General features: G+C 42.0%; 4 protein-coding genes and 1 long non-coding RNA gene across 6 annotated transcripts; 2 read left to right on the top strand and 3 right to left on the bottom strand.

The window, feature by feature from the left end:
- The first annotated feature begins 929 nt into the window (after nt 1-929).
- ECHDC2 (enoyl-CoA hydratase domain containing 2) lies at nt 930-9639 on the top strand. Its single transcript, XM_028733459.2, has 10 exons — nt 930-1210; nt 2849-2916; nt 3718-3805; nt 5387-5473; nt 6399-6491; nt 6665-6721; nt 7617-7804; nt 8280-8330; nt 8951-8998; nt 9460-9639. Exons 1-10 carry the CDS (start codon nt 1066-1068, stop codon nt 9535-9537), a joined length of 903 nt encoding a protein of 300 aa, XP_028589292.2. The 5' UTR covers nt 930-1065; the 3' UTR covers nt 9538-9639.
- LOC114598990 (uncharacterized) lies at nt 2810-7276 on the bottom strand. The gene is made up of 2 exons (XR_003707215.2): nt 6954-7276; nt 2810-3002 (listed from the first exon to the last, which is right to left on the bottom strand). It is a non-coding gene; the product is annotated as an uncharacterized LOC114598990 (long non-coding RNA).
- A 1475-nt stretch (nt 9640-11114) lies between the features above and the next one.
- Nucleotides 11115-22383, bottom strand: LOC114598988 (protein zyg-11 homolog B-like). 2 transcript variants are annotated; one of them, XM_028733458.2, is made up of 14 exons: nt 22197-22383; nt 20699-20864; nt 18891-19645; nt 18093-18233; nt 17704-17880; nt 16617-16681; nt 15226-15325; nt 15084-15137; nt 14785-14946; nt 14322-14369; nt 13748-13945; nt 13604-13665; nt 13121-13218; nt 11115-12107 (listed from the first exon to the last, which is right to left on the bottom strand). In XM_028733458.2, exons 1-14 carry the CDS (start codon nt 22269-22271, stop codon nt 11917-11919), a joined length of 2292 nt encoding a protein of 763 aa, XP_028589291.2. In that variant the 5' UTR covers nt 22272-22383; the 3' UTR covers nt 11115-11916. The 2 variants fall into 2 exon arrangements, with proteins under 2 accessions (XP_028589291.2, XP_077784854.1); XM_077928728.1 differs by lacking the exon at nt 22197-22383 and adding an exon at nt 21898-22134.
- Nucleotides 22384-25061: 2678 nt separating this feature from the next.
- Nucleotides 25062-50988, bottom strand: LOC114598991 (protein zyg-11 homolog B). Its single transcript, XM_028733461.2, has 15 exons — nt 50706-50988; nt 49535-49892; nt 43514-43679; nt 42042-42796; nt 39425-39565; nt 38298-38474; nt 37305-37369; nt 35326-35425; nt 34176-34226; nt 31608-31769; nt 30706-30753; nt 29625-29822; nt 29480-29532; nt 27866-27963; nt 25062-26334 (listed from the first exon to the last, which is right to left on the bottom strand). Exons 2-15 carry the CDS (start codon nt 49589-49591, stop codon nt 26171-26173), a joined length of 2235 nt encoding a protein of 744 aa, XP_028589294.1. The 5' UTR covers nt 49592-49892; nt 50706-50988; the 3' UTR covers nt 25062-26170.
- A 1420-nt stretch (nt 50989-52408) lies between these two features.
- Nucleotides 52409-55039, top strand: COA7 (cytochrome c oxidase assembly factor 7). Its single transcript, XM_028733462.2, has 3 exons — nt 52409-52655; nt 53854-53994; nt 54281-55039. Exons 1-3 carry the CDS (start codon nt 52550-52552, stop codon nt 54730-54732), a joined length of 699 nt encoding a protein of 232 aa, XP_028589295.2. The 5' UTR covers nt 52409-52549; the 3' UTR covers nt 54733-55039.
- Nucleotides 55040-70875: the final 15836 nt, after the last annotated feature.

The raw sequence follows: 70875 nt of genomic DNA on the forward strand, positions 1-70875 counted from the left end.
GCTAATGGGGCCCCTGCTGCCGCTGCGTGATTTCTGTTCTCATCCTGAAGCAAAGTTCTTAACCTGAAGCACTATTTCTGGGTTAGCGGAGTCTGCAACCTGAAGCGTATGTAACCCGAGGTACCACTGTACACCTAGAAGAACCAGTGCCGGATTTACATAAGCTAAACAAGCTATACCTTAGGGCCCCTCTCTACTGGGGGCCCTCTAAAAATTTAAAGGGGAAAAAACCTGGATGTACATTTCCAAAATATAAGATAAAAAAGAAATAAAATAAAACCTACATACAGCAACAGTGTTTTGTGTTGTGTTTCCTATGATGTAAGTAATGGGCCCCGCCTGCTAGCCTGTTCCCTAAAATATCACTGGTTTGCTCATTTCTATATATAGGGTGCCTACATTCTGCATGGACTGGTTGCATGGCTTTCGATACCTGTTAGGTCCATAAATTCCCATATAGCATATAGTAAACACAAAAAACAGTGACAATTTGTTGTTGACAGCTGAACATATAAAGGGCCCCATTACCTTCAGTAGCTTAGAGCCTCATCAAACCTAATCCGGCCCTGAGAAGAACCATAGACTGTAGAGCTGGAAGGGGTCCGAGGGTCATTTAGTCCAACCCCCCTGCAAACTCAGGAATCCTGCCCTCCAAACTTCTGGTTAAGCTTCTGTGAAGGTTGTTTTTGCAAAGGTGATGTTTTGAAAATCCTAAGCCAAAAACTTTGGAAAGAAAAGTTGGTTCTTGAAGGTTCAATTCCATAGCTTTCCCCACTTGCCTGGGAGTAAGCCCCACTGAATTCAGTAGGGTTTGCTTCTGAGGAGCCGTAGTTAGCATTGCCCTGTCAACTTGCACCCGTTTAAGCCACGACATAGCAGAGAGAGACGCTGTTTCCTTGGTTCGCCCCCCAAACTTAACAGTTAGCAGGCAAGGAGGCGGCGCCTTTCCACTCGTCCTCAGCTCCAGCTGCAAGGAAGTGAGCGAGCGCTGCCTGCTATCGATCCGCCGCCGCCGCCGCTGCTCCTTTCAGACTTCCAAGAACGAATAAAAAACATAGAATCGCGATGCTCCGCTTGGGCAGAGGAGCCGCCTTGCTGCGGACGCTTCCCGCCCAGCCCCCGGGGGAAAGGGGCAAGATCCCCAGGAGAGCCGCGGCTGCCGGGAGGAAAAAGGAGATCCTGCTCGAAGTGCACGGAGAGGCTGGAGAGGGTGAGTGGAGCCCAACAGCCTCCTGAGGGTGTCCGGGCCCAGTTGGGGAGGCCCAGGGCGGCTCTGCAATAAACGGGAGCTTCGCAGACGGCGTGGCGGGGGGAGGGGGGATCGTAGCTACTCCTGCAAGTTGTTGCAAGGGACGAGGTAACCTCCCGTCCCGTCCAGCCCTTTGCATGTTTGCTTGTTAACTCGGAAGTAAGTCCCGCTGAGTTCCACGGGGCTTATACTCCGAGGTAAGTAGGCACAGGATTGCAGCGAGGCTATGGAAAGTGGATGGATGGATTTCATAAAATTTATATGCCGCTTGAACCTCAGAGAGAGCGTTACCAAAAAAAAAAAAAAAAAGGCAAGAAAATCATCACTAAAAAGTTTGCAACTGTAATTATAAAAGACAGAGGTTAAATCCGCAGTAAAATAGGCTGGAACAAATTAAAACTCCTGCAAAGTTTCCTCAAACATCTCTGAAGAGAGAGCAAGTGTAGTCTTCTATCAAAACCTGGGAAGCCCCGTCAATTATGCTGCCCTCCTCCAATCACAAGCGTTGTTCGTGGGCAACACCCTCCCAGTAAACAAAGATTAGCCGGGCATGAAAGGCACCATTGGGCGCGCCACAGCTTGAAGGAGCTGCCTAGCCCATTTCAGGAATAGATGAGAGATCCATTTGGGAAGGCTGCACCTGTTGACCTCCAGTTGTTTTGGACTACAACTCCCTGGCACCTGGCTGGCAAAAGCTGCACTAAACACAGCAGGGATGGGGAACCTGAGGCCTTTTCGGATGTAGTTCAGTGGCAAAGCATCTGTCTTGCGTGCAGAAAGGGCTGGGCTCAGTCCCCCAGCATCTCCAGAAAGGGCTGGGAGAGACTCCTGCCTAAAACACTGAGAGCTGCAGGCAGCCAGAGTAGACAGTACTGAGTTAAAGGTAAGGTAAAGGTACCCCTGCCCGTACAGGCCAGTCTTGACAGACTCTAGGGTTGTGCGCTCATCTCACTCTATAGGCCGGGAGCCAGCGCTGTCCGGAGACACTTCCGGGTCACGTGGCCAGCGTGACAAGCTGCATCTGGCGAGCCAGCGCAGCACACGGAACGCCGTTTACCTTCCCGCTGGTAAGCGGTCCCTATTTATCTACTTGCACCCGAGGGTGCTTTCGAACTGCTAGGTTGGCAGGCGCTGGGACCGAGCGACGGGAGCGCACCCCGCCGCGGGGATTTGAACCGCCGACCTTTCGATCGGCAAGTCCTAGTCACTGAGGCTTTAACCCACAGCGCCACCCACGTCCCTTGTACTGAGTTAGATAGGCCTAATGGTCTATTTCAGCATACGCAGCTTGCTGTGCTCCTATGCTATGCTCTAACTCCCATTAGCCCTAGCCAGAGCTGCCCAAGGTCAAGGATGGTGAAAGTTGTGGTTCCGAGAACATCTGCAAGGCCACTGGGTCTGTCTCTGGGCTAAGCCTAGCCTTGGTCACTGGGTTTGTGTCCATCTCCCTCTCATTTGCATTCCATACACCCTGGAGTATTATAAGCTGCCTTGAAAGCTCTGGCTGAAAAGTGGCTTAAACGTTTAAAACCAACAATAAGAAATGGAACTACCTCTAAATAAATGAAAAAGAGTTCTTTATTTTATTTTGGAGTACAGGTATTGCAGAAATTCTGATGAACAGACCACATGCCAGAAATTCACTGGGGAAAGTGTTCGTGGATGAGGTGAGTGAAGATTGTCTTCCATCGTACAGATGATATTTGTATTGGGATCCCAGGTAACTTCGTAGCTTCTTAGACCTTAGTAGAACCTAGAGTTTTTGAAGTGGAGACAAACAGCACAGTCTTATACATATCTAATAAGAAGTCCCATTGAATTAAAAAGGGATTACTCCCAGATAGGTGTGAGTAACAGCGATAGCATGCACAATAATTGGGTATGGGAGCTGTAGTCCAGTGATCGCTGCAGGGGTGCTAACTTGCATAAAATATTGGGTAAGCCCTGCCCCACATAATCACAAGATGCAGTGCACGCACACCATTTGAATGGCAATGCCCATCAACGGGGGGGGGGGGGCAAGGAACCTTGGCCCCTAGGAGTTGGCTCCTGTGCCTGGAGGACCAGCTTTTCCATCCTCGATATAGATAGGTTTGCAACCTGCATGTGCAGGATAGTCTAATATTTACATACTTTGCGTGGAAATGCTTATAAGTACAATAGCAAAACGATGGTTTGTATCCAATGCTAGTCCTACTCAGAATAGGCACACAGACATTATTAAATATGACTAACTTAGGTCCATTCATGTTAGTGAGTCTCTAGTCTGAGTAAAACTTATTTGGATACAAGCCAATCTATCAGCATGCTGTATATTTGATCCGCTTAACATGCTTGTGTGTACTTTCGATTTCATTTTTTCAGTTCAGTACTCAGCAATGGTCACATAATAAATCAAATGAACTGGTAGAATTTTCTATTAATTGAAATCTGATGTTGCACCCACTCTCTCCCGCTCTCCCCCTCAGCTGTTTGAAACCCTCGAAGTTCTCCATTTTGATGAGAGTATTCGCGTGGTGATAATTAAGAGCAAAGTGAAAGGCGTTTTTTGTGCAGGTGGGTAGAGGCATTCTCTGATTTAAGAAAATCAGAGGCATATATATATATATATATATATATATATATATATATATTTGCTTTCGTAGATTTTCACGGGTACAGGAATGCAGGTTTTGGTGTCCTCGGGTATCTTCCCGTGTAAAAGTTGGGGTGTCTAGGCGACGTTTCGACGAGGTCTCACTCGTCATCTTCAGGCTGGTGCTTTCGGCTTCTTGTTACTGGAACAGAGCAGGATCTCAGTGTTTGAGTTCCTATAAATACTGTTGAGGAGGTGTGGCCTCCTATGTTCTGGGCAGAGAGGAAGTTCCCAGGCTAGTGTGCCTTTTCTTCTTTTGTTCCTTAATTGCTTGAGGGATATCTTGAGTGATTTCTTGAGTGATATCCTGAGTACCACTTAGGTGGGTCATTAGGTGTGGATTAGTTGCTAAAGCCTTTGTGTCTTGACCTCTTGAACTTTGTGAAGAGTTTTTCTGAGAAGATGGGTGTAGCCAAGCCAGAGCACAACTAAATGTAGTACACCCATCTTCTCAGAAAAACTCTTCACAAAGTTCAAGAGGTCAAGACACAAAGGCTTTAGCAACTAATCCACACCTAATGACCCACCTAAGTGGTACTCAGGATATCACTCAAGAAATCACTCAAGATATCCCTCAAGCAATTAAGGAACAAAAGAAGAAAAGGCACACTAGCCTGGGAACTTCCTCTCTGCCCAGAACATAGGAGGCCACACCTCCTCAACAGTATTTATAGGAACTCAAACACTGAGATCCTGCTCTGTTCCAGTAACAAGAAGCCGAAAGCACCAGCCTGAAGATGACGAGTGAGACCTCGTCGAAACGTCGCCTAGACACCCCAACTTTTACACGGGAAGATACCCGAGGACACCAAAACCTGCATATATATATATATATATATATATATATGAATAAGCACAATAAATAGATTTTAAGCAATTACATGTTTCCCCTCACTGGATTTAATATGTATTTGTTGTGTCTTGTGTATCCTTGTGATTACAGAAATTGCTGCCTCCAAATCTAAAAGCTGAATTATTCTTAATACTAGGTATAAATATAGGGTTTTTTTGGGGGGGGTGTAGTTTTACTGCTTTTCTCATCGTATCTCATCCTGATTCATATTCCTGCCATTCTATTACCAGCAGCGGTGCAAACTTTAAATTCCAGAACATCTTGATTTCTACACTGTGCTGAGATCATTTGAACCTTGTGAAATATAGGATAAACATGATAGCAATTAATATGTGTAATTGACAGTGGGCATTTTTCTGTTAGGGTATATTAATTATGTAGGAGGAGAATGGAACATGTATGCATTATTCTGTCAAAATTGATTAATAATCTGCCAAAGCTAACAAGGCTTCCTGAAACCAAATTGCAAGTTGTCACTATCACAACCTAATCCTACACAGAATTAGGTATGTTTGCCTCTACAAGGGACTAAGCCGTATAATTATTTGTAGTTTACAGAGCAGTTCCTAGTTCATTGAAGCACTGCTGTTGAACCCATTATGTTTCCTTTCTCTATCTCCCCAACTGCCTTCTGCTGTTGTAAATTCAGGTGCCGACTTAAAAGAGCGTGCTAAGATGAGCAATACTGAAACTGACCATTTTGTTCAGAGGCTCAGAAGTTTAATGAATGGCATTGGTAAGTACCTCATCTTGAACTCCTTTGCATGTGATTGTCTTTTTAACAGGGATGGGTAACCTTTTGGACTCAGTAGGCCAGATCAAAGGGACGCAGATCGTGCTGTGGTCTAAACCACAGATCCTAGGGCTTGCCGAACAGAGGTGACGGGGTGAGCTCCCGTTGCTCGGCCCCAGCTCCTGCCCACCTAGCAGTTCGAAAGCATGTCAAAGTGCAAGTAGATAAATAGGTACCGCTCCGGAGGGAAGGTAAACTGTGTTTCTGTGCGCTGCTCTGGTTCTCCAGAAGCGGCTTAGTCATGCTGGCCACATGACCCGGAAGCTGTATGCCGGCTCCCTCGGCCAGTAAAGTGAGATGAGTGCCACAACCCCAGAGTCATTCACGACTGGACCTAACGATCAAGGGTACCTTTGCCTTTACCTTTACCTTCAGGGCCTGACTTTGACAGGCAGGAGGGACCACTCACTTGTCAGTCATTTGCCATCATGTCAGGTGACTGATAGGTAAGTGGTCCCGCCTACCCGCCAACAGTTTACGCATGGGGCTTGCTTACACAGCATGTCCCCTATGCTGGTGAAGCAGCATGCTGCAGGACTGAACTCTCTTCAAGCCTAAACACATCTAGAACAATGTTGCATTCATTTAAATGAAGCATTGCTTCCAAGTATTTGAGATCAGGGTGTTAGATTTGAATTCATATGGAGTCACTTCTTTCTTCTGTCTGAAATTCCTAAATGTTGCCTAGAACTGCTTCAAAGAAAACATTTAATGAAACAACCCTGTTTGTGTAGGCTAAACTAACTTTTAAAAAATAAAGGCCTAATTCATATTAAGTCTCCCCATTCATCACTATGCTATTTTGGATAGATTTACCAACTACTGTAAATGGTGCTGCACTGAATGTCTTGCTATTTAATTTTTACAGCTGCTCTGCCAATGCCCACCATTGCTGCCATAGAAGGCCATGCGTTGGGCGGGGGCTTGGAACTGGCACTAGCTTGTGATCTCCGCGTGGCAGGTGAGTCCACCAGCACAACCGAGGTCTTCTACTCTCACTGCAATGACACTTAAAGTTGGTAATTGGTGTGCTAAAATTCCAAGTGCTAACATTTAGTGCTTTAAACAGCACGTTGACACTGTACTATGTGCTAATGTAGCTTCTCCCCTTGTTGTGTTCTTGTTATAAATCAGCATCGTCGGCTAAGATGGGCTTGATTGAAACAACAAGAGGACTCTTTCCTGGTGCAGGTAGTGTAGCTTCATCCACTTTTTTTGCTGCTTTTACATTAATTATGTGTCCTATTGTGAGGTAATAATGCTATAATTAAGCTAAAACATCCCAGCAGTCCCAAAACCCCTCCCTAGTTCTGCCAGTTATTTAAGCAAGATTTCATCTTTGTTTTTCCTTTTTTTAAAAAAGAAATTGGATATGTGAATACTCCCTTCTCCAGTTTTAAAACAGAAATGCTTCTATACTTACCATTTTGATCATAGGTGTGAGAGAGATATAATTTTAAAGACTGGCAGCCTGACATCTCAGTCACTTCGCCGGTTAAGTGTTCATCCCAGCAAAGAAATGCCGCATCTCCTCCTAGTAATTTTTCATCTGTAGCTACAAGTATTTCCTGAAATGTAAACTAAATCCCAGCTATTTTGGAATACTACAACATTTAGACACTATATAGAGAGGAAATTCGAAGATCTTATGATATTACCGTACATTGTGGAAATTCTGTCTCTGAGGCAGAACTTAATAGCTTTTCCACAATCTCATTTTTCACTTACTTAAAACAAACAAGCAAACAAACAAGCTGTGGTTGGATTCCCAACTCCCACCAGTCCCAGGACAGGGATAATGGGAGTCCAACTACATCTAGAGAGCCACAGGTTCCCCATCTCTGAACTATAGCATACAGTCATACCTTGGTTCTCGAACAGAATCCATTCCAGAAGTCCGTTCGACTTCCAAAAATGTTCGAAAATTGGAACACTGATTTCCGGGTTTGTGGCATTCGGGAGCCAAAACGTTCAAGAACTAAGCTGTTTGAAAACCAAGGTACGACTGTATAGTTTAAGCATGGAAACCATAAAGATGTGCATCCTCTTAAAAATATGTTATGGATTTGGTTTTTTTCCTGTCTAGGTGGAACCCAGCGCCTACCACGCTGTATTGGACTAAGCCGTGCTAAAGAACTAATTTTTACTGGCAGACAGATTGATGGACAAGAGGCGTTCTCAATAGGTTTAGTTAATCATGTAGTGCCACAGAATGAGGAAGGGGATGCAGCTTACCAAAGAGCGCTGGCTTTGGCTGAAGAGATTGTTCCTCGGGTCAGTATATCTTTGCATTTGCCAAGTAATGTCAAGGTTGCTTTATGTAATACATTGAATCTGTTGCAAAGTAAACCAGGTTAGAATTCTTTAGTTTCTGCCTTTCTGAATAATTTGATGTCCTCTGTAAAATTAAGCTAGTTTGCTGTTTGTTTAAAAACTGGTACAAACAGATATTTGGAGAACATTGTGCATACTTTCTGTATAGAGATAACTATCCCCATCTTTAATGATACCGTTTTGGATCTACAAGAGACACATTGTATGCTGGTATACTTTGGAGCTCTTAGTCCTCAACAAGGCACTCAGTCAGGAACTAGACTGGGGGATGGAGCATGACTGTGCGTTTCCAATTACTCACAGAAGTTTGTATCTGCACTGGAATGTAGGTGAAATGATTTGTTTTTCTTGATCAATTTGAGATGTTTCATTGGAAGCAATTCATAAATGGAAATTATATATATTCTCTTTAAAGGCTCCCATAGCTGTGAAAATGGGGAAAGTGGCTATAAACAAAGGGAGTGAGGTAAAGTATGCTTTTTATAACCGTCTTGGTTAGTTTATTATTAAACCAGCAGAACCCCACCAAAACAGTTGCTTCTAGAGTGGCATAACTCATTTGTATCATAACTCATAAGAAGCTGTTTGCCCTTGGCTCCTTCCTTCTCCCTCCTATGCCTTTCCTCAGGGCTGTCATTTCTTCACTTCCACCCAATTAAATATTGCCTGTAAAAACAGGTAGACAGGAATAAAAGCAACAGTGAGGCAGAGATTTATTTTGTTTAAGCAAAGACTGGATTATATTGGGCACATATAAAGTAGGGTCCAGGGAGGTAACCTTATTAGTCTGTATTTTAGTACCTTAAAAACTAAAGGACCTGTTGTGACAGCAGCTTCAACAAATGCTTCTGATGAAGGAGTTCCTAGTCCACAAAAAGCTTTTACTACGTTAGTCTTTAAGGCCCACGACCCTTGCTGTTTAAAGTGCAGTTACTCAGTTTAACGTAATGGTGAAGACTGATACCTTTCAGTCACTTCATCAAGTCTGTCATGATAGTGCTCTATTGTTAAATTTGCAGCTTGCAATATTGCTATTATTTTAAGTGCGCACTTTCTCACATGCAATTAAGATTTCTCTCTTTCCAGGTGGATATTGCCTCTGGTATGGCTATTGAAAGAATGTGTTATGCCCAGGTAAGCTAGCCTTTAATTAAACCCTGCTTTCCCCCACTTAAGTGTTCACTTTATGCATATTGAAGTGCTCAGCTGTGAAACACTTCTACCTATGATTTGGCTCCAAAAGGTGTAATTGCACTCAGAAACTTACTTGGAATGTTTGACTTTCCTCAGTTCTTACCTGAGAACATTGTTTCTAGCATCCCTCTACAAACAGCTGTACACTCAGAGCATCTAATAAGGCTGCTCAGAATTCATCAGTTGAGAGCTGTAATGTGTAATACATGTGCACACCACTATGATATTGATTGGAAAAATAGATGTGATGGGATCAGCAGACTGCGCACTCTACATCTGTTACTCACTCACTTCATAAAGGAAAGAGTGAAGGGATATGTTTGTATACTCCCCCCCTCCCCCAAGGATGGTGGCAATTAGGAAATATAGTATTAATTGGTGTTTCTGTCTTTTAAATACAGAATATCCCTACGAGAGACCGGGAGGAAGGGATGGCAGCTTTCATAGAGAAACGGCCACCTAAGTTCATTGGGAAGTGACTTTTGTCAAACATTGTTCAGGTGACTGAAGACAATTGCAAGAAGCTACGAGAAGGCTGTGTCTTATTACAATTTTTCTACATAAATTTTATATTCAGACAACATACTGTTTCACTTGTTTACTCCTTTTCAGTCAGAAGTGCAATTAATGCTTGTAGTAGGAATGTAGATACATGCTGGGGATTGAGTATAGTACCAATAGCAGAAAGGCAAAGTCATGCTGATAATTTAAGAGGATGTTAAGAGAAGACCTGTCGTCTTAGGATGTTCATCCTCATTCTAGGTTTCAACACCACTGCTAGAATGCCTTTATAGTCATACAGAATATTCTTTCAGTGTCCATCCAGGACAAAAGGGAGGTGCCAAGTTCTTAGAAAGGTAAAAATGCTCCTTTTTAGAAGACCTCTAAACTCATATGCAGCTTATCGTATGTGAGAACAGTTGGCATCACCTTCAGCGTACCAAAAATATTTGAGAACTTGGCTTTCAGCACTTTCAAGACAGCAGCACCCTAATGCGCAGTCCATGAAATGGTTACGGATAAGGCTTTTCTTGTAAAATAGGAAAGCTACTCCTGCCTTTCGAATCTGCAAAATGGGATGAACAGTTAAGCATCAGGAGTTTTAACTCAGAAAAAAGAATGCAAGTAGCATTGCCCAACATGATAGTTTGCTTTTAGTAAAAGAGAAATAGTATTCTTGTGACATTCAGAAATATCATTAAAGGCCGAACATTAAATGAACAGGTACACACCTATTTAAACAAACACCAGAAGAAATACTGCCAGAAAATAAGGCACATGTGCTCTTTGTTTTCAAAGGAATGTACAATCAGGATTTATTCACAGCAAGTTGCTCATAATTGGGCTATAAAATCATGACTGCTTACTGATCCACAAGATAAATCTTTGAATAATTGTGATTCATATGGGTGTGGAATATAACTTTGGCCCAGAATGGCCTCCAACATGAGTTGTGCAATGGGGCCATTTGGGACATCTTTGTCATATGAGTATCTGCATCACCAACTACAGCTATTACACATTACGCCAATTGCACAATAAGAAAGATAGCTTGTGCTTAATTTATAAGAGGGGAGATGAGCAGGATTATCAAGAGCCTACAGTACATAAATGGATGAAAAACTTGCCTGAGCTAGTTTTCCCTCTTTATCAGTGAGCAAAGGCCTAACTAGATGTTATGGCTGCAGAAGCCGGCTGTTCTGTGCAAGCTCTTCTATGAAGTGGAGGGGGCACAATTTAAAAGCACATTGCAGGAATGTGGCGCCCTTTGACTGCCTGCACCAGGCATAGGCAAACTTGGCCCTCCAGATGTTTGGGGACTACAACTCCCATCATCCCTAGCTAATGGGACGAGTGGTCAGGGATGATGGGAGTTGTAGTCCCAAAACAGCTGGAGGGCCAAGTTTGGGGATGCCTGCTCAACACCATGGATGAAAATTTTCAGCTAAGCCTATAAAGTTGCTGATTTCCATAATAGTATGATAATCCTTGTGAAGCCTCCATTTCGCCCTTCATGCCAACCAGTTTGATTAAAGAAAAAACTTGCAGTCACATCTCTGTACCATCATTGGACATTCCTTTTATTTTAAGTATTAAAACCTAGAAAGTATCTTGAAAGATTTCCCCCCTCCAAGTACAAAAATAGTTTGCGTACACTCGTAAACAATGTGGATGCACAGGGTTTTTAAGTCGGGTTGTGGCAATATACAACTGACAAAGCCAGAATCTCCCCTGTACAACATGCACATAGAATGTGTGTAAGCCCCTCACGAACGCTTTGGACTGGCTTAACAGCCTGTTGAAGACTAATTCAACATTTTAGTTGGAGCAGCCTACCTCTCCCTTGCCCAGGATTTTCAAAACCCCTCTGCCCTCACCGCATGGGATTTTTAAAGTGTTTCTCCAAGGCTAAGCCAATCCTATTTTCTCTCGGCTACCACAAGCAATACAGAGTTTACTGGTGGTAAGGTATGGACAAAAAAAATGGAACAGTTCCTGGACTGACAAGAAGAAAGATTACTGGCACGAGAACAAGTAGCTTTTAAAGCCTCCATTTGCAGTGTCCTTAACCACCACCATATGAAATTGGTGGCTTACAAAGCCAACAGACTCTTTTCAAGACCTGTACAGTCAGCTACTAAGCAGTTTTCTCTAGGCACGGTGCCCCATTTCCCTTTTCAGAAGGCAAGTTACAAATTAAAGCTACTTGTCGGAGACTTCCAGATGTGCATGCCATACAAGTGTCCTCAGATCTTACAAGGACAACCATCTTGATCAGAAATGCCCAAGAAAGCATTAAGAAATCACCATCGCAGCTTCTGCACATGACAAAATGAAAGAAACAGCCGTGCCCTCGGTTATCCATTTGACTTGGCTTGTATCTCCTTTCGCTGTTTAGGCTTCCCATAATATTTCATGTGAGTGTCCACGTAAGATAGTATCTCGTTTGTTAGATACTGGACATCTGGATCGCTCTGGTCATTTTCTTTAATATTATATAAATGCTGTAGCCCATTCTCTTCTATTAACATGGAACAGTACCTGGCAGCTGAAGAGAAACAAAAATCTGTTTATTAGATGATCCAACATGAATGGAACATAACCACTCTAGCTTCATATCTTCACTTCGCTCCCGACTTCAGGACATTGAGATTCCTCATTTAACAAAGAAGTTTTAAGCACAGACACAGCAGAGTCGTACCTTGGTTTTTAAACAGCTTAGTTCTCAAATGTTTTGGCTCCCTAACGCTGCAAACCCAGAAGTGACCGTTCTGCTTTGTGAACTATTTTTGGAAGCCAAACACCCGAAGAGGCTTCTGCAGCTTCCGATTGGCTGTAGGAGCTTCCTGCAGCCAATCAGAAGCTGTGCTTTGGTTTCCGAACATTTTGGAAGTCGAACGGACTTCCAGAACGGATTCTGTTCAACTTCCAAGGTACAACTGTACTCAGTTTGTATTTCTGCAGAGAAGTACGGAGTTTAAAAGGTGTTCATTGCTGCAGTTTGTGTGACATAACTGAAGGTAAGAATGCCCCCTGAGGGAATTTTAAAGTTTATTTCCCTACACCAAGACACAACCGTCCTAACAGAATAGTTATTATAGTGTCACACAAACAAAAGCATGTTGTATGCTGCAATTACCTGGTAAGAGAGAACTCAAGTCCATGTGTGTAAAAAGGCACCAGCAAACCCAGTTACCTGTTCTACACATTTGGGGCCTAGCAGACCTCACATACTTGCCAGGAAAATTCTAAAGATGCATTTGCTGTTAGAGGCAGCAGGAACTTACTCCCACCAGAGTTCCACAGTATTAATACCTTATTGCAATAAAGGGAGGAGGAAGAGAGAGAAGGGGAGCAGCATAAATCACCCTCTGAGCTTACAACAAATGCAGGGACAGAGCTGATCACCAAAGCATTTGGTCTGAATTGCCAGAACATACATTGCATCTTCTGCCAAGTTTTTTTGGGGGGGTGGGGGGAGCTACATGGACATTCCCAACAGGCTTTACAGGTTGAACTTGAAAGTCATAGGCTTATTAAAAGAAAACCATCCATACGTACGGGTTTTGCAACAGATGTGCAGAATGGCCCACGCTGCCCAAATCTGCACTCCAGGTAATGCAAAGCAGTCAAGTAATGGGTAGAAAGGCTTGAGGGACCTATGGATTGAAGAAGTTACCTAAGAATCATGATTAGCATTAAGGCTGGCAGAGAAAGGTGGGAGGAACTGGTGTTTGAGGCAAGGGAATGAAGATGGATTGCAGAACTACTTATGTACATAGCAATGATCTAGTAAAAATAATTACAATTGTCCAATAAATATATTGTGATCTGTTTAATAACCTCTAACAAGTCATAAGTGTTGGTTTGTTGTTCGCTTGGCAGATACATATCAGCAACAGGGTTCAATGTTGAGCAAGTTATTTAGAACATTTGAGGCTATTCCCTTCTGATACGTTCCAGAGGGTCCCTGCTTGCCAGGTAACCATATACAGTATAGTATACAGAATTACTGGCCAAGGCATATTTTGACTAGAGGTATACCTATAAGCTGGCAGTGCTACCATCTTGCATTCTGGTGTTGGCCACTTCAACAGAGCTGCATGCTGTAACAGAGAGAACCAAGTGTCAACTTTTCAATAAACACTGAAAATATTCGAAATAACTATGGAATCTAAGTCACCATACCAGTTTTTCAATGAGGGATCTTCTCAGTGTTTGACTCAGCGCCCAGGATTGTTCGCCTCTAGATAGCAAGTTTGAAATAATCCCGGCTGAGAAGTAGTTCACTTCCATTTCGGCACTGCTTAGCAGTTCACTCACACGATCTATGAAGTCCTTCTGCATTAACTTGGACTGCAGCTCTCTCACTTCTGCTACATTGTTCTGATGAAGATAGAAAAAATACAACCGTGAAGATCACGAGTTGGCAAATGCTGTGCTAACTCGTTGTCACTTTATTATTGAAAGTGAATAAATTTTCCCTGAAAGGAGGATGGGCCAGCATCTCTTTATATGTTGAGAAGTGTCATGCACCTCAAGCCAATAAAAAAATCAGATGTATTTCATTGCTATATCAACTCTTAAGGAAATTTTTCTACTGAAGAAAAATCAACTTCCTTTCCCCACCTTTTCATGAAGGCCAGAAAAGAGAACAGCACGGAGGATTACTCTACTCATAAATGACAGATTTAATACCTTTAAAATTCACACATTAACTTTTAAAACAATTCTAGTACATTGCACTTTATTCTGCTCTTACCAGAAGGCCAAGAACTTTATGCTGTATTGAAGAGTCAGATGAAAAAGTCTGCAAAGAGAAATAGGTTTAATTAATAAGCTTATGTAGCTGGAGGAGACTCTTGAGAGTCCCATGGACTGCAAGAAGATCAAACCTATCCATTCTGAAGGAAATCAACCCTGAGTGCTCACTGGAAGGACAGATTCTGAAGCTGAGGCTCAAATACTTTGGCCACCTCAAGACTATCTGGAAAAAACTCTGTTGGGTAAGATTGAGGGCACAAGGAGAAGGGGACAACAGAGGACGAGATGGTTGGACAGTGTTACAGAAGCGACCAACATGAATTTGACAAAACTCCGGGAAGCAGTGGAAGAAAGGAGTGCCTGGTGTGCTCTGGTCCATGGGGTCATGAAGAGTTGGACATGACTAAACAACAAAAGTGTTGTATTTGTGAACTGGCTAGAAAGGTAGCTACCATGTTTACCTCTAAAACTCTCATAAAAAGCTCCAACCCTTTGTTATCAATGAAGTGCCCACACGTAGTTGGCGCTTCATCTGTGAGATTCCAAAGTGCGCTCAATGTAAAATGGAAAGTTGTATCTAATTCATTCTGATTTATTTTCTGTTCAACGATTTCAAGTAGTTTCTGCAAAGGAAGAAAACGACACCATTAACTACATAGAATAATTATACATGAAGTGCAAATTTCAACATTGCCCTCTCCTCCCCAAACCCTCTTAAACATTGCTCACTGTTATGGGGAAAGGAGATGCAGCAACTCACCCCAACAACAATGTAGAACTCGGCAGCAAGTTGTGCTGCTTGGTCGTCTGAAAGCTAAAAAACAAACCACATTTTTGAAATCCGTATGTGGAAGAGCTTCTGATAATAAAGATGCACTAGATGAAAATGTAAAATCACATACCTTAAGTGCTAGGATAGATATTATATTAACAGCAATTCTTTGTATATGTTGGTTTTCTTGGTTACAAAGCCACTGGACAACAAATTTCGCAGCTGCAAACCTAAAATTTAAAAGCATTGTCAGAGTATACCTTTTGCAACTCTAAACCGGGTCATAGTGAAAGAACAAGATTAATAAAGCAGTTTCCCCCTTTCATTTTCACCAATTTTTAAGCAGATATTAATCCTGTCCTGGGGCAAAGTGCAGATGAGAGAGGCCTGCTGACAACCCAAACCTAGCCTTCTCGTATGCAGAAATGAAAGGAGAACCAAACTGACCATTCCTAAGAAGTGTTTTACTGGTCAAGGCACTGAGATCAGAGCTATACAGCACCCTTCAATAAGACATTGCTGTCTATTTGCTGTATAAAGATGATAAGTACCTAGGGTTTCTTGACATTCCCCACCCCACCTTATCAGCACAAACAGCATCAGAAGTTTTTGCAGTGGTCTCTCCTTACTAAGCAACTGAGCCATTAAACCCAAGGCATAGGAAAAAGGAACAAGTCAGATCCCCTGCTCATCTGGTGCAGTTCTGTCTACTCAACTCGCAAGAGCACTCCAAGGTCTCGGATTTTCTAGTCCTGCTACATGAGGTGTGCTTAACTAGAGATGCCTGTGATAGAAATTGGTACATTCTGTATACAAAAACCTTACCACTAATCTATGGCCTCTTCTCTCCCCCCCCCCCCCCACTCTCACACACAGAGAATGAATAGCAACAGAAGTTATGTCACAGTTAAAACACCTTGGCCGCTTACTCCCATTTGTCTGGGTCCTGGCTAATGTCCTTCATCCATCAATACTGCATGCTCCAGTGAAGCAACCCAGTCACATGGACTGCCATTTGGGTAAGCAACTTCAGTTTATCTGGCATCATATTTGCACTGGCCTTCAAGGCAGCATGAGGGAACACTCTACCAAAGCCTCTGGAACTCCTCCTACTGGGCAGGCAGGGAAATTAAAAAGTTCTTTTTGCCCATGTCTCAAAGTGAATGTGTGTCTTCATCAGAAAGGAGAAATCCTAGAGCAGAGGTCAGCAACATTTTTCAGCCATGGGCCGGTCCACCGTCCCTCAGACCATGTGGTGGGCTGGACTATATTTGGGGGGGGGGGGGATATGAACGAATTCCTATGCCCCACAAATAACCCAGAGATGCATTTTAAATAATAGGACACATTCTACTCATGTAAAAACACGCTGATTCCCGGACCGTCCACAGGCCGGATTGAGAAGGCAATTGGGCCTTAGGCTGCCTACCCCTGTCCTAGAGATTGAGCGAGGGGGCAGACAGACTATACTGGGAAGAGCTCTCTATCCCTACTGTACATTAACTGATTGGAGTCACTTGCCTGTTAAATGGAACGTCTTGCAGGATCCTGACACTGGATAGTGAAAGAAGACAGTTCTTCTGAAGCTATATGGAAAGAGAGAACTCAGCACCATAGGGTTCTGTATTTGTTATTCTTATTCAAGTTATATACCACCCTTCGTCAAAGGCAGTTTACAGTATTTGAAGCTAATTATCCATTTTTACAGGATAGATGGTTCAAGAATGCAGGTTTTCAATGCTTTGCAGCTTAAGAGCATGAGTTTAGGTATCTGAACTCCATTGAAATTCATGAGTATGACTAATTTAGGTTCTTTGGTTTCCATAGGTCTACTAGGAACATAACTTAGCTGAGTACTACCCTACAGCTCAAACCCTCCAAATGAAACAAAATTCTAAAGTCATCAAAATATGGAACAACAAATTAAAACAGATAGTTATCTAGGACAGGATCAGATTATTCAGCAATATGGAAGCAGAGGTAAGACAATTTCTGAGCTACACTTCTGATAGAACCTTGACTTTCCCAAAGTCAAAGACTGGGCACTAAATGGAAGAAGAGGTATATATTGGAAGAGTTAACAGCTGCATGGAGGACAGGCATTCTCTAGTTTCTAACATTAAACCCACACTGGGCCACTTCACAGTCACACCAATCAGAACCCTGTGTATGTGTTGAGGCAGTGAGTGTGTCACCCCACTCATGTGAGAGGGCAACAGTTGTGTGAACTGAGCCAGTGTGTTCTACCATGTGTGGTGCATCACACATGCTACATCTGCTGCCCTCCCCAGCCCCCAAATACAGTTCTACATATTTAAAAAACATAAAACAACGTCATAAGCCAAGGATCTAAAAGAGCCAACATTTCACACCTCACACTCCAAACTGTGGCTACAGGTGGCATTTTAAAAGCTGACAAAAAGTTAGGGAGAATAGAAAAGAAATCCATATAATTTTTGTGTGTGCACCATTTGTTCTATCATTCATGTGCCCCGATTTGAGCAGCAAATCTCCTACTGTGCTTTAGTACTGGTATAACAGATGTTGTGAGATCTGCTCTCTTATTAGGGCTGTTGAATTGTAACTGTATCCTACCCAAAACCCTTACCTGCTGCTGTTCAGGAAAGGTTTCCATGGCTTTGAGGAGCAGCTGGATTACGCTGGAAAGCAGGCGAACAGGCATGCCTGCTGCTAAGCCTTGTCTTGTTAAGTTAAGGGCACAGGCACTAGCAGTTAACTGTACTGCCAAGTCCAAAGGATGATTCCTCATTCCAATGATCACAAGCTGCAGCAAGAAATATGCAAAGAACCAATTCAGCACAACACATAATGGAATTAAAAATTCAATAAAATTAAGGATGGATGAATGAGAATAAACAGAGGTCTACATCTTTGGGGAATGCAGATAGGAGCTAATGGACTAAGTAATATTTATAAAATTTGGCCACAGTGGAATAGTTTGCAAGAAGTTATTGCATTCAAACTAATCTGGCTTACCTTTAGGATTTCAGGCTTTGTAATTCTCATAAAACATGTTTGCGTAAAAAGGTGAAAAAAGGCTTCTTTCACAAAGCATGCCCTTTCACTGTAGCGTTTCAAAGCTTCCGAAATCTGCATTTCATTTTCTCCTCCCGATACCTTTGAACATAAAAATAATTCATTATTTTCACTAACTAGGCTCAGAATGGTCATTTCAGTTCTAATAAATTCAGTAGCTAACAAAGCCCTGGCAGTAACATGGTGATCCACTAAGCATGAAGATCCAAACCTAATCAGAATGTGTTTTACAAAAACAAACTCTGGAATGAGGTGGGGTTGCAGTTCTGGAATAGATTCATCCCTTGTGATGCACAAGCATGACCCAAAATAACTACTATAGTGTGGATAAGCCAAAGTGTTGTCATGCCAACACCCCTCTCACTTCCGAGGGTCCAGAAAAGTGGTAAGTGAATATGCCTGAAGACTAGCCTCAGCTTAGCCAGAGGGCTTAGGCAAAAATGGAGCTGAACAGTTTTAATGTGTGCTATTTCTTTCCAGAGCTACTCCACTCTATGCGCTGCACAACTTGCTGTGCACACAGACAGGAACCTCCATTTTCCTTTTAAAATTTATTATTTCATTTAAACTCATTCTTTAATATCACACCTATTTTTCCAAATAAAATAAAAAATAACTCATGATGTAAACATTGTTGGGTCAAGGCTACAAGCAAATTGGAATAAGAACTGCCCTTCCAAACCATTTGTTAGATTTTCAAGTATCATTTTAGTTATAGAACATTTAAAACCTTCAAACCTTCAAGGTTCCTTCTCCTGAAAGGAACTCTGTGTACCCAGCTTCAGTCCCGAGCAATCCCACAAACTGCATCGTTGCCCGTTGTCTGACAAAAGCTTCAACAGCCTCATCGTTAATGTATTTGCTTCCAGAAATGTCCAGAGACACAAGATTGGGCAGAATATCTTTTTGGCCTAGCAAACGAAAGGCAATGTCTGACGTGGAATGCTGCTCGTCTGAGATGTCAAGATGAATCAGATGCTTTAGTTCTCTTATTACGTCTAAGAACTTTGGTGTAGGCATTTTCAAGCATTTCAAGCTATGCATAGTTAGAGACTTAAGTCGATGTTTGCAGGCCAGGAGTGCAGTTATTTTTGTGACTGAAGTATTGGAGATATCCAAGCTTTCTAACCTTGGCAGGGTAGCAACCTCTGCTAAATCTTCATCACGGAAGAGCACATTGGTAATGCTCAAAGAACGAAGACCAGACAACTGACTAAAGCACCGTTCATAAGGATTTGTAGGGGAAAGAGTTAATGAGTCCAAGACAAGGCACTGAAGGTTGTTCTGGATCCATGCACTGCTGCCAAGCCCACTCACAACATCTGCAACAGTAACAGTGTCATTCATCCCTGCAGCATCCAGTTCTACTAGTTTGTGGTGGCAGAAGGCTTTTCGGAAAGACTGGGCTGAAATCTTTGCTTTGCGGATACAAGCTTGCTTCAAACGCATCTGGTTGCCTCGGAAAATGCCCACAGTGCCATCATTCAACAGTTCTATTAGGAAAGGAAAACAAGCCTATGTTAGAGCAAGTAAACTACTGAAATCTGGTCATTTGTAAAGTAGACTGTATTACTACATGGTAGGCAATAGTCCAAAAAGTGAGGCGAGAAACTGGTGAGTAGAAACAGAACCACCTGGGCAGGAAGCAGAAAATGGATTGGCGACTATTCAGTGTGATGGCGACTATTTCCTCAACTCTGTATTTTCTGCCTGTGAACACTAGATGGCAGTATAACCCAGATGGACTCTCTTCCAAGGTGAACAGACTATTCCTGACAGAAGTACAGTGGTACCTCGGGTTAAGTACTTAATTTGTTCCGGAGGTCCGTTCTTAACCTGAAGCACCACTTTAGCTAATGGGGCCTCCACCTGCCACCGCACAATTTCTGTTCTCATCCTGAAGCAAAGTTCTTAACCCAAGGTACTATTTCTGGTTTAGCGGAGTCTGTAACCTGAAGCATCTGTAACCTGAGGTACCACTGTATAACACAGAATCATAGAGTTGGAAGGGACCACAAAAGTCACCTAGTTCATCCCCTTGCAATGCAGGAATATTTTGCCTAACGTGCGGCTGGAATCCATGACCCTGAGATTAAGAGTCTCATGCTATACCAACTGAGCTATATGCAAATATGCTTAACATGCACAGTTTATTCTACTGCTGTTTGTCCTAGCATGAGGGATATTGCTAAGCAGCATGATTCATACCACTACTTGACCACTGGAAAAAAGCACATTTTAATCTAAACATGGTGGTGAAGCTAATGTGACAGCTAAGTTACAGACTGGGGCTCCTTTGGGAGGAAGGGCAAGATGTAAATCAAATAAATATTAATATCTAGGGCATAATTTTTAATGTTATCCTTATCCAATTTTTTGCTCCTTTGAGGATTTCATAAGATTTCTAGCCCAATATGGTCTAGATATGCATACTTTACATAGGAAGGGGAACAGCACAGAAGAATGAGCTAGCTAGAACAAGCTGTTCTTGTCTGTGAATGACCTCATGTTCAGATCACTTGTGCTAGCACAAAAAGAACTGTTACCTCGATATGCCATTGTCTGCAGCAAGCGATCAGCCACTTCTTGAGGAAGCCTTTCAGATTCTTTCAAGCACAGTGACCCATCAGGCCGTTCTATACAGAATTTTTCTAAATCGGCAACCAAGGCATTCAAGCAGATGTCAACTAAGGAATATGGAGATGCTTCTGCCTATCACCCATGAAAAAACAACAGCACATCAGTAAGAAACTCCTTAGGATCACAAAGTGGCTTAATACATGGCTTCACTTAGTACACATAATAAACTTACATATCTACATTTAATATCCATCACTAAGTGAAACACACAATACTTAAAAAAAAGCAAGTACAAATTATTATTATGGCTGTTCCTAACAGGTCACTACTCAGGATTATAGAATGTTTATCATTGGATTGTTAACACTCCTATAGCAAGTTCCCATACAACTAATGCTCCCCAAATGGGTATAGTAAATACACTGTGTGTCTCCAGCCACACTGCAGCAGGAAGACTACCCCTATTACTTACATGGGATACACTGGGGGCAAGATCTGGTTTTTAAGACCAGGTATCTTCTCCACTTCCACTTAATCTTCATCATCATTAACTTTGAGGAGGAAAGTTCTTGGCAACCCCCAGATCACCGGAAGGAAGAGTGTTTTTAACTGTTACAGAGTTTTGAGAATGCTTTAATTATTTTAAGAGTGTTTTACTTTTTGTTTTTAAATTGTGGGTCTATCCACCACTCTGGGCAGCTCCAAGAGGAAGGACGAGATGTGAACAAATTTAAAAACAAATTAATTCAATAAATAAACCAACAGCTGTCGCAATCAGATGGCTAAGGCTACAGCCATATGTGGGTAAGCCCCACACTGAATTTCTTAGGGTTTACTTCTGCGTAGCCATGTTAGGAGGATTGCTCTTGAGCAGCGCCTGGCAGCCCACAGCAGAACAACCCGGATAGATGAGTGTGGTATTATCATGATGGCAAGCGGACCTATGAAAGAAACCCCCGCTTTTTCCTCCTCCCCTACGAAGAGGAACCCTTTCCCCAAGCCAGCCAGCCTCGTGGGTGGGACCCTAAAGTTTTAACCCAAGTTTAGTAGGCTGTGTGCGCAACCTCTCGGACCCACCAGATGGCCCGCAGCCCCCCAAGAACTCCAGCCCTGACAAAACGCGCGAGGGTCTTTCAGGGACCCCAAGTCTCGGGGGTCTTTTTACCACAACCAGCCAACGCAGCCACTTTTCTGGAAACCCGAAAAACTCGGGGGTGCGAGTCGGTGGTGCTTTGGGCTCAGTCACTACTGGAACTACTCCGGGGCAACTTCCTCCTCCTCCTCCGGGCAGAGTCTTCTCCCCAAAGGCTCCGGCCCCTCGCCGCCCTCCGAGTCCTCCCTTTCGAAACCCCAGCGCTTCTTCCCTCCTTCTCCTGCCGCCCATTGTTTCCGCCGCCTCGCCTCCCTCCCCAGGCAACCGTTCCTCAGGTCCCCGCGCTCCCCCCCCCCCGCCTCCCCACCCACCTGCACGGCAGGACAGTCCCCGCAAATGGTCAGCGGGGCTCGTTGCCGGTTCTGGATGTGCAGGAACCGCACCATGGCGAACCAGGAGCCGGGATTCACTCCGCCAGCGGGAGCGGAGGGGGTGGGGTGCGCGGTGCGAAGTAACCGGAAAGTGGGCAAGGGCTCACCGGAAGCGGCGCAGCACGGACTGAAGAGGGAGGAACGCCGTTTAAGCTCCGAGGGATAGTTTGCCAGTAAGGCGCATGCGCGTTCCGAGTAGGGGTGTTTCTCCCCCCTCCTTTGGATGAATGGTGGAAGGAGGGAGAGCCGTCTCCCACCACTAGAGAGCAAAGTAGATTGCAGAGTAATGGATGCAGGGCGCTGGGAGTAGCCATTGAGTCCCTTTCTTGGGCCACGAATTTGTAAATACAGTCGTTTGGGCGCTAGACCTTGCTTAGCACACATTTTCTTCTTACATTTTCTTTCTTTTTCTCTGGAGTTTAATATTGAAATAGCAAATTTAGTCCAGGCAACGAACTAAATTCTGATTAAACCAGAATATAGATTCAGGTAGGTAGCTGTGTTGGTCTGACGCAGTCGAAATAAATAAGAATTTTTTTTTTAAATGTCCTAACAATTGGTCTCTAAGGGGCTACTGGACAATTTTTAATTTTTTCTTATTAAACCAGAATATGTTTGAGCCCTGAGGGCTCCTATAAGGTTGCTTTCATTTTTTCATTTTTGAAAATATATTTTTCTAAGCTTTAAGTTGGCCTTGTTTCTTTCTGCAAGCCACCTTGAGTCCTGTGAAAGAAATAGGTGGGGTAATAATAACAATAATAATTGGCTTTTTTTTCCAGCCAGAACTCACTTCTCAGGTGGGCACCATTGCCTTTCTAGGAGAACAAGGGAGGCGTTCCTGGCAAGTTCCAGCATCTCTTTTTCTAGGAAAAAATAGCACCGATAATAACAACAGCGCTTTCATTTATAAACTAATCTGGGCTGTACAAGGACAAGGACATAAATGTCGTATGCAAGGTGATTCATATCAATGCCTTGTTTGTTAACAGCCCCTACCCATGAGGTAATTTTATATATAGAAATACTAGTCACACAAACTGTTTTGCCACAGATTACCAGAATGAAGTAAGCCTATACTTGCAACAAAATAAAAATAACTGCTCCAAAGTTTGGATGCCAATATGATTGCTGCTTGGCTGGCCTATAGTCCAACCACGATCAGAACTTTGATGTTAAATAACAAGCATTTAATTTGCTCAGTCTAGGAGAGCTTAATCTATGTTTATTCAGAACTCCCATTCTAATCAGCTCACTTAGCGGCTGAGGTAAGTTAACCAGAGCTTTAAATTTAGAGAAGTGGTAAGGACCCTCCAGTCCACAGGCCTAATTAAGTCCATGAGAAGTCCTAATGTGATCCATGAAGCTGGTTTCCTCAAGCCATGTGACATCAGGTATGGGGCAGGTAGTGATGCAACTGCAAAGATACAGTTATTAGCTAAAAGTGTCTTAAGAATGAGGTTGAAAGTGTTGAGATTGTGTATTTCAGCTTTTAAAAAGCTTACGATAAAGTACCTCACTAAGTAAGTTTAGCAGTCACACAATATTAGAAGAGGTATTCCTGTCGGTCAGAAACCAGTTAAGAAACAGAGTAGGAAAAAATGGACAGTTCTCCCAAATGGAGGGCTATAGAAAGTGGAGTCCCTCAAGGATTGACACTGGGACTCGTGCTTTTTAACTTGTTCATAAATGATGTAGCATTCATGGTGAGCAAAGTTTGCTAATGATACAAAATTATTCAAGGTGGCTAAAATAAAAAGGGATTGTGAGGAACTTCAAAAGAATCTCTCCAAATGGAGTGAATGGGCAGAATAATCCCAAATGCAATTCAACATAAGCAAGTGTAAAGTATGTTTGGAATACTATGTACAGTTCTGGCCACCTTAGGAAAGATATTTTAGACCTAGAAAAGGTTTGGGGAAAAGCAACCCAAAATTATTCCTGTTTTAGAAAAGTATGGACACAACATGTGAAACTGATTTTTCTATTTTGACGACTGGACAGATGGAAGACCTACTGCAATTCTTACTCTCTCCCCCCTCATGTATACAGAAATAATTGACTATGATCTTGCACATAAATCTTCACTGGCCTCATAAGCTTGTAGATATGTGGTCCAGTTCTAACAATTATTCATAAGGTTGTTTAGGTTAAAACCACAGCTGCTAAAATTGCACACATTTGTATTAATAAAACTGTATTGCATCAGGTTTCTATAACAGACTTGTTTCTGTTAGTTTGCTGCTGGTGACAACAGTTATTTGTAATTTATTATTATTATTGGTCTCTGGCTGAAATAATATTTATTCACTGTTTCTCCATTTCCCATGACAGCTAGCACAGTACTACAGAGCTCATCAAACAACAAAATAAGGCTCTCTTTTCCTATATGCCATGCCCCATTATTTTAGGAATCTTTAGCTTTTTTGATTAATGTGCACTCTTAGTGTGAAAAGTTAATAAAAAAAGCTTCCTTCTTTTAAAGTCCTGTTTAAACACATGCACATATGCTGCACACCAATAAACAGTTATTCCACTTTCACCACCCATAGCAAGGCTATCCCTCCAATATATGGTACCATGCTATAGCGTTAGCAATGTTAAATCAGAGCTTGCATGAGCAGGGAAGACTGGTGTTGGTTTTTTCCTCATTTGTGAAGCAAGTTACAAAGCAACATATTAGAAAAGAAGAAGCTTAACTCATGGCATAGTTTGCTTTCCACCAGCTCTACTTTATAGCATGCTTCTGCATGCTGTTACAATTTCCATTTTGTCCCATAAAACATTCACAGATTACACACATCAGAGTTAAGTTTTTTAACCATGGAAAGTTTTATGTAAAACCTGAATACTCCACACAACAATGTAATTTACACCAGACTTTACATAGGATGTTGGATGAGATTTTGTAGGAGAGGGGTGCCTTGCACATACAGTTCACTGCACAAATACTGACAAAAGAGTATTTACGAGAAACAGCAAAGCAAGTAATAGTCTGTCATAAATAAGGTGATCAGATATTCTTGGTCTTGTGTGATCCCATAAGCTGAGGAAGTTCTTTCCACCTTAGCCATCCTTTTGGTGGAGAGCGCCATAGTTTCCCTACCCTTTTTGTTAGGCATACACTTAATGTTTCAGTAAGTGTAAGAGCACTGTTGTGGTTTTCTTTTTTCTTCATTAAGAAATATACAATTCACTCCTTTCCCACCCATGCCTTTGGCTCCCCTGAAATAGAACCTAGTTTCTTCCTATAAGCAGATTCTCACTACAGCATATTAGGGGAAGATAAACTGTCAATTCATAACTCAGGTGCCCTTGCTAGGGTGTGTGTAAAACCAACAAATTCTGAAGGCTCCATATGGATTGAAAAGGTCCCTGGAGGAACAAGACATCCTTGGTCACCTTACTCATAACTAGTTGTGTTTTAATGCGTGGATACATAACATTGTTTTGAGCTCAGTAGTGCTGAAGTTACAAGCACAAGTAGTTCTATTCGAATACTGAGTTGGTGAACAGTTCTATTTAAAACACAACTATTCTGAAGGGATGAAGCAAGCAGAAACAAAATTTCTGTACTTGGAACTCACAAATTCCTAGAAGTTTCATTTTGGGTGTGCATTTGAATTGTACAGTCTCCACTTTTCCACAGCCAGAGGTGATCCAATACACACAACCAGTTTAGGAATTAATCCTAGATCCTTGTGAAAACCTTCAATTGCAGAGACCATTAAAGACCATGTTTGCCAGCCGTGGTCTGTTCCTGCTTCCACAACAGCTGGCAAATAAGCTTCAAAGGTGATCAATGTAACAGAAGCCATTCCAACTAGAGATACTTCATAAGGGATTATTAGAGGATAATTTACACACCTATTCCCTGTTACATTTTTCTTTCAATTTGGCTTAGCTTCTGTCTGTTTTTAACATGGAGGTGGCCGCCCATGACGCAAAATATGTTTTTCTAAACTATCTAAGATTGAGATAGCGATTCGCTGAACATCTGGATCAGTCTGGCTGTTTTCCTTGATGTTAAACAAGTGGTGCAAGCCGCCTTCTTCAATCAGCATACTGCAGTACCTGGCAGCTAAAACAACAACAAAGAAGAGGGAAACAAATTCAGTTAGGTCAAGAATTTAGATATTTACTTCCCATCACTTTTCGCACAACTCTTACAATTTAAGTTCTGGTTATAAGTGCAAAGGGATTTTGCAAAATTATTTTGCAAACTATAGGAACAGCAAGTGTTCCCCAGTCCTCCTCCATGCTTTTCTTATTGAAGGGATAGCAGTTGCAAAGCCACCATTAAGGATGTCCTCACGTGGCATTCGCAGGTGCTGATTACATGCTTCAGGAATGGAAACTGTCTCTTCCACATGCTCAGACTCAGGAGGGTGGTGTAGAAGAGAGAGAACAATAACTAAGAATCCAATCCAAAAGAGGCCAAGGGACAGCTTAATTCTCCCACATGCCTGCAATCCCACCTCCATGGATTTAGAGAGGTGATGAACAGAACTTCTAAACTCCTTCCAACCTGATTTAGCTCCTTGCTCTTCCAAGCCCATCTTCCTACATCACAGAACCTTCTCATTTCTCCCAGTCTAAGCCTCCCCACTCTTTAAAGCTGGCACCACACCCCTGCTGTACCCGCAGTGGCTTCTTGACTGCCATTCAAGGACTAGCTTTCTATTTCTTTTGTATGGATCCCTGTAGTATTTCTCTAAGGAGGTAAGATGAATACATTTTTGTCCTATCCTGGGGGGTGACCAAGTGAGCAGTTAGTGCTAGCCCTTTTTTCATTTCTGAACAAGTGCTCACTTCCAAGTGATCCAATTTATCAATGCATTTATCATTGGTTCCCTCGCTGCAAGAAGTGAGGTTACAGGGAACCAGGCAGAGGGCCTTCTCGGTAGTGGCCCCTGCCCTGTGGAACGCCCTCCCAGCAGATGTCAAGGCAATAAACAACTATTTTACTTTTAAAAGACAACTGAAGGCGGCCCTTTTTAGGGAGGTTTTTAATGTCTGATGCTGTATTGTTTTTAATATTCAGTTGGAAGCCGCCCAGAGTGGCTGGGGGAACCCAGCCAGATGAGCAGGGCTTAAATAATAAATTATTATTATTATTATTATTATTATTATTATTATTATTATTATTATTATTATTATTTACATTTGTCTTCAGGTTTTATTCCAGTAATTCAAAGCAGCATGCATGCTATTCTCTCATTTTATCCTCACAATGATTCTGTGAGGTAGATTTGAGAGAGAGAGATTTGTCAAGTGTGCTTCATAGCCTGAGGAATTTCAGCCTTGATTAAAGTCCAAGACTCCATCCATTGATTCACACTGACACATAGAAATATATATATTTAGAACACACACACCAACAGCAACAACAACTCTGCATTTTTAACCTGTGTTAAAACCCATGAGCTTATCTGATATGAAGTTTCACATATAATATCTAGAATTGTGGTCAGATTGCTATCTCTATAGAAAATCGAGTGTTAAAGCATAGACACGGCTCAAGATCACAAAAATTATATAGAGTCTGGAAATCACTCCAACTACAGGTTGAAAGAGGTGCTTAAGAGGTAGAATTTTGTCTCAGTACATACGGTTTTTGCTGCAAACGTGCTGCATGGCCCACACTGCCCACAGCTGTACCCCAGGAGTCATGAAGCAGCCAAGCAAGGGGAAAAAAGGATTGAAAGACCTGTTCATGAGAATAAAAAGCAGAGATGCCATCACTCCATGTTTGCAACATGATTAAAACATACGGTAAGCCTGTTTTGTTCTAAAATATCTACCTAGCTTGTGAAAAAGAGGGTAATCATAGAGGCCCTGAACTGCTTCCATTTTCTTCTGTCCTACAATTCTTGTTCCAAACTGGAGTACATGAGGAGACAACATCTTAACCTATGGACATAGGAATCCACGCACAGCCTGGCACCGTCTTGACGTGCAGCTAAATCTCATCACTGCACCCCTTCAATATTTCTACAGGGATATGTACTTCCAACAAAGGAAGGGAGAGAAACCAAGTAGAAATCTTTAGACACAAACTAGATGCAATACATTGCATGTATTTTTTTAAATTATTTTTTAAACAAAAATCACACTGGAGGCTGCAACCTCGAGCAGAGGGATGGTGCAAGGAAAGGGTTGCCTGCATCTTCTTTGCAGTAAGGAAATCAACCAAGAGTGGCAATTTTGAACAGAAAAACTGTCCGAAGGTAAAGCTTAAGCAGCTCTTTTCACACCCTTATTGCTCCAGATGTGGAGGGAAAGAAACAAAAACATTTTACACAGATCTGTGTGGTAGTTCATCCCCCAGTTAATACGTTGCCAGGCAGAATTACAACAGAAATAACAAATCATTAGCCAAATGGTCCTTCATGTCCCGAATATTTGTGGCTGGGCGGCAGTCATCTAACACCGCAAGGTCTACCTCAAGGTCTACGGAGGTTTTCTTCAGAAGAGTCATACTACAGTACCACTTTCTTCAACAGCCACCCAGTCAATCCCTCCCTTCTAAAAGCCGCAGTGGGCCTCCAAGTAGAAATTTTATGTGCCTGTTCATAGCATTAGAGTGTACGACAATTATATTAATTGCTGTAATCTGTCTCAGCAGCATTAGTACTAAATTCAGTAGGGCTATAATACTTTGCATATTGAAGCATAACCACCACTGAACACAACTGGAGTTACTTCTGAGTAAGCATGCACAGGATTGCACTGCAGAGGCGTTGCACGTGAACGGTGCAATCCTGCACACATCCACTCAGAAATAACTTCCTAAGTTCATTGGGCCTTATTCCCAGGTAAATGTGTATAGGCTTGAAGCTTTAATGCATAGGTAGGCAACCTAAGGCCCAGGGGCCACATCCGGCCCAATCACCTTCTAAATCCAGCCCTCAAGTGGTCCGGGAATCGGCGTGTTTTTCCATGAGTAGAATGTGTGCTTTTATTTAAAACGCATCTCTAGGTTATTTGTGGGGCATAGGAATTTGTTCATTTCCCCCCTAAAAAATATAGTTCGGCCCCCCACAATGTCTGAGGGACAGTGGACCAGCCCCCTGCTGAAAAAGTTTGCTGACCCCTGCTTTAATGATTAACTAGCAACATGACTTTGTCATAAGCCAAAACACTTGAACTAAGATAGAAACAATACAATGTACAGCAAGTTAACCTTAATATTTCCTCAAGGTTTATGTCAAGTCTGTAGTTACCTGTAAGCCACCATTTCACATTCTGGTGTAGGCCAGTTCAAAATGGCAGAATGCTGCAAGACAAGGGAAGGAGCACCATTACTAATCACGTTAACAACATTGCTCTGGAGTTAACAATGGGCAGTGTTTTCAATTGCATCTGTACCAGCTCTTCTAGGAGCGAGGTTCTCTGGTTGCGGCTCAATGTCCAGGCTTGTTCTCCTCGTGATATCAAGTGAGCAATGATCCCTGCTGCGAAGTAGCTCACCTCCACCTCAACACTGCGCAGCAGCTTGCTGATGTGGTCTATGAAGTCTTTCCACATGAGCTCCGAGTGGAGCTCTTTAACCTCTGCTATGTTGTTCTACAGGGGAACAAGAAGGAGGGATTTCAAAATGAACGAAAAACAGTTGCGTGTGTGTATACAAAGGTATCTGTCATTAAAATGCTTGTTCTCTTCATAAAAGCTGAAGCCATAATGAACGTCAAACCTGTCTCATGTCAAATTAGACTAAGCTGGGATTGGCCTGCTCCAACTTGTACATTTTCAATCATTACTACAGATAAGTTATCAGAGTGACAAGTGCATGAATAACTCAGAGCAGCCGGCATGCTTTGCCACCACCTGTCCATGAATGGCACTGCTTGGAGGCCATTGCCGGGGGGAGGGGGGTTTAAGAACACAGCGGCTACATCTTCAGCAACATAGTTTTAACAAATAAAACAGAAAAGCTGTTCCCATCGCAACTGCTAAAGGTAAGGGCCTCCCACAGTGGCAACAAATCTTGGCTCATAAACACTGAATTTTGGGGAAATGCCCCACTCCCAGCCGTCTGTGAGCATGCCTGTACAATTCCAAGGGGGGCGGGGAAGGATCTAGACACTGGCACAAAGCCCACATCTGCAGCCTCTCCTAATTCAGATGTTATGAAGAAACAGAGCCAAGTGACCTCAGAAAAAATGATGGCGCCTTGCCCTAAATTGCCTAATGACTGCTCCCAATGGTTCAGACTACATGTTAAATACCACTTGGGGGTGTCTTCTTATATTCTCCTACAATAAAACTGAAGCTAATGGGAATGGTGCAGGAATAAGGTTTGGTTGAAAAGTAACAGAATGGCATGTAAAGTAATTTATCCTGTGTAGTGTTAAATGTCAGGATGGTGAGGGGAAGACATTGGCAGAGAGAAGAGAAAACCGGCATTTCCAGTGCCCTGGTAAAATATATATTCTTCCACTCATCTTACCAGAAGGCCAAGCACTTTCTGTTGTACAGAAGACTCCGACGGAAAAGACTGTAAAGTAAAACAAAGTATATGCAACCATTCAGTAAGGGATTTGTAGCCAATTATTATTTTAGAACAAGCAGGTGCCTGCGAAAAGTCTCAGGGAATTGTGGGGTTTCTGCACATTAAATATTTCCTTATTGGCTTGATAGAACAGGTTCAGCCCCTACACCCCAGCTTCACTGCCCCCAAACTAAGAAGGGCTGGGACAGGAAGAAGCATACACCAAAGAGCACTTGCAAGCCTTTTAGTTAAGGGGGCTACTATGGGAAGGAAAAAGAGCAGGACCTGGAGTGAGCCTTAAGAGGAATGGAAAGGGGCGCATTGCTCTTTTGCTATGGCTGCTTCTTGGGAGTGGGCACATTCATGAAGGCTCTCCTCCCTTGTTTTCCTCCAGTGGTCCCAGAGCAGAGGAAGGAAGAAGCCTTCTAGAAAGCATTTTCCTCTTAAGGAACAGCCGCAGGAACAGAGGTGAGACAACCCCAATTCATCTCTTCTTCCCCTTCCTCCCACAATGCTTTTGGCCAGGCCCACCAATCCCCCTTAGCCTATGAAACAATTGTTTTGGGAAGGGGAATTGGGCATAGAGGATGTTCAGCAGAGGATGCACCTCATCTGAGCCCAATAACCCCTGCAATTGCTTTCCTCCCATCTCCCAGGGCTAGCAGCAGCCTGCCCAATCTTATTTGCAGTGGGTTGGCAGATACTATTTTATGGCAATTACAGGTTTCTATCTATCATGAGCAGAGAGACCCTACCTGATGCTGCCCAGACCTACAGACTGCAACCCTGTGCAGATGCTGGAATCTGCAGATACAGAAACAGACAGGCACATACTGGCAGACAGAACTGTCAGCTCTCACCTCCAAGACTTTCATGAAGAGTTCCAGCCCTTGGTTTTCAATAAAGTGCCGACATGTGGTTGGGGACTCATCAGTAAGATTCCAAAGTGCACTCAGTGTAAACTTAAGAGTAGTGTCTACTACATTCTGGTTAGTTTTTTGCTTCACAATTTGAAGTAGTTGCTAAAAGAGATAGAAAAAAACAGGTGCCTTTGCAAATGACATTCACATTTCAAAATCCAGCTGTTGGAGGCTCACAATTAATACAAGAAGCCAAATTCTCTTCCAATTTAGAAGACGGTAGGTATGAACGCTAGATCCATCACAGATTTATGGGTCCAAGGCCAACAAAGGAGTGGGTCATGTGGAAGTTAGTCTAGAGGGCCACAGGTACCAAGCCCACAGGCTGTCTGACTGCACTTTAACCTGCACATTAACTTATTTGAGCAGCATGGTCTACCCCTCTAATGTCACACTGTTAGTCCTGCAAAGTAAAACACTAAAGAGCACTTTGTCCTCTTGAGCACAGTGATTAATAAATAAAGGAGATTAACTTTTCAACACCAGAAACAGCAATACATCCACAGATTATAGAGGTCAAAAGCAAAGTTCAGGAGTAAACTCAATAGATTCTGCCCCCACCCTGGATTTGAAGTACCGTATTTTTCGCTCTATAACACACACCAGACCATAACACGCACGTAGTTTTTAGAGGAGGAAAACAAGAAAAAAATATTCTAAACAAAACAGTGGATGTATGATTTTTGTGGTTCATGCTGTGGCCACAGACATGTGAACGGACAGTGAGTTTGGGGTAGCCCAATGCAAAAATCCTGAGGATCCATGTGGATCCATGCTAAAGTCGCCCTAAAGTCGCAGGGGCGCTGGGGGAGTGAACAGGACGCAGGAGGAGGAGAACAATCCCTCTCACACACAGACACACACACACACAGAGTATCAATCCTAAAGTCGCAGGAGAGCGCAGGGGCGCTGGGAGTGGGAAGCAAGAGAAGGAGAACGATCCCCCCCCCCTCTCTCTCTCACACACACACACAGTATCAATCCTAAAGTCGCAGGAGAGCGCAGGGGCGCTGGGAGTGGGAAGCAAGAGAAGGAGAACGATCCCCCCCCCTCTCTCTCACACACACACACACAGCGTATCAATCCTAAAGTCGCAGGAGAGCGCAGGGGCGCTGGGAGTGGGAAGCAAGAGAAGGAGAACGATCCCCCCCTCTCTCTCACACACACACAGTATCAATCCTAAAGTCGCAGGAGAGCGCAGGGGCGCTGGGAGAGTGAAGGGGAAGCAAGAGGAGAATGATGCCTCACACACACACACACAGACACACACACACACACACACACACACACACACACACACACACAGTATCAATCCTAAAGTCGCAGGAGAGCGCAGGGGTGCTGGGAGAGTGAAGGGGAAGCAAGAGGAGAACGATGCCTCACACACACACAGACACACACACACACACACACACACACACACAGAGTATCAATCCTAAAGTCGCAGGAGAACGCAGGGGCGCTGGGAGTGGGAAGCAAGAGAAGGAGAACGATCCCCCCTCTCTCACACACACACACAGTATCAATCCTAAAGTCGCAGGAGAGCGCAGGGGCGCTGGGAGAGTGAAGGGGAAGCAAGAGGAGAACGATGCCTCACACACACACAGACACACACACACACAGAGTATCAATCCTAAAGTCGCAGGGGCGCTGGAAGTAGCAGGGGCGCTGGGAGAGTGAAGGGGAAGCAAGAGAAGGAGAACGATGCCTCACACACAGAGAGACACACAGAGTATCACTCCTAAAGTCGCAGGAGAGCGCTGGGGCGCTGTGAGAGTGAACAGGAAGGAGGAGGAGAACGATAGCTCAAGCACACACACACACACACACACACACACAGCCCCTACAGTGGCTGATCCAAAATCGGACAGCAAAAAACTGCAGGCAGGGACACGGGGTTGTTTTAAAGCAACCAGCCCCGATCTGCTTCTCTCCCTCCTCCCGGCTAGGCTGGCTGAAAAGCTTTGCTGCTACTTAGCAGCTCAGTGGAGAAGAGAGAGGGACATAGAGCACGGGGTTGTTTTAAAGCAACCAACCCCGCTCTGCTTCTCTCCCTCCTGCCCGGCTCGGCTCGCTGACAGGAGCCGCTTACACCCGCTTTGCAGTTTCAAAGAGAGCCACGGACTGCTCACAACTGCAGCGGATTCCCCTGCCATCTGTAGGCATTCGCTCCATAACACGCACAGACATTTCCCCTTACTTTCCAGGAGGAAAAAACTGCGTGTTATAGAGCGAAAAATACGGTAATAACACCAGTCACTTCTGCCTGTACATTTGCCGTTAAGTGGGGCTACCAGGCATATGGGTCAAATTTATTAGAATACTTTTAAAGAACTTCCAACATAAAAACATTTAATATTCTCATTTTTCCAATACACATTTTTAAGTTGGTCATACCAAGGCCCGTTTTTTATTTTGTTTAAGAAAAACACTGTTAGCCGTAACAACATTGCAGCCGGAGTGTTACAAGTTAATAGCTTTTCAGAAAGGTGCTAGCACTTCGCTTACCTTAACAATGAAGAGCTCTGCACCAAGTTGAGCTGTTTGTTCTGTTGAAAGCTACAAGCAAAAAAAGCAAACAAGCAGAAATATCAGATTACTGTTAGAAGGGCCTTGGGACTTAAGTGCAACCATTGCATTGGGGACGCCTATGTCTTCATCTTTATGAAGCTAGTAGAGCTGTCGTCAGGGGATTGGGGACAAGGTGCCACCAGTGCACAGATGACACCCAGCTCTGCTTCTCTTTGCCACCTGAATGAGGTGAAGCTATGTAGATGCTTGATCACTGTCCTAGAGGCAGTAACAAGCTAGATGAAGGCCAATGAACATACTGAATCCCATCAAGAAGGAGATACTCTGGACTAGTGGTTCCCAAGTCCAGGAATTAAGTAGGTGGCTTGTTTTGGATTGGGGTGCACTCCCAATCCAGATTCATAGTCCAAGGGTACTCCTAGATTCACCTTGTCTCTGGAAGTCAGGGTGGCTTCCGTGGCACAGAGGGCCTATTTCCAGCTACAGCTAGCTTGCCAGCTACAGCCGTTCCGGGCCAGGGTAGCCTAGCCACAGTGAACTGTGCCCTAATAACCCTCTCTCTAAATGACTGCAATGGACACTCTACTTGGAGTTGCCCTTGAATACTGTTTGTAAGTGGCAGCACACAAAATGCAGATGCCAGAGTTTTGTTGGGTTCAACATTTGGAGACCATATAGCATCAAGTCCTAAAAGATGTGCGCTCCTATTTGCTACATGCTTTTGGCATATAGAGCCCTCTATGGCTTGGAATCCAGGCACCTGACGGGAGTGCTTCCCGCCATACTGCCCCTGCCTGTGAGTTGAGATCGATTGAGAAGGCCTTGCTGATAGTGCCAGTGGGGAGGGAAGTCAGAGGGTCATTGACACTATCAGAGAGCTTTCTCTGTTACAGCTACCTTGGCCCTAGAGCCTTGGCTGGTGCCATTATTGTCTCGTTTTAAACACCAATTGAAGGCTTGTCTTTTTCTCCAGGCCCTTTTTCACTCTGGGAAACTGTTTATCAGAAAATTGATCTTTAACTGTGTTTTATGCTTCTCATTTTAGGTGTTTAGAGCTGTAACCCACCCAGGGGTCTTACAATGAAGGGCAAGAAATAAGTTTTAAAAACAAAATAAAATATCCCACCTTTGCAGCCAAAATGGAGATGATAGCCACTGCCATTCTCTGCATATTCTGATCTTCATGGTTACAAAGCCACTGCATGACAAGCTTGGCTGCTTCAAACCTGAAAGGCAACAGAAAGTTCACAAATCTGGGGGTGGGGGGAATAAAACCATACCACCTGTTATTGGCAGTGAAACAGAAGCGACTAGGTTACTGCTACAAAGACAAAAGCAGTGCTTTTTTCCTACAGAAAAAATGTTTAGGGGTACTCTCATTTTGACTCAAGAAAATCACCATTTAATAGTTCAAATCGGGGGAAATAAATACAGTAAATGGACAAAAGTACAAAGATTCACAAAATGTTTAGCGATATGTATCCCCCCCCCCCCCAGAAAAAAAGCACAGGACAAAAGTATAAAGAAAAACTTTAAAATGCCAGCCTTAGCTACTTATAAGCAGCAAAATGGCTTCCGTTTGGTTTTCTTTATCAGACTGTAAAAGGAGCATGCCATTTCAGCGCAGAAATGTGATAGAGCTGGTCTTCGCACCACCCACTGTCTCCATCTTCAGGAGATGGCCTTGGATTGAGCTGGTAATCAACAAGTGCTAAAAATCCCAATTTGTCAGTGATTGATGAAAGGAATTTTTACTAAGCCGACACATTTGGCATGGGTAGTTATTGACTTTTTAAGCAACTCATCATGACTGAAAGATACAGAGCAGGATTCTGTGTTGCACTTTATGATTTGTCACAATGTACCTATATAGAATTTAGCCACAAGGCTAAAGACTTGATGTTTTGAGAAGCAAGGAGGAATGGGCACCCAGTCTCCTTAAAACACACACTGGGGACACAAACTCCCTGAACTTCAGCTGGGGAGGGATAAAAAAAGCCTCTGTGGTGTGACAAAGTCAGCAAACCAACCTGCATTGGCTCCGTGCCAACATCATCTTCCTCCCAGGTCATGCAAACCTGCTTGTGGTCAGGATCAGTAGCATATTTCCCAAGGGTTATACCCTCATCCTGCTGGCTTGCCAAACCCACTGCTATGCTTCAGGCTACCCACAAAGTTGGGGGGCAGTTTTCAACACACCAAGAATGTGTGCTTGCTCCTTGCTCCCCCATTGAAGCACAACCTACAACACTTTCACTCCTACTAGCCTCAGACTAACAACAACAACAAAATATTATTGGGAAAAACATGTGCTTTGTACATCCACATACGCTCAAAAAACCAAGGAGAGAATTAAACAACTTTTCTTGTATTACTGAGGGTTAAAGATTCAGATCTCTTTGTCCAAAAGAGGGAAGAGTGCAGAGACTAGAGTAAGAGGGAATGGAAACATGAATCATGAGAGAACAACTTCTGGAAACCACATCCATCCCCCTTTCCAAACCTTTTCCAGTAAGTGCTCAAAACGAAAAGGGCTAGAAACATTTGCATTAAAAGTGAGATTACAAGAGCTATGATGCACACGTCTCTAGGTAGCATGTAATTACACGCTGCTATAGCATAAGGTAGTAGGTGGATTTTCTAATATCTATAAATAGGGACAATGGCTCAAACGTACTCAGAAGTTGGCAGGTAACAATCTTCATTGGCATTTATGCTTAAGTATTGCCATCCCTAGTAGGCAGACTTCTGCATATGATACAAGCCACTTTCATTAACCCACAAAATCCACAGCCTCTTGATGTACAGTGCAGTCAAACTGTACACCCTTGCTTAGAACCAAGTTTTTAAAACCAGCATCCAAAAAGAAAATGGCAATCCACCTGGATCTAGCAAACCGACACATGTATTTCATAACAGTGCATATATGCAGTCAAAATTAAACTGTTACAGTTATTTAATAATTGGTTCCCAAGTTCTGATAAGAATTTGTTATATTCCAAGGAGGAGTAAGCAGTTTGCAAACTGCTAAGCAATGAGACATAAGACATTCAACAACCTGAAATACTTTCCCTACTTCTCTGTAACTTGGGAAGTAAAACTAACCTGTTAAATGGAACATCCTGAAGTATCCTGTCACTGCACAGTGACAGGAGGCAGTTCTTTTGCAGCTGTAGAAAAGCAAAGCAAGGTTCAGAACAGAATATTTCTCATGCAGGAATTTTGAGCATTTCCTTCTTTCAAGATGAATCTAAGTATTCACAAATATTCCTTTTATGATTTGATAATGTCATTTGCAAATGTATTTGCTTAGAAGTGAAATACAGTGAAACAGGATGGTGTGAACAGGTGCATAGACCTTTATAATTTATCAGAGTCTACCAGGCACTTAAGTTTTTTAATTTACATTTTTGAATTATACTCTATCATTTATAAAATCTTCTCACAAAGTGACTTACAGAAGTATATATAAAAATACAAAGATACCAACAACATAGTCTATATATAAAAAGGAGCATGCCTAAAAGGATTTATAAAAGTTATATACACAGATTTAAAAACCAGTAACAAAAGATGTTCTTGAATAAAAATGATCTCAAGTGCGCTAAGAAATGCAATTAATTGAAACTAGAAACAAAAGCTTGCAATCTCCTCCTCATAGGTATACCAGAGCTCAATGCGTACAAGTTAATCGTTAGCAAGTTGCAGGCTTACTGTACTTGCATAGGCAGAACATTCATCACAGTGTGACATTGAATTCTATCCACAGGGTTGATTTCAATATTTATCATACTTGGAGTAAGCCCATTGAAATTAATGCATATGACCAATTAGGTCTATCAATTTTTATGGGTCTAACCTGAGATTGATTAACATTGGATAACTTATGGTTTCGAAAAGCTGAAACCATTTGACCTGAAGACATTTCCAACTAGACACCATTCACTTCTGTTCTTTGCAGTCAGTTTTAACATTAGTTTCTTCATCTCATTAATTTCATCTTGTCCAAGAAGTTTGAACTCAAATACTTAAAAAAAACAAAGTTCAGCATTCAGAAATATTCAAGCACCTTATCTTGAAAGGGAAAAGGAGGCTTACCTGTTGGTGATTGGGAAAGTGTTCCATGGCCTTAAGGAGCAAGTGAGTGACATCTGCCAGGACCCTAACCGGCATGCCTGCAGCTAAATCTTGTTTTGTCAAGTTAAACACACAGGCACTCGCTGCTAATTGCACTGGCAAGTTCAGAGGGTGATTCCTCATCCCAATAACTACAAGCTGAAAGAATCAATCAAAACAGGTCAAATTAGAATTTCCTAATACACATAGTCACATGCACAGAATCAGCCACCAATAGCCTAAGCAAAGTAAGCTTAACTCGTCCTGAGGCCTTTTAAACAAGCCATTGCTACAGATCTACACATCGCCACCCAAAACCTGTTGCAGTACCATTAAAACTTCCAAAGCAAAGAGAAACAGAGCAACCATTTCATTCCCTGAATGGATACTACATCAGTCAGATGGCCTGCCCTCTCCTTTCCCCTTCTTATTTGCCAGGAGTGGCAATTATGAGGACACTGTTATGGCAGTGGGAGAGAAATTCTGTCTGAGGAACATTTGAAAAGGAAAACCCAGAGTACTCACCTGCAGGTATATTGTGCTCCTTGCATATACTTTCTGATCATATACATTAGATTACATCCAGGCATTCTTCCCCACCTCCCAGCCATGCTGAACCACTAAGACAGAGGGAAGGGGAGGATTCAGCAATCTCTACTTTTGGTCACAGCTGTTTGGCAGTGACCCACATTCAAAGACAGAACTAAATGGAGTTGGCTACCATTTCATCACAAAAATGTAACAGCAGCCCTGCCAGATGAGACCTAAGGCCCATCTAGCACCACTTCCTGTTCTCACAGTGGCCAACCCGATGCCGGTGGCAATCTTATTAATTCTCTTCTCTCTCTCTCTCTCTCTCTCTGCACAACACATCCCTCATGCCCCTCAAGTAAGTATAACCCATGTAAATAGTATATCCATTTTTATCTGAACTTCTGACTATTTACCTTTATTGTATCCTCTTTTCTCTTCCCACCCCCTACAAATTTACCAGCGCGCACACACATTTTGTTGGATTTTATCTGCAGTTTAGTGAAGACAGCCCAAGGTTACCTTTACAAAGTGATGCCTGCAAAGGGTGATTTCTTATCAGTCTCAAATAGCTTTACCTTTAGAATTTCTGGTTTGGTTTTTTCCATAATATGCGTAAGGTTGAAGAGATGAAAGAGTGCCTCCCTCACAAAGAACGCTCGCTCACTGTAACGCTTCAGAGCTTCGGAAATCTGAGTTTCATTGGCTTCTCCAGACACCTTGAACAGAAGAACAAATACTAGAGAACATACTGGAGTTTGCAGTAGTTTTTTTAAATATATACTTTTTTATTGATTTTACAAAATAAATTTCACATTTACCACATTTAAATTTTAAAATCAAACAAGATTCTTCTGAATCTTAGGAACTCCCTCCTCCCCTCCATGGGTCCTTTACATATCTAAATCAACTGCATATTATAGTTCTTCCACATTATGGTCCTCCAAAATATCCCAAGTCTTTGTAACATTGCAAGAGTTACTAAAAGCCTGTCATAGAACTCAAGTGATTACAGTGTTCTTTTAAGTGCAGTCTATATTTGTCCCATTCCCTATTGAGGTTTTGAACCTCCTGAGTTCTGATTTTCCCTGTCAATCTTGCCATCTCTGCATACTCTAATAATTTCATCTGCCAGTCCACTTTTGTCAGCATTTTCTCCTCTTTGCATCACTGAGTTTGCAGTAGTGGCAAAAGAAAGCTGAAGTAATTAAATAATATAAATGTTTCAAGGTTTACTTGTTCTTGTTGTTGTATGACTGAATTTCTGCTGAACTGAGGTTTCCACTCAGTTTTATATCACAATCAAGCATAAGTAAAACAGTCTTTGCTCTTCATGCAATCTACAGTGCCATTTATATATTGTATGCACGGCTAACAAATTGCTACCAATCATGTCTTTACAGACCTAACTGAGCAGTACAGTTCTATAAATGTAGGTGCAGTATTTCAAGAACAACTATCAACTAGGCAGAGAGGTAACGTTGATCATGGGCTTGCAAAAGACAACATACTAATAGGTACAGAATGACCATTTCACCATTTCCTTTGTTGCTGGGCAAGGAATTATTCTCCACTTCTTCAAGGAGAGTAGCACAGCACCACACACTTCTCCCGGCTGTGCGCCTTGGCAGGAGGTGGTGGGTGGTGGGAACAGCTGAGCAATAGTCCTCTCCCAGCCAATAAAAGCAGCTGAACTTATGGTCATTGCTATGGTGCTGGGGCTTTTAAGAACAGGTTAACTAATTTTATACACCATTGGAAAAGGAAAGTGACAAATGAGGCTGCAGAAGAAGAGGTAAGCACTCTTGGGGGACTAGCCTCTCTCATGCTGTGATCTGCAGGGGCAAAGACAGCACACCATCTATGAGCACTTGCATTTCTCTTAAACTTTTACTCTTAAAAACAGCATCTCAGAGAAACTGCAAAACAATCAGAGAGTGCCTCTCAAAACCTATACACCGCAGTTTTTCCTCAAGAACTGTTAAGGAGCAGAAAAAGAAAATGAAAATAATAATATACATGCACACGTGCCATTTCCCCTCTAAACAAGCCTCTATTTCCTACACAGAAAGGGCCGTTTGAGAGGTTTTTTGTAGCAATACCTTTGAGTGGAAGATTCTCAGGAAAATGGGGTGGCATGCCTGCTGCTTTAATTCATGTTCTACATGCGCATAATTTTACTATGCATTTATGAAATTTATACCCTGTCATATGTCCCCACTGAGACCTCTGAGTAACTTACAGTACAATGAAAAAACAACAACAGTAACACAATCTAACAGGCAATGAGTGATGTTTATACAAGGAAGAAGCAGTGCCCAGAGCCTTAGCATAGCTGTCAACTTTTCCCTTTTCTTGCGAGGAATCCTATTCGGAATAAGGGAATTTCCCCTTTAAAAAGGGAAACATTGACAGCTATGAGCCTTAGCGAACCAACCAACTGAATCCTAGAGTAAAGAGGGCAGTGGAACAAGCAGAATACAGTGGTGCCCCGCAAGACGAATGCCTCGCAAGACGAAAAACTCGCTAGACGAAAGGGTTTTCCGTTTTTTGAGCCGTTCCGCAAGACGAATTTCCCTATGGGCTTGCTTCGCAAGACGAAACGTCTTGCGAGTTCTTGCGAGTTTGTTTCCTTTTTCTTAAAGCCGCTAAGCCGTTAATAGCCGCTAAGCCGCTAATAGCCGCTAATAGCCGTGCTTTGCAAGACGAAAAAACCGCAAGACGAAGAGACTTGCGGAACGGATTAATTTCGTCTTGCGAGGCACCACTGTACAGTAAATTTAAGGAATTGCTGCTGAGAGACAGAGAGACAGGGATAGCAGTGGCTTGATTTGCCATCAATACATTTTGGAAATGAGGAAAGCCTGCTGGGCTCCACCTCAGTCCCAGCTGCAAGATTTGGTGGAAGGGGCAGGTTTAGTTCTTCTCATGCTGCAAAATGTGAACGATGATACTGTCAGAGTGGTAGACTTTTTGCTGGTCTAGGGGCTCAGTGGTTTAGCAGAACTCTGAAGCCAATGTTCTTTCTCTCTCTCTCTCTCTCTCTCTCACACACACACACACACACACACACACACACACTGCCATTAGAACTGACCCATTAATCACCAGGATTTGAAGCTCTGAGCCCCGCCTCCCCGGCAAGTCAAACTTAGTTGACAACTATTTAGAACTGTGTAACAAACAAATACCAACCTTTAAGTTTCCTTCGCCAGAGAGAAATAATGAGTAGCCAGCATCCGTAGCCAGCAGGCCCACAAACTGCATTGAGGGCCGCTGTTTAACAAATGCTTCTACAGCTTCATCAGTAACATGCTTCCTTCCCGAAATGTCCAAAGATGTAAGGTTGGGCAATATGTCTTTCTGTTCTAACAAACGAAGTGCAATATCAGATGTGAACTGTTTATCGTCCGAAATGTCAAGGTGATTCAGGAATTTTAACTCTCTGATGACATCCAGAATCTGAGTGGTTGTCATTTTCAAGCATTTCAGGTGGTGCATGGTGAGAGACTTGAGGCGATCCTTGCAGGCGAGCAGTGCAGTTATGTCGGTGACTGAGGTGTTGGATATATCCAAGCTTTCTAATCTAGGAAGCGAAGCCACATCCGCTAGGTCTTCATTGTAAAAGAGAACATTGGTAATGCTCAAAGCACGGAGACCCATCAGCTGACTGAAGCACCTTTCGTAGGGGTCTTCCAAGGAAAGAGTTAATGAGTTCAGCACAAGGCATTGAAGGTTTTGCTGGATCCATTTATTGCTGCCAAGTCCACTGATGATGTCTGTGATCGTAATGTCTGCATTCACTTTAGTGGCATCGAGCTCCACCAGCTTATGGTGGCAAAACGCTTTCCGAAAAGCCACTGCAGAGATCTTTGCTTTCCGGATACAAGCTCGTTTCAAGCGCATCTGATTCCCTCGAAAAATGCCCACTGTTGCTTCATTCAGCAGTCCTGGGGTGGGAGGGAAGAACAGTAAACAAACAAACTTATCACAGATTTTGTTTTTAAACTGGAAAAAAGAGACTGGGCCTAGAACAGAAGGACAGGCTTGCCAGAGAAGAGGAGAGAGTTTTATGCACTCCTGATTCTGATAACCTCCCTTTTCCCCCTCAAGAGTGGTTTCAACAGGCATGTGGTGCTGGAGAAACATCATCAACATAATCCTACCATTTGCCATGCTGAAGCTTGGTACCCACAATGTATGCCAAGTTTCAGCATAGAAAAGATAAGATTGACATACAGGATCCACCTCACCGTGCCCATACAACTCCCATTGAATCAACGTGCAGTCTCAACTGTACAATGCAAGGGCTTTTTTCCAGCAGAGAAAGATGTAAGGAAAGAGGGAACATGATAGGGAAAGATACTGAAGTTAACTGAGCCCTAAAAATTATGTAATGAGTGCAACTCTGCATCCAGAATTTTCAACAGCACAAATGAATTTTCAGTAGTTAAGTGTAGCAGAGTCTTGTGACTCTGCCTTACTTGCCTAACCCAGAGGGCCCAATTAGATCTAATGGCACAAATCTGACTTGTGCCACAGCTGCTGAAGCAGCGCCAAAGAAGGATGTCATGTGTCCTAACATGCAGGTAAATCAAATCACTATTTCCTAACATTCCATTTTATCAGAACCGCCATAATTGCTAGACCCAGATGAATCCGTTTACCGTGAAATGCCATCGTTCGCAGCAATCGGTCAGCCACTTCTTGTGGAAATATTCCAGGCTCTTGCAAACATAGTGAACCATCATGCCTTTCTGTACAAAACTTCTCTAGTTCGGAAGTTAGGTAATTTAAGCAGATGTCAAGCAGAGAATATGGTGAAGCCTCTTCCTGTTACAGAGAAAAAAATGTCAGATATTTTATTGTTTTTTTTAGGAAAAGCAACAGTCCATCACAAAACAAGTAACTCCCCACAAATCATTTGTAGTGGGGGGCAAGCTCCCATCACTGTCAGAAGGGTTTGGGTGAAGGGTGAACAATTCCAACCACCGCTAAAAGGATCCTTTGGGAGGCAGAAATTGGACTCGAAGGGTGTTTTATGTGACAATGACAGGAATGGTCTTTTACACATGCATGTAAAAAGTTGAGACAATACAAATTGGCTGAAATGAAGTAATTACAAGTTACGGTCCTAAGAATCATTTATTGTCAGAGTGGAAATAAATTAAGACAAAGTCATGGAGGATATAAAGTTAGCAAAGGCTACCAGGCACAATGGCTATGCCCTACCTCTAGTACTCTGCCTCTGAATACCAGTTGCTGGGAATCACAAGTGGAGAGGATGATGTTGCACTTACGTCCTGCCTGCGGGTTTCACAGAGGTAGTTGTCTCATCCCTTATATACCTGACTAATCGCTGCATTTTGCAGAATGGGGCACCCTGAGGAGACCATCTTATGAAGATGTTCATTGCACATGATGTCAGTATTGAGTCTTTAGTGTGGCAACACCTGCCATTTGGTACTTCCCGTACATATTAGACAGGCACCATCTCTTGTCCTCAGGCTAGATGTTAAAAAGACTTTCCTCTTTGAACAAGACTTCTAAGTGGAATTTTTATCCTTGTCAGCATCTGTATTGGATTTTACGTAGTTGTTTTGCATAATTTTATTGTAATTTGAAATAACTTTGAGGTGCTTCATAGGAAGCAATTTATAAATGAGATAAGTAATGATAAGCACTTATCATAATTATTAGTTGCAGTAATAGCAAAAAAAAAAAAAAGAGAGAAATCTGGCTGGCCACTATGAGAACAGGACAGGATGCTGAACTAGATGGGCCTTTGGTTCAGATTCAATAGGGCTCTTCTGTAGCATTGGGCCTAGGTGGGATGAGAAGACAAGGTATCTTTACCCTGTCCTTCCCCAATTATTGCAGAAAAATATAGAGGGGTCAGAAGTGGCAGGGACCAAGAATTATGCATTCATAATGCTCTCATGCAAGCGGCAAGGATATTCCCTGGCACCATAAGAGCCAGGAAATTCTGAAGAAGAATGCATACAATTGTATTTAAGTGCAAAATTAGTAGTAGTAGTAGTATATTATCAGTATTATTCTTCATGTTTCATTGCTATACGACTATATTTTTAAGAAAACATCTCAAAGCAGTTTACAACCTACACTAAAACTTCACATAAAACAATCTATAATAAAATATTATACAAGAAAGTCGAATATAAAGTATACATTCAAAGCAACATAATTAACAGGAAACTAAAACGTTATCTTAAAGATTTCAAAATAAAACATCACAAAGGAGGTGAACTACAGAATGCACATTTAACTAAGAGCCTGTCACGATGGTCTCTGGCCTCTTCAGCAGCTTCAGCTTTTGTAGCTGGAGTCAGTCAAGGTCCTGCCCTCCTCCCAGGCCAGGTGGGAAAAGGCAGGGAGCAGGTCTTCCAGGACTCACAGTCAATATTTAAACGCTACAGTTTTCTGCTGGAAGTACAATCCTGATTTGATGACTAGGAGTACAGTAATATGTTCAACTAAACTGGCTCAAGCAGTTTAGAGCATTGCAACTCTTTTTTTATTCCATGGATTATGGCTTTTAAGATAGGATTCTGTTGCTCTAGCTCACCTTTCTATTCCTATACCCTAAGGCTAATAAATCAGGGAAATTATCAGCATAGCAAATAAAAAAGGCAAGAGAAATCCTATATAAAATTAATATAGGAGGTAGAGTTGTGGAAAATCCTAAAGACATAAGAGATCAATTCGTGAGTTTTTATACAGAATTATAACAAGTGAAACAGGGCAATTTAGATGAAATACAAAAAATATCGATGACAGTGGAATACCTAAAATACCAATTGATAAAATGACAATTTTGAATGCACCGGTGACAATCATGGAATTACAGTAAGTTGTAAACAGATAAGAACATTGGCAGGATTATTGTAATAGCCTACAATTTTATAAGAGTATATATTTAAAGTAGATGAACAAATGAGTAAATTAAGTTAATTTGGATATGCAGAAAATATTAAAAATAAAGTTAGGGAACCTCAGAAAGAGGGGAAAGGAAGTAGAGTTTAAAAATGTTAAAATGATTGTAAAATTATTGAAATGTATAAAACTGAAAACCATAAACAAACTATGCCCTAATAAGTTTTTCATATCAAACCGTCAAATGTTAGTGCTTAAACCAGATCTTCAAATCTTTTAACAAAGTTGCTGAAGTAAGATGTCAGAAAACACATGGAAGACACAGGACTCAGCTATACAGCTGCAAATAAAATGTTTTAAGTGTGTTTTAAGTGCAATATACAACGTGACACTAGATGGTGATGATGAGCCTTAAGGAAAATTCAATGTCTTTTTCAAAATGCTTTAAAGCAAGCATTTTCAGAATGGTTTTTAAATGTGTATAGATTCCACCACAGAACACAGGAAAGTTATTCAACTTCCCTTTTGAAATATAGCTGCAATGATTCCTTGGCTTTGTTTCTTTTCCCATTTCCATGGTCTAATGATGCATGTATCATATTATATTAAATTAAGCCAAGATAGTCAAGGACTATAACATCAGGCCGCCTTCTTAATACAAAGAATTGCCCAGGTTAATTACTATTTCACCTACATATCCTATATGTAAGCCTGCAATGTTCAGTACTTTAGCTTTCGCTAAAGCTTTAAGGGAATAATACAAACACTGTGAATCACCTTCACCACAGACAAAAAGCAGGCTCAGTGGGCTAGCACATACTCCCCCAACCAATTTTAAAAATAGTAGTGCTAATTTCTTCCCAATGCACCAACTTGGCTTAACAGCACTTCCCTTTTATTTCAGCTTAATATCTTCTGTTATTTTGTTTCATCTGCCTCACATAAGTGTCTTGATAAACTCAAACCAGCAGTTAAACAAAATACATTCAGTCCTTATAAAGGCACAGCGTATGCAGTTCCCTTTCATTTGAAAATGAAATCTCTCTTAGCTACATGTGCAAGGGAATTTAAATTTCAACCACACACATCTCCTGCAGAGTTTTACCATTCCTCCAGAAAACAACAACACTGCTGAATCTTGGTTTTTGAACATGTATTACAATTGTGCAACATAAAAAAATATCTTATTGCTAGAAGAGGAAAAAGCAGTAAAAACTTACTTTGAGTTATCAGCATTGTGGCTGTGATAATTGAGCAACCAACGAACTGCACAAAAACAGATTGTGGTCTGAAGATTGCACCCATAGGTCACAGAGCAATAACATTTCGGGGGGGGGGGGTAGGCTACCACTACTAGGAATTTCTCCCCCCACTGATTAAATAAGCTACAGTGAGTCAGCAAGGTGGGTCAAAGATTAGAAGCTGAATGGATCAAGAGAAAAAGTTCCACCTACTGATAGCAAGTGTGCTTTGCTCATGAAAATAACCAGCACTAATCAGTGCTCTGGTCCACGGGGTCACAAGGAGTCGGACACGACTAAACGACTAAACAACAACAAATCATACATTGCTGCTTGAAAAATCTAATGAGATCAGTAATGATTGTCTGGCTAAAATGATATTCTCAGTCAGTGATAACTTGAAAGTAGGCAGAGAATATCCATTTGGTGAAAAACACGTGTTTTGTAATTCTGATGAACATTAATGTTTTCAAAACTTTAAATAATTATAAAGTAATAGTCTCAGAAGCTTCAAACTTACAGCAGTCAATATATAATACTTGTGGGAATATGTAGCTAATAAAAATAATCAGACCAGAGTTCTTAATAGCAGCAGTCGAACTATCCACAAGCTATTTTTGTACATAAATGACAATTTCATTCTACAAAACCTTCCAGCACAAAGAAACATACCAGCAGCACAGACATATTTTGGCTTGTGAAGGAATGTGAAGTTTTAATGCAAAATTATTTTCACCTTGATTTTTAGATTTGGCATTCTCTGCCAGCAGCTGTAGTAGGACAACAAAAGAACAACAATAATGATGATGATGATGAGAAGGAATGGTTGGCAGAGGAAGTAGAATTAATGGCCCCTATGGAATGTGTTTTCTTACATGGAATAACAAAAGTCAAGGGTCTATTAGCATTAGGATATTCTCAGCACAGGCCCTGTATTTGGTCTGCACGTTAAGCAAAACATTGAGCAAGGGAGACTGGTGCAACTGTCAACTATGAAAGAAGTATGTGTTTATAACTGTCAACATCGTAACAAACATATTGATGGCAATGATGATGGTATAAAAGTTTAAAGGGTTTAGAAGAAGACAGGCATCCATTAAGATTGCACTGCTGCAGAATCAGCAGCCCTTGATAACAATCTGGTTCATGGGGATTGGGTTAACAGAATACATGGATCAGGTGTTAATTCCCTGAAGCACAACCAATTGAACTTGCCCTCCTTGATCAGGCTGTTCTAAGAATTGAGAATGTTATTCAACTTCATTTTCTCAGAACAGTTCCAGGCACTCATCTTAAGAAAGTATTCTATTTAAATAATATATCCCAAGTAAATGTATGTGTTTTGACAAAACGCTTTCTAGATTATTTATTAAATATAGATGTTATGTTATGCCAAGGACCACAACTCTCTGATTAATTACACAATGGTGGCGGGGACCTCAGCAGCCAGCCACTATTTTTAGTAGCTGAACTATAAATTGATCTATGGCCACCACCACAGCATTCCCAAATTCATCAAAATTATTTAAAGCCTTCTTGAAAAGCAATAATCCTAGCTGTGATAAAGCTTTTTAATGTTTCTCCTTCATTCTGAACCAGGGAGTGAGTGGAGAGGGGGCAGACAAGAGAACTTAAAATGCAGTTCCATTCTGCCACTTAATATATATTCATTTAAAATCAGATTTGCTTCAGAATCTTATTATTTAAAAGAAAATAAGGCAAACTAGTGTTTTCAGAAATGCACTGCTAGTCTAACTGGAATTGCATTCTTTATGTAGCAATTTATCTATGGAGAGCAAATGGAAAGCTTCAGACTCATATGACTGTCCACATCCCAACACTGTGTTGCGTCTTACACTCAAAAGTATTTTAAATGCGTAACCATTCAGTTTAAAAACAACAAAATGGTAGGTTATATTTTCTAGCATAGTTGTCACACAGATAAGGACTATTATTGTTCATCCTAAAGTGCTGAACTCTAGGGGCAATAAGCATGTTCAGCAAAATTGTATGACACGAGTTCTACAATATTAAACTGCAAATTGGGGTGGGGGGTTAGCAAGGATTTGAGGAAAGAGGGGGGAACAAGATGCCATGCAGGCTGATGGTTAGACCAGCTGTGTGGAGGAGACAGAGAGATGGTGTTTTGGCTACCTTTGAATCCAATGCTATGCTGCTGTGGGGAGCAAGCCCCTCTTGAGATGTGATGCCTGGAACCCTCTTTCCAGATGGACTGAGGTGTAAATTTGTGTAAATAAACCATTATTTCATAAAGACACTACAGTCTCTGCTGTGCCGAGAGTCCTGGAATCTCACACTGCTCTGCAGAGATTGGGGCGGTCTGAAACATTCCAATAGACTGCAATGACCACTTCACATGCACTCGAAAAATCTGCTATTTTTACGACCATTTTTATATAGCTATGTGATGAAAATGTGACATGAAAATAACTGACATATTTTAAACATTCCCATAAACATTGTTTTCCAATATAAAAATTATGGTTTAACTACTATTGTTAATTGTTCTCACAAAGCAGGAGCATCAGATACCGTGCCAAAGCTGACCATACAGTCAAAGATTCCCTCTTCTGCAAAACTATTCAGCATATAGGGACCCTGTCTTCCTAGGCATCTAGCAACCCAGTTAACACAGTAGAGTCCACAGGATTCCTCCCCTTCAGTGGCATGAAGTTACAACATGTAAGCACATGGAGGCTGCTGTGTGAAAAGTGGTGTGACATTACTAGAAGCTGATAAGAGCTTGTTAAATCAGCCAGTCCTAGTACTCCAATACATCCTCCGCTCAACAGGGTTATCCTGTGTGGTGAGCAGTTTTCCAAACTGATTTTTTCTTTGCAGCAAGTCTGTCACTCTGCAGCCGTGTCCCACAGGATTCTCCATGTGGCTACTGTAATAATACATGAAACGGCCCAGTCAGTCTTTGCCCGCCCCCTCTCCGTTTCCAGGAAGGCTGGCAATTATTTTCTCACCACACGGGGATGCCTGGCAACAAAACAGCACTACAATAGCTACAAAAACCAACCAGGCTACTAGGCCAAGATCACTTGGTTATCTGTTCCTTTGCTTCCAGTAGCCTGTCAGACTCTCCATCAAGGTGACTTAAGAGCGGGTCTTCCCAGCCTCAACTTTCAATGTTATGTTTACAGCAGGAATAGTGTTTCTAAATTCGCAGCAGCAAATGGTGAATGGGGGGGGGGGGCAGGTATCTGCTGGTCGAGATGCACAGCTTTCTCTTGAGCATGCCATATTCCCAAGCACATCCCTCGGGGAATTCTCCCGTTCCAATCGCCTGATCCTAGCGCTACCCTCCAGTTCCCACCAGGTTTATTCGCATCCCGCCTCCGCCCCACGCTCTCCTTATCCCTATTCAGGTGGGCTGGCAGAGATGAACCACCCCGCTAACACCCATTAACCACCTCGGGGTTGACCAAATTGGGCAGGCTTCAACGCGCGCAACCCCCCCTCCCCGTCTGGGTAGATGGAGGCTGACGGGTAAGCGATTCCTGCCTTTGCCAAAGCAAGGTCCGCATTTGTGACGGCTCAGATAGGTATACCGGTGTAGGGGGAGGGAAGAGTATTCCGGATTTTTCCATCAGTCTGAAATCCAAGCGGCTGCTTCTCCCACCCCCTCGTCCCTCTCCGTATATACTCGGCGCTGTCCGCTTCCCACCCCCGAGCCACGCTCTCCCGGCCCCCTCACCATTTCTGCGCCGGGGACCCTCCGTCCTCAGTCTCTTGCTGCTGCTGTTGCTGTTGCTGCTCTTCAGGGGCGGGCCCCGACCAGCGACAGGAGCGAGCCGGGGCCCCCCAGCCCAGCTGCCACCCTCGACCTGGAAGTGAATTTGCCTCGGCGGAGCCGGCGGAAAAAAACGAAAGAAGAAACACCAGCAAACACCCACACAGCTCCCGCCTCCTTTAAAGGAGACGCGCTCCGGCACCCGGGAAGCCTTCCAACATGCCCGAGCAAAGATGGCATTGGTCGTGCAACGCTATCAGACAGGAGTTCCCATTGAATTCGGTGCCCCTTGCTCTTCCCGATAAGTGGGTATAGGCTGGCAGGCCGCCTGAGTGATGGACAGTCCCCCCTGGGTTTCCGGGGCCAGAACAGATAACTGATAAAAGTGATGTCATTCAGTCAAATCATTCAAAATAAAGGGAGCCCCTAGGCCTGTACAGAGTAGTTCCCCTTACTACAGAGTAACCGCGAGACAGGGATCCTGACTTAGATAGTGAAGCTTCGAGGCAGATATAATCTCTGACACATTAAATATATATATGTTGTAAAACTTATAGGCCACTTTGTAAGAGGCTTACACGGAGAGTTTAAATTAACACCACACCACACGCAGTAAAACAGTAAGTATAAAACCAGAGTTTAGATGCAATCGCTGTTAGTAAAGAGTTTAAAGAAAATCAATAGCAGGAATGAGAATAAAACCATAAAATAACCTATTCTTTACCACTGAAGTACAGTAAAACAACCTCCAGGCAATAAATGCACTAGATTGGAGAAAAACCAGCTCCCTCTTCTACTCACATATTTTGAAATTCATCATTCATACAAGGTGTTGGTGGGAATTCAAAAGCGGTATTATCATAATTATTTCAATTAACCAAAATGTCACAAATTTGTGAGGAAGCTTCTGAGTTCTCCAGCCATGTGAGAAACTGCCTCTGTTATGGTCCTAAAAGCAGCTGCTATCAAAATTAGCATTCAATCTGAATTTCCTTATACATTTGCATGAGCATATTCAAGGTCCCCCGCTGCGCCGCGCCCATCCAAATATGCAAGTTTTGCACATCTTTGGTTTCCTTTTTGGGAACCTTACAGCATGTTTGATGTATTCATCATGACATTAAGGGCTCAATCAAAACCAGGGATTTCTCTTCCAACGCATATTTTAAAGCAGCATACCAAAGGTGGGGGGTTTTGTTATACTGTACAGGTAACCGCTGTTTTGAATTGTCACTGTGTTCATCTTGATTTGAGCCTTGCACAAAAAAAGAGACTGTTGCTATTCTACTCGTGCTTTTCAGGTAGGCTTGGAGTCCGTGAAAACAACCCATCTTGCTACAAGCTAGGGTTTTTGGGGGGGGGGCGGGATTTCTGTTTTACAGCGCGATCCTATACATGTTTCAGTGGAGCTTACACTAATATGTAAACATGCATGTGGCATTACTTTCCTGGGAGTAAGCACGCTGAGCACAATGAAATTTAATCCCCGGTAAATATGTGTAAGATTGCACTCTAACACAGCTGCTGCTCCTCTAAAACTTGTCACTGGGACGAGTAGTTTCAGCTATTTCCGTGTGAATGCCTATGTTTATAACTGCGCTGCGACTCAACAGGCTTCCACCAGCCTCTTCAACCCCTTCGCTTCCTCCGGAAGGGCAGAGCGGAAGTTGCCTGTGCCGTGTACGCCGCTGATTTTCTTCCGCCTGGTGCAGGGGGGCAAGATTTCCTGGGACGCTTTCACCTTGCAGGGAGCAGCGCAAGTATATGCTGTGCGTTTTCCTTCCTCCCCTTCCCTTGTCTGCAGAGAAATGGCTGGGCTGATCAACTTCGAGGATGAAGAGGAGGTGAAGGAGTACTTAGACAATCTGGGTGTGGAGTTCAGCTTCCAGTGCTATAAGGAGAAAGATCCTGACGGTAAGGTGGAGGTAGCCGCGTGGCCAACGTTGTTTGGTCTACTACCACGTTTCCCCCAGCGTTGGACATGCAGGCTGCAGTCCTCTCTGTCCAGTTACCTGGGAGTAAGCCCCATTGAACTCGGCGAGATTTATTTCTGAGTAGACGTGCGTAGGTCTGCACAATTAATTCAGGGTATTTACTTTTGAATAAATGTGTTTGTTTTCTTGGGTGTGTCACATAAGCATAGGTTACATAAAGATAATGAAAGCAGGTCCCACATTTATTCTGCCACCTTGATTTATCTGTAACCTTGCAGCAGACTAAAAAAAAAAATGGGTATTTCATCCTCAGGTTTTTGTGTGGAAGCTTTACCATAGTATCTGCAGTACTGAAATTATGAGTAGCTTTCAAAACAAACAGTGGCTGCAAATTTAAGAAGCCTTAATCTGAAGCAGTGGTGAGAAAACCATTACCCTCTAGAAGATGACTACAACGCCCATCTGTTCCAGCCATCAACATCTGGTTCCCCATCTTTGCTCTTAAAGAAGTTGAGCAGAGATCAACAGGCCTTTCAAATAGATTTAGGTAAAAGTTCTCTGGAGCTTATAAAGCAAAGGAAAGTACTACTGGGCAAATCAGTACTGTATTCTAATTTTGTTACCTGTGCACGCAGCCCCTTCGCTCCTCCCTTTGCTGAGCAAGCAGTCAAAGTTCCCATAGTTGCCTGTTTCCACCAAACCAGGAAATTATGGTTACCAGCATTGGAACAAGCAAGGAACTTAAAGCTAACTTTAAAGCATAGTTAACTCTCCCCATATTTTCTGAAGCTAGTAACCCATGTTTCCAGAATTCAGAAGAGACAGGAAACATGGCTAATTAGAGACTTCCTGGTTTGATTTTTTGCACCTCAAAGTGATGGTGTATGTGTGAATAAAGTTTTCATTCACATTTTGGCTTTAGAATTAGATCATCCAAATTGAGTCAGTAGGGATCAGTCCCTTTTTACTTTTTATTTTATATGGAAATATAGCATTAGGACCTATTGGTCAATCCCATTTCAGACTCGGAAGTCAGCCCATTTTATGGAGGCAATCAACACCCTGTCCTAACTGATAAAAACAAAATCAAACAAGGAAGAAACCAAAGATTGCAAGTGAAGCACAAAAATGGGGGTGGAATGATCATACCTTAAGTTTCCTTCATTGTGAAACCACAGGTTGTCACCGTCTTGCTGAGTACCTAGAGGGAGTAAAGAAAAACTTTGAGGGAGCTGCTAAAGTACTAAAGGAGAATTGTGGAAAAAACCTGCACAGTGACAGCTGCTACAAACTAGGAGCCTACTATGTTACTGGAAAAGGTAAGAAAGAACATCCCTCTCTACAACCCATTGTATCTCTATGTAAAAGGAAAAGCAATCCAAGTAAGGTTATTGAAAGCTTATGTAGTGCAGTGTAGTAGATGGTTTTTTTGCCTCAGCTCTCTTAGCTGCAGTATGGGAGTAGCACTGCACTTACTTTCAGGGATGTTATAAAGGACTCCTGCATTGCAGGGGGTTGGACTACTACATGATCCTTGTGGTCCCTTTCAATTCTATAATTCTGTGATAAGAACTATGTATAGAACAAATCATTTTCTCCCTGCAGGTGGGCTCCCTGCAGATTTGAAAACCGCCTACAACTGTTTTTTGAAGTCTTGTGAGAAAGGTGGGAAGAAATCCATAGATGCTTGTCACAATACTGGACTTCTGGCACATGATGGACGGGGCAATGATGATGAGAAGCCCAACGCACTCCTAGCCAGGGATTATTACAGTAAAGCTTGTGATGGCGGTTTTGCCCCCAGCTGTTTCAATCTTAGTGCAATATATCTCCAAGGAGCCCCTGGGATACCAAAGGATATGAACCAGGCTTTGGAATACTCTCTGAAAGCGTGCGACTTGGGACACATATGGGCATGTGCCAACGCTAGCCGAATGTACAAGCTAGGGGACGGAGTTGAGAAGGATGATGCCAAGGCAGAAACCCTAAAGAATAGAGCAAAAGACCTGCACAAAGAACAGCAGGCAGCTACAAGATCCTTAACATTTGGAGAGTAAGCCCAGTCAAGTGAATTCTAGTTTTCTCAAGAAACATACTTTGTACAATAGTGCACAGACATTGGGTGGAATTGAGCATGGCAGTATTGCAACATTGCTGCTTGCCCGACAGAATGATTCCCCCTCTCCTCCCCCTGCCTGCTGTTCAGGGGGTTCTCCAAACACCTGCCGTGAGCCAATTTCGGGAGGCACTCAGCGGGAGGAAATGTATAAAATTTGATTCAAAAAACTTATTTGTGTGAATGGGTGTCTCTCTTTGCCTGTACAAATTATTGTTTTGTAAACACAATAAAAAACAATATTTTTAGGACATGGGTGATTTTTTGGGTAGCTCAGTTTTTATAGGAGAAAATGTATTTAAAACTATAACGTGAAAACTGCTGTAAACTAAACCATTGTTTCTAGAATGTAATTCTCAAATACATCAGGATTACATACACTGAGTTAACAGTCCAATGGGCTCTGTTGTTTCTAAATAAACTCTTTTCTTCAGCAAACCCCTTTATTTGTTTTCAGAAAGCAGAAATTGTATCTTTAGAAAAAGAAGAAACTGGCCAACTCCACTCATGTAATACTTTGCAGATGGGTAAAGGGGTGTGCTAATATGCTATTAAAGCCATCAATACCAAATGCATTAATTAGGAAGCACATTCCATTAATTTCAGTGGCACAACCTTTGAGGGGAATATGGTTTGAATAACTGTATTGAGTGATAATATAATTGAATATCTTATTTCTTGCTTACATGGGGATAAGTATGTGAAAGTTTATTTTTTTAACCATGCTGTTTCTAGGCAACTCCTATACTTGCCATGCACTAATCTTTATTTTGTGATCTAAGTGTAGCAGATTAAATTACGGTATATTCAGCTGGGTTGTTGTTTTTTGCAAGTTATTTTATATAAGCAGTCTCCCATTTACTATTGCAAATGGGTGACTACTTATATAAATTATCGGGGGGGGGGGGACTTATAGAAGTTGCCAAAAGAAGGGACACTTATGATCATAATTCATTTTAAATTCAGGCCCAGTTCACATAATATTGAGCAACACACAAGCATGCAGTTCCAGGAATAAGCTTGTGATTTGTGTGCTCACAAATGCATCTGACACCTTGCCTACGTGAGGTCATGAGAATTACTACCAGCCCTAACGGTGATGGCGTGAGGAATATTCATGAAGAAGACAAAACTGTTCACTAGTCCTCAAACTTCTACACATCACTTCAGAAAACATGAGAATCAAAATTGTTTCTGAACGCCATTCAGCTCTCTGGCTTGTAAACTGTTTTCTATGGAGTTTGAGCGGTTAATCTGTATTCTTTCCTATTTCTGAAGGGTTCTTTAATAGCTGAATCCCTGACTGATTGTGTAGGATCAGTTTGTGACATCATTCAGTGCACGGTTTATTATGTTAATTAACTTCTTCAGAATAATCTGCTACCTTTTTCTGTCACTAGGAGGCACTCTAGTTTTAAAATTCACATTACATTAACCTCTTGAGTCTCATATGTTTGTGTATAGGAAACACATTTTTATTTCCCTTCAGGGTGGTGATTTGAATTCTGAAATAACTGTGAGTGTAATTTGTAGGTTTGGGTCCAAATAACAGTTGTAACTGATAAAAGCAAAAAATAAAACATCTCCCAGGTTTCTCAGCATTATTTCTTACATGCCTTCCTTATAGCCTGCAGTCTTCTATCATGAGTGCGGATAGTATAATTACTCAAACATTCCTTAGTTCTATTAGTGTGCCTTATTTCCACATCATCCCACAGGTTTGACTTCTGCTGAGTACCTTCCTTTCATTGCTGCCTTGTGCTTGTTAAATGTTGAATTTCTTAGATAAATATTCAATGTCCTCTATCTTAAAAATGATTATTTTATCAGCACCATCAGGAAGGAGCTCAGCTATTAACACTACAACTTTTATCCTATGCATCTTTATAACAATGGTATCAAATTCTTCATAAGCAAATCAAAAGAGGGATGAGAAGTTTTCAAAGTCAATAAGAAAATACACAAATTCCTCAGCACTTCAGTTTTTTAATCTATGCCATTCCTGATGGGATTTAAGAGTTGCAGATTTGTCTACTCTATTTGAATATAATTGTTCAACCTGATTAGAACCTGTATCTGTTTCTTGAAGCAAGGTATATACCCAGATGTTGCTTTGGAAACTTCTTCATTGTTTACCAGGACTTCAGTATTGCCTGTTTCGTTCGGAACAAAAGGAGTGACATAAACCATCAGTTCTAATTATTTGATGCAGATGACTTGGAACTAATAGGTGCGTTCCTTCCAAATGGAGAACGAGGTCAGCAGAGGAAAACATTTGTAGCTACTATGTAAGTGACTTCCAAATGCTAGTAAATAGACATGCTCACCCAAATTAGAGGAAGCAAACCATCTTGTTTACTACAGTTATAGAATTTCTATAAAATGGAGGGGTACCAGTTCCTTTTTCGTGCCTAAAAGCTTGCATTGAAATCCTGTAAGGGTGCTTCACTGTGGAACTGGGTTTAATAAGCAACTCTTAAAAAAGGGGGGGGGGGTCTTCCCTCTGAAGACTTTGTCTCTACATCCCCTTTTGCTTCATAAATAGTGACTCAAATGTATGATCTGTTCCAGAACAAGATACTTTAATTCTTTATACTTTGAGTTTATTTTGGTTTGGTTTTATTTAGTGTCATCAATGCTCCTTGTGCTTCTCAGAGCATGAGCGGACAGCTTACAACCCCAAAGCTTACAGCCTAAATATTGATGCAGGGGAAACAACAGAAGTAGTAGTGGATGGAGGCAGGGGTATAAGCAGAAAAGAACATGCATTTATTTCTCTTACACATATTTAAATTTAGTTCCAGTAGGGTATGCAAGCAATTAATACTCATCAACGTTACTCTTCTGACAAAAGGCCTCTTTAAAAAACCCCAAAACTCAACACCATTCTTAAGAGACAGTGGCTAAATTAAATTCTTTAGATTCCAGTTAAGGAAAGATCATCCACTGTCCCCATTGGGATGCAGAATCAATTTAGCTCTGATCTATTTGAGAATAGTCAATTAACTTTGAAGTAATAAGACGGATGTCCACAGTTGGATACCACTACCATTTATTGAGTTCACTGGCATTTTAAATAAATACTCTCTTTGGAATCAAACATGAGAAGTCGGTGAATTGAAATTTTGCCTTGATTATATCCATTGTAGCGTTTTACAAGGAAAACATGAAGACTGGTCTATCACACTGAAGGACAATATGAAAACTGGTAGATAGTAACAACAGATGGGAGCAAAGATCCTTTATCTGCTAACTGTTGAACTTTATTATACTTTTCCCCAAGTGGCACAAGTACCCCCAAGTGGAATTGTTTTGGTTTTCTGTTGACATTGCATCATCTCCCTTTCACCACAGAATCTACAATGGTTACAAGGATGACCAGAGGTGGTGGGGATTAGGATATGTGGGTTAAATTCAGTGAAGTCGTTGCACTTGTGGAATGACTTCTGCTTACACATTAAAACTTCCCTTCCCTTTCTCCCACCACACTCCCACAGTGTTCCATTGTAATACGGGAATGTGAAATAATGAGAAACGAGGAGACAAGTTGCTGGCCACAGGTAGAATCAGGATTCTAGAAGAACTTTTCAGGGCAGTAGAGCTGAGTAATTGCAAGCAGAGATTGCAAGGACATCAAAAGAGACTGAAGATGAGAGAAGGGGACACAATGGGATGGGGCAACAGTTGGGGAGAGGTAGGAGAAGTAGTGATAAGGGAGAAGCAATGTGAGCCAGCTTGAAGGGTAATCAGTGTTGTTGAACTTTGGGTCCCCAGATGTTGCTGAACCACAACTCCCATCATTCCCAGCAGGCTTAGCCAGTGATCAGGGATGATGGGAACTGTGGGTTAAACAGAGTATACAGATTGTACTGGTGAAGGAGAACTGACACCCAGTCTTGCCAACATCCCCCTTGCCAAGAGTCTTAGTGTCAAGAGAGGAGATAAAGTTGAAATTATTCTTCAGATTTGCCTCTGGAAAATCAAATCTTAAGAAACAGGTTGTATAAGGTGTATATTAAATATTCAAATCCTATGGGATTATTTAATTTTGGAGACACTAGGAATTATACATTATCATGGGCATGAGCTGAGGGCATAATTTTTTATATACAGTGGTACCTCGGGTTACATATGCTTCAGGTTACATACGCTTCAGGTTACAGACTCCGCTAACCCAGAAATAGTACCTCGGGTTAAGAACTTTGCTTCAGGATGAGAACAGAAATCGTGCTGTGGTGGCGCAGCGGCAGCAGGAGGCCCCATTAGCTAGAGTGGTGCTTCAGGTTAAGAACAGTTTCAGGTTAAAAGCGGACCTCCAGAATGAAGTAAGTACTTAACCCGAGGTACCACTGTATTTGTCTAAACCTACTATGAAATACTTAATATGTATATTTCATTTATCTTTGAAGTGGTTTGATGATAGCATTTATTGAACTCTTTCTGAACTCACGGTAATGTTTTTTCGACCGTTCATAATAAGATGCAGCAAAATCAATGCAACTAGGACTTCTGAGAGGTTTACATTATTGGATTGAGCTATGAAAAGAAGCAGAGAACAACACTCTTCACAATATGAAAGAACCTGCTCAAAAACAAGTAGTTGAAAATTAGCGTAACAATTTAGAAACATTCATTAGGGAAGATGTTGTACAGTACTCCTCTAACATAGGTGAGTATCATCAACCTTTTAGACCAGGGGTCCCCAAACTAAGGCCCACGGGCCGGATAATGCCCCAGGGACTCGTTTATCCGGCCGACGGCAACCCCTGCGGCCCGCTGCCGCCACCTGCTCTTATCAGCGCTGCGCTGCGCGGCTGCCCACTTCTGGGTCGGAGGAGCACCAGAAATAGCTTGTGCGCATGCGCAAGCGTTATTTCCGGTGCACATCTAGGTCGGAGGAGGCCCGTGCACAAGCTATTTCCGGTGCTCCTCCAACCCGGAAATGCGCTGGAAATAGCGTGTGTGCACGCGTATGGGCATGCACTCCCCCACCCTCTGGCCCACCGCGCAATTGGTGCTGGAGACACCGGCCCGAGGCACAGTGGGTTTGCTGACCCCTGTTTTAGACCCAGGGCCCCCTTTTAACCCAAGCATGCATTTTGGAACCCATTCCTTAATCTTTTACCACATATTTGCATGGTGTTAGTGCTTCTGTTGCGACCAAGTTTGAATTGGGTTACCACCCTCTAGCGAGTCCTGATCCACCAGTTGAAGACAAGTGCTGTAATAGATGCAATGTCTGCAACAGGTTTTCTTAATCCTTGTGTAGATGGTGGATGGCTTGCTTCTGAAGTCTCATAACTGATGCTATTACCTGCCTTCAAAAAGACAAGCGTTTGGTCGTGCAATTTAAGTAACAGTGTAACCCTCTTACATGTCAACTCAGAAGCAAGCCCCATTTCTCCCAGGTAGAATTTTAATGGGAAACCTTGTTTGTATCCCTTTATTTAATGCAGAAATAATCTCATTTGGAATTTATACAGCACATTTCCCTAAGTGCTCGGAGCACTTCACGGCTGCTATTGCAGTAATCTCTTCTTTTTTAAAACTGTGTTATTATGAACATTCGCATCACAGATGCAGGGCTGAAGCTCAGTGATAATGGCCTGCCTAAGGCTACCAAGCACATTTGTGACGGAGGTGACATTTGTACCAGAAACTCGGTACTTATGCACTGAACCAGTTTGCACTAGTTATGATACTGAGAAGCCCCATGGGGGTGGGGGCAGAAGAACTGCAATATGTTGAATATAGTGTATTTATAACAATTATTATTAAATATACCAATGTGATATAAGATGTGCAAATAGAACCTGCAACAAAATGTTGCAGTGTTGAGTGCTCTTGTCTAGTGTGCCACCCACCCACCCATATCTTCCTCCAGGATATTCCATTCCCCCCTCTTTTTTTTCTTTTTTGCACTCCCAACAGACAGCGTCCTGTGCCCATTGTGCAAGCTCAGTCTCATTGAAGTAGGTTGGGAGGGGGATTTTCCTGAATATTTGTTGTGCTTCTGCAAACAGGATTCCCCCAAGACTGCTGATACAGCCCTCTTGTATATGGATGTTGCCATTCTGGTGTAAATAAGCAACAGCATTCACCATTTAATGCTGGAAATGTAAGGAAGAATAATGAAACAAGATACAAAGCTATTGCAGTTTACAAAGCTATTAGCAATATGGGGGGAGGTCCATATCTCAGTGGTAGAGCATCTGTTTTGCTTGCAGAAGGCCCCACATTCAATTCCTGACATTTCCAGGGAGGGCTGGGAGAGAACTGCTGCCTGCCAGGGGAGACCATACTGAGCTAGATGGATGCATGTTCTGGCTGTATTTAGCAGCTTCCTATCATATGTATGATAAACACACAGAGAGAGAAATGCATTTCTGTTAATGTCCTAATTGTGTTTCCCCCATTTAACAGATTTTTAGTCTCCTTGACAAGTAGTCAAGCAGATAGGCTAGTACAGCATATGCTTTTTTTTATCATAAGAGAAAATGAACAACTAACGTCCATCCATATTGCACTAGGATACAAATGTAATCAATAGGTGTGGTAACTTAAGCTTATTAGGAAGCCCACAGTGAGATTCTCTTTCAAAAGATGTGTCAGTAAAATCCTGCTCATATATAAATGTCTCTTTATTACAGTTAGCAACAAACTAGTAGAAATATCATCTGGCAAACACCCTGCACTAACAGCTGAGTAATGCCCAATTCCTATGGAGGATTTCCACACACACATGTCCCATATTTGATGGATTACTATTGAGACATTACTGTATCAGAAATTTATCTTTGCTTCTATGTTGCTGATCCAAAGAATCATGCAATGAACCATTTTGTTGCTCATGATAGGCCTTTTAAAAAAAATGAAACTCCAACAATCATGTATTTGGAGGAGAAGTAGTAAAGGGGTCTGAATCCAGCCCTTCACTCCCTCACCTGAGTAACTGATTGACAGGATATATACCCTTTCTAAAAGAGTTTCACATGTACAGGCCAGGTATTGTATTAGATAATTAGGAAATGGAAGTACACATTAAACCTGTTTGCACAAGTGGTTCCCCATTAGAAGGTATAGATGGCCTCTTACTAGATTGTAAATAAGGTTGATCATATTAATGCAGGGATGAGGAACCTGTGGCTGGTCAGCTGTTTCTGGATTCCAGCTTCCATCTGCCCTAGATAGTACGGCCAATGGTGAGGAATTATGGGAGCAGCATCTTGATGGAGGATCCAGAAGGCTTTTATGTTATCTCGTGGGATTTTATGTCCGTTGCTTTGGACTTAGATGCTCAACATTCACCATCCTTGCCAGCTCAGGGAATACGGATGTTTCAATTTATATTGTTGTCCAGCAAGAGTTTTGTTAGCGGGGCAGGCTTTTGTTAGGGGGGGAAAGAACCTCAGATTTTTTTGATTTGTATTGATGGGGGGGGGCAGCTGCCCCTCTGCGCCCCCCCCCCTTGGCTATGCCCATGACAGATTCCACATCCCTCCTCCACTTAGATCAGCAATCATCAGAAAGGTATTACCAGGAATGAAGCAGCCGAAGATTCAGCAACGAGTTCATTTTCATGTTTTTTTGAATCCTCATGTAAAGCTGGCTTCAGCCCTTCATGACAATAGGCAGCCCACCTGTGCTTTTGGAATTGAAGTTGCCCTTATTTCATTTCATATCCTTGAGAGAACATTGGTTTGCTGTGGACACTTGAGGAACATATGGTACTTGACTCCCTCATGCCAATACCAATTTAAGCCTGAGTTGTATCTGGCTATAAGGTAGGTGGGGGCAAGCAGGAACGCAATGTGATTCTGTTGCAGCTGAAAGGAATGGAGCTCTCAGAGACAAATTGGTAGGAGACCTTGAGACTTCAAAAAAGAAACGGGACCTTTCTTTCCTCTAATGAAAAGAGTGTTGGAGAGTGCTTGAAAAATAATTAAGAAGGTTGCTTTACTTTAACACCTGAAAGAGTTTATTTAAAGATATTGATTAAATCCAATATCCAGTGAAGAGGCATTTCATGTTCCCATGGTTGGAATTCACCATTACCAGTGGCCATGGCAAACCTGCTTTTTCCCCCCCTTAAGGTTGCTATTTTTAAAAATGCCACTACAAGTGGCACCAGCAAGAGGGGTAGGCATGGCTACTATTTGTATTATTGCACACCACCCCAGTCTTTGAGAAGTGCGAGACTTCAGGGATTCCAGGCACCCAGGGTTCTGTTTCCTTGGAATGAGGAACAGCAGCGATCAGGTGTGGCTCCGTCTCCAAGCTTCCCAGTCTGCAGCCTTCTCACTTCTAGCTCTCGCACCTTAACACTCAACTCTGGCCTTTGTCTTTCTAACTCACTACTTCCTTTGTTACCTTAACAACCCATACTTTGGGGGCCATTATCAAGAAGCTTGTCTGGCTAACCCAGCAATTGGATCCTCGTTGGACTCAGGAATTAGAAGGGACTCAGGCATACAGCCTACCCGCCTCCACCCCAAACTCACAACAGTATCCTCCACAATGCCTTGCACCTAGCATCATTCCAGGGCATGGATGTGTGTGTGAAATGGTAGCCACCACAAGAGATGATGGGGAATATTGGAAGAACAAAGTGGTCTTCTTTTCCTTGGGTGGGGGGCAGAGGAAAAGAAAAGTATATGAAGTGTTTTGTATCAGCTCTACATACTTTTTTGTTTTTGACTCTTACATCATGTTGGCTGAACCATGATTTCTCTAGTTTTTTTTTTATTTTTCAAGGCTACGGTAAATGGACTTAAGAACTAAAATAATATATTTTTAAAATGAAGTATTCATTTGTAAGCAATAAATGCTTTCATTTATTTTATTCCCGTATATGATGGGACAGAAGGATTCTGGTGGTAAGTACTGTTTTTGTCCATCTTGTTTGGTGATGGTACATGTATTTTGAACTTAATATTGCCAGTTCAGAAAAAGTACCGGCATTGCATTTATCTAGATAATAGCCATGGTTCTGAACTGAGGTACCCATTACTTTGAGGACCATAATTGAATATCCAAGCCGAATGAAAAATTGCAGACCTGCCCTGTGCCTTCTTCAATAGAAATTGTTGATAAATTGACCTATTGAAACTAGCATTCAACGAACAGTAGCCCTCTGTGTGGGCAAGCCGCATGATCTTAATTTTTTAACTTACTCACCTTTTAGCCATATTGAACAGTGCACTTTAGAGTTTATTTCAACATGGAGCTGCTGGATTCTGAGAATTAATGGATTCTGAGTATACTTCAGACAAATAGATAAAAGCTGTTATAGCATAACAGAACCTTTTGACCTTTCTACTGCGAGACCTTTCTACTGTGGAATGTGCACTCATAACATAAAACTAGAAATGCTTTGGCCTAAACCAGGGGTGGGGAAACTGCAGTATTCCAGTTGTTGGGCTCCAACTCCCATCAGCCTCAGCCAGCAGGGGTATGGGAGTTGTAGTCCAAGAGCATCTGAAGGACTACAGGTTCCCTATCACTGACTTAAATTTTAAGCTAATAATGAACGATTAACAATCAACATGGCTGAATTTACAAGTCAGTAATAACAGATGAAAATAAGAATTCGTTATAGTGCTGGTAGCAAGCATTTTCCCGAAATCCTTTCCCAACCAGCATTGCCAATAGTTATGTATGATGCGATTTGTAGTCCAACAACATCTGGCCACACATTCCCCATCCTTGCCAAACGTGAAGGCGAGGCATACGTGTTGCCCTCAAGCTTACATATAAGAAGACAGCGTATACAAAGCAAAAGGAGTGGAAGAAGAAGAGTGAGGAGAAAAGTTGGTTTGATAATGTTATATCCACCTGGACCAAGACTAGTGGTGATGCTTGGGCAGAAGTGTTGAAACTGCAAGATGCCATTGTGGCAATCACACAGGGTCCCCAAACATTTCACCGTCTGTTGATCCCTGTGCCACCACTTTATTTCCCGCTGCCACCACCCAGGCCCTACCTGGTACAATACTGAGTCCAGTCAGGGTTAAATTGGAACATAAACTTTTGTTTATTTATTGCAGTTTAACAAGCGTGTGGTTTCATCAATGGTATCGGTCAATTACATTCATGGGGTGCCTATCCAGACCTATAACTTCCGCTACCTGCTCTTACTCACTAAACCACCTCTCAGATATTTACTTGTCTTCCTAGCCCCTACTATTCCTGACTCAGCTTATTTCGCTACACTAACTCATCCTCCCCACAAACTCTAGCCCACTTCACCCCCACTCCAACCAACCACCCAACTCCCAACGAACTCCTCAACCCCTCCCAGAGCTGGTTTTATAGTCCCTCTGACTCCACCCCCTAGGTTCTGATTGGGTAACCTTTTTTAACAATTTCACCTCCAGCACTTTCATATGTTAACGTCACAGCCATTACTTCTTTTGCTTGCCAAGAGCCTATTCCCTTGTTTCTATAGTCACATGAAAATATTGAGTGGCAATTGTAGTAGAAGTTGTAGGTAACCCTTTGTTTATGGACCAACTAATAGCATTTATCTTTTGCAAATACAAGTGAATAAAATGAACTACAGATTGATAATAGCAAAAAGATGTATAGAGGAAGAAGTAGATTGCCTACCTAGTATATGGAATGAAATTTTGTTATAGATGGAGATCAAAATTCTTCTCTCAAACTTCAAAACCATCTTTTTAAAATGTGTACAGGACATACTTCCAAGGATCCTGAAGAAGTAAACAGCACAAAATGAGAATGCAGTGATAAATTTGGCACCTAAATGTCCCCACTCTACAGCAGCCCCAAGTACAGCACTATTTTCCTCATAGGAGTGAATGACAACCTATACAAAAAGGAAATGAAAGGGGGGCACTTAAGGAGACCTTTGGGGTGAGGAGGAAATTTGCTACTTATCCCAGGTGACCCTAGCCATAGAGTATCAAGGCTGCTCCAGAAGCAGTGTAACTTTATTTGTTACCAAACATATCCTAGTTTGTTGAACACTCTCTCCAGGGAAGCGAGCCTGGTGCTTTCATTACATATCTTTAGGTGCCAGGCAAAAACATTCCTCTTTCCCCAGGCTTTTGGCTAATTAAACCATCTATGTTCTTTTAAATTGTAGAGGATGCTGTTTTGTCTATTACTATGTTATGTATTTTTGTGTTTTTATATTGTAAATCGCTCTATGATCCTCAGATGAAGAGTGGTACAGATATTTAATTAATAAATAAATACTCCCAATTGCCCTTTCTTATTTTAATTATATGATATGGACTTCTATTTTCCTCATTGCGTTGCATGTCTTAATATATTTTAGCTAGCATCTTTTTTAGGTTCCTCCCAAACAATTATTTCAAATTGTACACTGCTTTTATGTGTTTAATAGGCAACTCCGTTAAATTATTAAGGCAACGACATCTGTCTCCAACTAGGCTGGCTAAAATATATGGTGACAGTATAGTTAATTTCAAAGTGTAACATGATTTTTGAATAGTTGATTTTTAAGAGGGGGTGTGGGGTGGCTCTGGCTCCACCCCCAATGCTGACATGTGGCCCCCGATAGAGGCAGTAAAACAGCAGCACTGAATTTTATATATACTGCATTGAACTAAGCAGCCCAAATTTGGCAGGTCTCTGGTCATTTTTCATGAGTGTTAAAAATAACTGCTAATCTACTTCAACAAGGAGGCAGGAAATGCCATCTCCTTGGCAGTGATGACGATGATTAAGGCAGACAAATCATGCGTGAGTAGAAAATTGCTTTCCCGCTGCACAAAGCAGCCCTGTATTATTTGCTATCTGCCTGTTATGTATAATTTTGACATGAATCCCTTGCACACCGTGCCTGTTTACAGGCCAGAACAGAGGTGGGGCTAGGCAAAGCAATTGGCTTGGGCCTACAGTTTTGAGGCCTACCCCAAGCCCCTCTGGTAGGCGGAAAGGGGGACCCTTTGGTAAAGATGGTTGAAATGGGGCCTACATTTCCCATCTGGCCTAGGCCTATTACCTGTCTGTGCAGTTTGTGTATTCTGAAATTATTCTGACTTTTCACAGTAGGAAGAAAATAGGTAATTTTGTCTGAAAATTGCACTAGTATGTCAGGCAACTTTGTAACATTTAGAGAAGAAGAAGGGGGTGGGAGAATGAAGATTCCTAATCAGATTTATTTTGTTTGCATGATTTAAATGAATGCAGAACAAAATATGCCTAAAAATAAGATAGTAACATTTGAGGATTTGTCTGCGTGAGGAGCTGGCCAAAATTAGTCAGGACGTTCTCTCTCTCTGTTTTTGCGGTTGGATTTGTTACAATCATAATGCCCAAATGGCAAGTTAACTGGTGATATCGCAGAGAAAACAAATATAGGAGATGGAGTACAGTCTTCAACAATGCATAATGGTGTGCCTTCGGAGTATGCAGAGAAACTCAGGCAGTGATCCTTGGTATGGAACTTGAGGTGATGTAAGTATGTTACTATCGTCATCTGTGAAATATTGCTGGGTGTGTTTTAGTAATTCGGACAAATGCAGCATAAATCCATGATGCACTGGAATCATGGATCTAAGAGTTTTCTAGACGCCCCCATGTATAAGACGCCCTTTTTGGGGGGGGACTCTGATTTAAGAAAATGAGGTGAGATGGCCCTCATGTATAAGACGGCCCCTAATTTTGGACATCATCTTTAAGGGAAAAAACCTAGTCTTATACATGGAAAAATACGGTAATTGTAGGATACGTTTAAAAATATTTCACTCATCCTTATGGAAAGGAAAATATGATCTTTCAATTTATATTCAAAATTTCATTTCCCCTCAGATTCTACCCTCCCCCATTTTTCTGGACCTTCATACCACTGGGCTTTGCCCCACTACCTATAGTTTGTCCTTCTGCAGCTAGCAACCATGTGACATCACAAGGCTCCTGCCTTGTGACATCACTCTGCCTTGTGACATCACCAGGATTTGGGAACTAGCAATTTTAATTAAGGTTTCATAGCATCCTATTACTATCTCTCCCACAAAAATCTATAGATGTTTTAAATAGGGGCTTCATAAAATTCACCTGTTATTTTTATAGATGCTATGGCCACTTTCAGAATAATGAACATCCTATTAGAGATCCCCCCCCCCATCTAATTGAAATGGTATAATTTGGATTTAGCAGTGGCAAAAGAGGCATATATTTCACCTAAACACATCCTAGTGACATTATGATATTTTTGTTCCTTAATATGCATCAGCTGAAGAAACAAAATATCCCCATTTCTTTCTTCAGAAATTGGGCAATTTTCGGTACTTTGACTGCTAAGTCATTTAATATTTAAGGTTTAAAATGCCATTTTTTCAGTGAACGAAAGAGGGAAGATTACCTGCTGTTCATTTGATTAGATGAACAGGCCATGCTGAAGGAGGTCTCTCTTAACAGTGTCTGACCAAAGCCAAGCCTTGTCAAGAACTAAAGCCAGCAAGGGAGGTGTTGAGATGTACCCTTAGCAACTAGTGATGTCTATCGACATAACAAAGGCTACTTGTGATGTCACAAAGGCAACCTATTATCTAAGGGCCACATATGAGGATTTGACCCAGCTGACTTTTGCGAAAACCCCATTACGCACTGGTTTTTAAAGAAAGCAATTTATGCAATCATGGTTGGAGGGTTTGATGTGAAATGTATAGTGTGTTGTTGGTGCAGTTGTTTCAAGGATGTTTTTTTTTGGTCAGTCACACAGAAATAAACCTCCAGTACTGCTCAAAAGTTGAGTCTAGCCCTTTCACAAGATTTGAGACTGAGGTTATAAGTTTGAATCCTATGAGTGGGTAGCTTATTTGAATAGCCTGCAATATTTCCAGCTGAAAATCTGGCAACTATAAAGGAATCTCTAGGATCAGGCTCGGGAAAACCTCCTGGAGAGAACCCCTTGGAGTGGTGCTTGATGGGCCAATGGTCTGGCTGAAGATAATTTCAAACCTTGGAATCCATAACCTGATGTTAATCATCATGTTACAGTTGTTAGACTGTCTTCTCACTGGTTTAAACTACTGTTTTTTCTGGCAATCAATTTAGAGTTTGAAATACTGAATTAAAAATATATAATATGAATTTACATATTATTGTTTTGTTTAAAACCAGTTTCAGAAGTATTACAATCTGAGATAAGGGCCTAGGGTTCCCCAAGGCTGAACCTGTTTTGAAAGCTCCAGCGTGTTATTTATTCACTGATTACAATTTTTATTTGCTTGTTACCCAAAGGTGCCTAATCAATTTAGAACACATTTGAAAACATAAACATTATTATATTATACCATACGCACACAGAGCCTCCCATGATAGCCACAGGAAGCTTTGTCAGCACACTAGTAACAAAGCAACACTATCTCAGTTCATCAAAAGCCTGGGAGAAAAGATAAATCTTTACCAGGCTTAGGCTTGCAGTATGTGAATTAGCAATGAAAACGGCATTTTTGAGCATGTGCAGAGTGCATTTCCATCACACTATACAACCTCACCCAGCCCTTTATATATAGGATTAGACCAGCTGTCTCAAAAGATCTGAAGGCACAAGATGTACGTAGTTCTACTGCAGAAGCTAACCAGCTCTGGTTTCTTAGCTGCCTGAATGGGAGAATGCTTCAAGAATCTTGACTGAAGATATTTTAACAACTTAGTATGTATTCAATGTACATATGCAATCTTTTAAATGATGGAATTTTTTTAAAAGGAGTGGAATTCATGCTTGAATTCTGACTTTTAGACACACTGATTTCCAGTCAAAGGGGCAATTTAACAGATAACAGTTCACAGCAGGAGCCTGTATAAATCAAAGGCAGTGATGTGTGATGCGTTTATCGGAGGCTTCCTTTTATTTTGTGAAAGTTTCCTACTCGCCAGAAACAAAACAATATGCTCTTATCTGGAATGAACTGTTTCCTATCTGCAGAATGCAGCTGACAATTTGTAATGGTAATGGGTAAGCACACAACACTTTCAGATAAGAGAATAGATACTGTTAACTGTAGACCCAGAGAAGCAGATTAGTCAACAAGAGACCCACTATTCTGTTGAGAATAATGAATATTGTGCCTACAATTAAAAAAAATATGCAGAAAGCCTCATTGGGCTAAAGTGGATGATATATGCAGCTACATGTATCATTCGCAGGACTTAAGAGGGAGAGCAGGGAAGCAGGGTCATTCAATCTGATCTGCGGAGACACCAGCTCCATTGGGCTCTTTCTCTTTTTGAATGGTTTTTTTTCCATGCTTGACATCAAGGACTATTTTGAGTTGTGGTTGTTGTTTTTAAATAATCTGGAAGCCACTCTGGAAGCCTTTTGAGTTGAAGAGCAGGTAGAAAATGTTCTTAACCAACAGCAACTTTGGGAGACTGCAAGTCTGAGTGGGAAAGAGCAGGGGTGAGATTTTGAGTAGGGGAAAGTGACCACTTGGCAAAGCAGCCCCTCATGTTAAAAAGCCACAACTTACTTCTGACTATTGTCCATCTGCAGAACTCAAAATGAAGTCCCACAGTGCTCAGTCAGGCTTTATCTATAGGACTGAAGCCCTCATCCACATATTTTGCTATTTAGCCCCAAATCTGTCATTTGTTGCAAATAGCAAATTTGCAGGAATTGACTTGGCTATGGCCTTCTGAAGTAAACAGTAGCCTTTGGAGGGAAGGATTTTCAACAGGAAACTAGTGGTAGAAGAAAGGATAGAAAGCTCTTCTCTCCCGTGCCCCCACCCCTTCTGCAATCCTGAGATGGGTTGCTTGCCCCTGTGGCTGTCATTACTTCAAAAGAAGAATCCCAATCATGAGATTCAAAGATGACTCAAGGAAAGGCTCCCTGGATCCGTGTGCCATTTAATATCTATGTAAATAGGACAGGTACCAAGAATAGAGAGTATAGTTCAAAATCAACATCCCTATACAGCTTCCTTGACCTTCAGCCTGATACTGGTGATAAACTATATGCTGTAATTGTCAAAGCAAAACAAATAAATGCTAAATATTGCTTGAGGTTGCACTGCTAAGTGCATTAATGTCTCATGACTCATGCTGAAGTACTCTGTGCCTTTGTATCCCAGGGACAATTTGAGTC

This window comes from Podarcis muralis, chromosome 5, assembly GCF_964188315.1.
Source record: "Podarcis muralis chromosome 5, rPodMur119.hap1.1, whole genome shotgun sequence".
NCBI lineage: Eukaryota > Metazoa > Chordata > Lepidosauria > Squamata > Lacertidae > Podarcis > Podarcis muralis.

Excerpts from the sequence above, each read along its gene's own strand:
- COA7 (XM_028733462.2), top strand. The coding sequence starts at position 52,550 with ATGGCTGGGCTGATCAACTTCGAGGATGAAGAGGAGGTGAAGGAGTAC. Across the intron at positions 52,656-53,853 it reads TAAGGAGAAAGATCCTGACG|GTTGTCACCGTCTTGCTGAG; the intron begins GTAAGGTGGAGG and ends GTGAAACCACAG. Across the intron at positions 53,995-54,280 it reads CTACTATGTTACTGGAAAAG|GTGGGCTCCCTGCAGATTTG; the intron begins GTAAGAAAGAAC and ends TTCTCCCTGCAG.
- LOC114598991 (XM_028733461.2), bottom strand. The coding sequence starts at position 49,591 with ATGCTGAATAGTTTTGCAGAAGAGGGAATCTTTGACTGTATGGTCAGC. Across the intron at positions 34,227-35,325 it reads TCTCCATTTTGGCTGCAAAG|CTTTCAACAGAACAAACAGC; the intron begins GTGGGATATTTT and ends TTTTGCTTGTAG. Across the intron at positions 26,335-27,865 it reads GCACGTTTGCAGCAAAAACC|CTGCCAGGTACTGCAGTATG; the intron begins GTATGTACTGAG and ends TTGTTGTTTTAG.
- ECHDC2 (XM_028733459.2), top strand. The coding sequence starts at position 1,066 with ATGCTCCGCTTGGGCAGAGGAGCCGCCTTGCTGCGGACGCTTCCCGCC. Across the intron at positions 1,211-2,848 it reads GCACGGAGAGGCTGGAGAGG|GTATTGCAGAAATTCTGATG; the intron begins GTGAGTGGAGCC and ends TTTGGAGTACAG. Across the intron at positions 2,917-3,717 it reads GGAAAGTGTTCGTGGATGAG|CTGTTTGAAACCCTCGAAGT; the intron begins GTGAGTGAAGAT and ends TCTCCCCCTCAG.
- LOC114598988 (XM_077928728.1), bottom strand. The coding sequence starts at position 22,116 with ATGGGCGGCAGGAGAAGGAGGGAAGAAGCGCTGGGGTTTCGAAAGGGA. Across the intron at positions 14,947-15,083 it reads AGTTCTACATTGTTGTTGGG|AAACTACTTGAAATCGTTGA; the intron begins GTGAGTTGCTGC and ends CTTCCTTTGCAG. Across the intron at positions 13,666-13,747 it reads GATCCCTCATTGAAAAACTG|CATGCAGCTCTGTTGAAGTG; the intron begins GTATGGTGACTT and ends TCTCTGTTACAG.